Below are 72089 nucleotides of genomic sequence, written 5' to 3' on the forward strand. Positions count from 1 at the left end.
CCTTACGCGGTACTAGCGGCTAGAAGCGACATACCAACCATTATGGTGGTCTAATGCCTCGTTGTTGGAACAGCCTTCCGATTATCAGTGCGACCATAGTGCTTCTTTTATCATAAACCAACACCCTGTGTACCGCAAAGAAACAGCGCGTGACTCAAGATGAACTTTTGCGGATCGACAGCAAAGACAAATGCAAATTGCTGAATATTCTCTAAACATTTGATGTCAAATAAAAGTACTTTACGAAATGTACAATCTTGCTGTTTGCTTTTAAATCACAGTTTCATATTCCGAATTGTGGCGCGCTGTGTTGTGAGATGATCTGTGTTGTTTTACGGATTCTGTGTAAAGTCGCGTAGGACTGGAGACGACTGGGCGCGTTTGCCTACGCACCCTGTAACGTCACGGAGAGAGACGGGGAATATGAATGCTTTGATAATGTCAGGCTTAGGGGCGGGAGATATGATTTAGTGTCGCAAAAGCAGGTCAGCCAGGGCTGTACTTGGAACTTCCTCTACATTGGTATTGCTAGGATTCTGTCTGATAAGGACCATTGTGGGACAATGCCAGAAGACAGCCAAGAAAGTGATTGGGATGAAGATAATGATTGATATATATGCTAAAGCTGGTGAACACATGTAAAATGAGGACATTACCCCTGTGAATATAAGGAAAAGTCCCCTGGCACCCCCAGGAACAAAGTTCTACTACCCTAAGAATCACAAGAATTATATTCTGTCCACCATCTGGGGAGAGCTGTCATATGACATGGAATGTGGAACAACATATAAAGATTGCAGGTCACCTGAGGAGGGTGACAATGATATGGATCTCAAAGAAACAGCAGTATGAAGAGAAGATGAAGAAGATTGAAGAGAAGGTGGTCGAGGACTTGACCAGAGGGGGAATATAGAGGAGCAGGTGGATATGTCATCCCTAGCTCCCGCCCCTTCACTTCTGTCATGCTGGAACAGCAGGAGAAGAGCCCTATGTGGAACACCACTTATCATCCCAATACCACATTGAGTGTATGAGAGACAATACGCACTCAGACAACCATAACAAATGTACCCTTGCACTGAAAGGGTGGAAGGATGTTGACTATAAGTGAAATCCGACACGGGCAGAGTGATATCATGAAGGGAAAACATGAAGACGCACTGAAATGATATACAAATACTTAAGAATAAATGTAACTGAAGTAACAAGAGAAACATGTAATCATATAGGAAGAAATCATATATGCAAAGAAGGAAAAGTAACTTGCTGACTAATAAGTGTATATACGCAGAAACGCAAGGTAGACCAGACATGTAGAAGCTTGCTGCAGAGGAATACATGGCATGGCTAGAGCGGGCATGATGGAAAGATTGATATCCGGACTCGTATTAAAAACAATCAAGCTACCTTGACCAGGGCTGCAGAGTCAGGAGATGCTGGAAAAACAACTTTGTGTGAGGAATAAAGAAGAGTATATTGGTCTGGGATCAAGGATTCTACTTCAAGGAATAATTTCAAGGCACAAGGGGAGTCAAAAGGATAAGCCATGTACGTACAACATATTTCTCTTAGAGTAAGCAAAGAGGAAAACATCTGCAAGAGCCAAGTATTGGACAATTATAAGTGCAGAAAGCCTATGCAAGGTGGAGTGAGCAAGTTGTTGGGAAGGGGACACACTCTTCCTGCACCCCCAGTAGGTGCTTTAGGATATGTCAAAGGCCGCCACAGGCACTCTAAGAGACCAGGGAGGGGTGGAGGTGTGCCCTGAAGGCTTCTGTACGATGACATTATTGCATGCTTTTTAGGCACAAAACATATGCGAGAATAGCAGCCATCTTAGATAATAGTGGCCATGTTGAATTTGATAAAAGACATTGGGCCTGATTCCAAGTCCGGTGGTAACCATGTCGGAATAACCGTCAGGTTGCCGCCGGACCCGGAAGGAATTAGCGGCTCCGAGCTTGCTGGAATTATGGGGGCATTACAGCCCTGGTGATCTGGTAATTCCAGAGCCAGCATTCCGTTTGTTACTCCCCAATCCTATTGGGTCCTATAGGACTCCATGGGAATAGGGGCCATGGAAACACTGGCACCATTCGGTAATGGTGGCGGTGCTTCCATGTCCGTCTGCGGCCGGTTGCGTTATGCCCGCCACGTGAGACCTAGTGGGTGTAACACCACTGGCCACAGAACTCGTAGTTAGCCGGTCCGGAAACAGTGCCGTTGCAATTTTACCGGCACTGTTAAATCCAGACTGGCTAACTTGTAATGAGGCCCATTGTTTTCCTCCAGGTACGCCACGTGCATATTCCCATAACTTGGAGCCATCACGGCCCCCATGGAGGTTCCTGATGTTTGCATGAAATATCTGTCTTTGAACATAAAAACGTTGTTCTGTAGGACTATTTTGAGTAATTTAAGAATAAGTAGTTCATCTGCCTTGCATTTTTCAGTTGAAGATAACAATAACCATTCCATAGCTTTTAAACCACCTTGATGGGTGATATTAGTTTATAGACTTGTGAGATCCATGGAAAATAGAACATCATTTTCAGATAGGTGGTAGTAATGTACTTTTTGGTTTCAATTGTAAGTATTTATTTTCTCTCCTGGAGTTGTCCCATTCACATGTATCAAAAAATATTTTCAATCTCATTTTGCGTTTGAAAAAATTGATTTTATTCTTTTAACAATGTACTACTAAAGTTTGGAACAAGGAAAGCCAAACCAGGTGGTCAGAACATAAGTCCAATATCCGAATGGCATCGGACAAATAACCTGTAGCGCAACACTTTTTGAAACAGAGACACAACATTGCTCAAATCAAATGAATCATTTTGGAACAAGTGAGTTTACCTAGAAGAGGAGGCAATCTCAGCAGATTGCTACTCCAACGGGAAAGCTATTGTATTGACCGCCTCAACTCGATGTCCCCCAATAGGATGAATATGGAGTGGGATCTAAGTTGATTTTTATAAGGAATACAAGGCACCTACAGGGGATACCCCCACATCATAAACAGTGGAGAAATACATCTCCACCTCAATCTGGTCCACTGTGACAACACCACACCCACAAGCAGAACTATGGAACATATATACCTTGATTCGACCATTAGCTGAATATCGCCATATTTTAAATCTAAAACCATTCAGACCATGGATCGAGCATACCAAAACAACATGTTACTCTAACATTGAGAAACTACCAGATAGACAATGAATCCAACATCATTCCAATCATTGGAAGAAATGAGAGATACGTCACTCTATTTGGAAAACAAAGGGATATACAACATTGTACATCTCATTACACAACCTAATACATGGATCCTGGCTTCACAAGCTGGTATCATTGAAGAAAATACCACTCAAACATGGCACTCTGGTCGCGTTTGCCATCAAGTCCGTTTTCTAATTTTCTAATTTACTTCGCCGTCCTACCGGCGCGCAAGCTTGGTAGTCACCACAGCAACCAGAAACAACAAAAAGTACAGCAAACTCACAGCATGAGAAACAGCACGAGAAACAGCACGAGTCTGCGGTGAACTCATAATAGGTAAGACAGGGATCACTTACAGCTTCTAATTTATTAAAAGGATAATGCAAGATAAAGAGATACATTCATGTATCTTTCTGTTACATACACTATACAAGGCTATTTAGAGATCACGGAATGCATCAGAATATAAAGAACATATTGCTGCATCCATAGAAAAGGAACATGCACAAGTACTAACAAGGAGCGTAGAGGCTGCACCTAATGCGAAGGAGAAGGTACAAGCCCACATGTATTATAAACCAGACTGATTTCGACATTCCAGTTGGGTATAATCCCAACTAAACAGAGTCATTGCTCTCTAGGCATATCTGAACAGCTGAGTTTTATTGTGCAAATACAAGAGACTAGAATATTGCTGACCCATAGACTACAGCAGGCTCAGGAGTTTGACTCCGGTTACTAATCTGATATACCCTGTGTATTCACAACGAGGTGAGCATATTTCTTTTGACTTACCAAAACGATTGTGCAACATATAAATGCAGGTCTTAGAACTGGGACCCAGCGCTATCATGTAGCAACTGGTCCTATTTCTAGCCCACCTTTCATGACCACACTCATGAAGGACTCACTTAAAGATCTAACTCTCAGTGCGAGAGGAGACTGAAACATAAGCTGACATTAATTTTTGATTTCTCTTGTCAGGCTATATCGCCAGCACACCAAGATCAGTAGGTTATGACATGAAATCAGAGCAAAAACATAGCTAAAGTGACAAATTAGTTTGCAATAGACTGACAACATATATTTTACATTTAATTTCTAGGAACTTTCTGAATTCCTGAATTGTCCATACCTGATGAGGGGCAAACAAGCCTGAAACGTGTCATGTAGAGATAGGATATACAGTTGAGGTCATCTATATGTATATCTGAATGCATCTCACCAATGGACTCTGAATGTTTTTGTTCGGATTCAAAACAACTTATCCTTTGAACTGTGAACTCATGTATTTGAATTGTTTGAAAACACATGTCAATTTTTGTTAAGTTGGAAACACTGTATTATTTGAAGAAGATATCACACTAAGAGGGGTGAATTGATTTCCTGAATATTGGCATTTCTACAATTTGTGAAGTTACCAGATTTTTTTATTTTTATCTTATTTATTCTGACACCATTAAACACTGCATTATGAATTGCATTTGAATTGATTTAGCATTGATTTTGCTATAAAGTGTGCACAGAGCTAAAGTTCCACTGATTTTGTGGCACTCACTTCCTTTCTACCTTGTAAACCGATCTTGTAGACCAAGATCCGCATCTGTGACACTTAAACAATGTTGAAAATGTTTAACATTAAACATATTCACTTGAGAGAATATGAAAATCACTTACGCCTAGAGTGCCCCTCTACACTGTTAATTTTGCAGTAATTTTGTCCCTAAGGTGTGTCCTGCCATAGATTTCTGGCACGCAATGCAATTTACAATAAACTGTGCAACATGTTCTATCGAATTCGGCATGAACCAGTCTTCTGCAATCGGTGCGGAAAGACTTTCTCTTGTGGTGTGCGCTGGGTAGTGAAGCTGCTCCAATGTCACTTTCAATAATGCTAGAGGCTTAGCTGGCTTCTCAGTTCTGCCCTGCCTCCATAAGGACTTGGTGGGGGATAGATAACACCCCCACCTTTTCCAAAAATCTTGCTCTTCCTGGGTGCATGACCTTTTAACTCAATTAATTGTACGATGGATAACAAATTAAATCCTTGCTTCCTCATCATGTACCTGTCTGTTAATTGTTTCACACTCTGTATAAAAAATAAAAATAGGTGTGAAATAAGCTCCCTTTTTTGGCTTCTAATTCTGCGGCTTCGTTACCATGAGAAATCAAGTCTGCCCTCTTAGCCAATGGAAGCTTTAATACTTTAATGAGCTTTTCCAATAGCAGTACATGTTGCATTGGTGAGCCATCTGCGCGTAGGAAACCCCTTCTTTTCCAATGTGACAATCCTGCGTGTACGGTTGATGTTACATAGGCAGAGTTAGAGTACACTGTCACTTCCTCATCATCTTATCTCTGTAATCTGGTGTTAAGCGCTACTACTGAACAACGCGAAGGCAATCTCGCACTTGTCACTAACTCAAATTCACCCTCTTTGTTTAATTTCAGTACCACCATCCCAGTATGCCTTTTGCCAGTCATCTGGGGAATTCTTGAACAACCACCAATAAACAACCCTCCCTCAAACCCCCGCTGCAAGAGCATTTTCTCTAACATGGAATTCAGTATACAAAGTACAGTCATGCACATAGCCTTCCTTTCCTACCAATTCTACTATACATTTTGCTGGATTCACTGTCTTACATCTAACAATTTTGATCGCTGCGTTCTAAATAATCACCTTGTATCCTGATTCACTTTGTGTGGTCAAGGTAGTTTTAGGTTTCTCTAAAAGGCCAAAGAGAGCATGCTCGACAAATCACATCATGGAGAATTGTAATACTTGACACTTTTTTCAATTGCAAACGTGGCAGCAGCTAATGCTTGTTCACAAGGGCAAAGTCCCTGCATTACTGAGTCTAAAATCCCACTATAATAAACTAATGGTTTGTGCTCATGTCCCAAAGTTGTCATCTGCATCAAAACTGCTGTGATCACCACACCATTCCAATATGAGAATAAATAGAACTCTTCATTGTAGTCTGGAATTCCTAACACAGGGGCACTACAAATTGCCTCTTTTAATTCTTCAAATCCCTCAGTCATTTCCTCTGTCCATACAATCTTTTTCTTGTCCATCACCTGGGACCAGTTTTTGGCTGTGAAGTCCTCTGAATCTCTTGTGCTCTTTCGGGCATTACTTTTCTCCCGTCTTGAGAAATCAACTGTCCTATGTATAAGACCTCTTCCTGACAGTATTGAAAATTCTCCATATCCACTTTATATCCCTTCTCTGCTAATATGGTGATAAGTTGGACTGAGTCTTCTCTACATTTTTCTTCTGTCTCGCTACACACTAATATAACATCCACGTACTGAATCATGGCACTTTCGAGCTGCACATTTCCTAAATCCATTTGAAGGACCCTATTAAAAATGTAAGGAGATTCACAGTACCCCTGGGGTAAGCTAGTATGTTTTATGCGCTTGTTTCTATACAAAAATGACATCTGATCATGTGAGTCCTCATGAAGGGGAATTGAGAAAAACGCATTTTTTAAATCTATTATAGTAAAATATTTGCATGTTGGTGGGAATGTTACATAATATCTTACTGGGTTCAGAACCAAAGGAAACTCTTCTTCGACAATGTTTTTAAGAGGGCGAAGTTTCTGAATAAATCTTCATGACCCCCTTCTTCGATTTCTTCATGGGATACACAGCCGTGTTACATTAAGAATCTGATGGTACTAATATTTCCTACTTCATTAAAGCGGAAATGGTTTCAAATATACAAACAATGATAGCACTGGGGGGAGTAACAGTATGTGGTGCGCCCAGTCCCCGATAATGGTTCAATAGTCAGCCACAGCAGAAGCAACATGCGAGGTTCACAAGGCCTCCTAATCACAATATAGTAGATGTAGAAGTATGTTGCAAAACAGCGCAGGAGACTCTCAAATCAAAAGTTCAAAGTCAAAATTAGTAGATGTTTTTAATTGCAGTTACAGCAGACATGTGTTTCGACCAATCGGTCGTCCTCAAGGCAAGTATGTCAGATTTGAATTTTCCTGTCAAGGCTTAAGAGCCCCCTTATTTTGACAAGAAGAAAGGGTTGAAAAGTAGAGGGGCTAAATCCTGAGTTAGCTAACTCAGTATTTAGCCCCTCTACTTTTGTTGGCCACAGGTATTATGACGTGCAAATCTGCGAACATATATAGGTTTTTGTAATGCTCACCTTGCATCTACAGGGGTGCCTCTCGACTGGTCTGGGATGCTTCTGGGTACACTGCACCTTCCCCGGGGTTCGTTCCGCCAGGAATCAGTTCTAGAAGACAGGAGGTGGATTTTAGCGACTTCTCCTTCCCTCGAGAAACCCACCTCCCCGTGTTCCCCTTGCGTTCTCCCCTTGGGACTTCTCTCACCTTGATTTTTGGAATGTTGCCCTCTCCGTCCTGCCGTACTGGGCAGGGGTGCATCGTTGTTGGCTTGGTCTGAAAGTTACTTCACTGACGATTGCCCGGAGTCCAGACCGGCTACGACTCCACTCTTCAGGTAAGTCTTTTTAGTGAGTTTAGAATAATGTCTGTATGGGTAAATGCTCCAATAACCTTCTTCTCTTGTCTTGCAGGGGCTGATTGAGCGCTCTGAGGCTGACGGCTGAGTTTGAGAAGGTAAGGAGTGCTAGATGCGGTGCAGAAGGCGTCCTTGCAAGTGGTCTGACCTGTGCTGTTGTTCTTTACAGGTCGCAGAGAATTTCTGGAAGTGGCAATAGATGGGGACCAAACACTGAGGATGAAGTTCGGAATGGTGGAGGCCTTCCAGGAGAGTTGAGTAAGTAGCTTCTGATTCTTCTCTCTATTTTCCTAGGTGGGTAGCAGGAGGACGATGGAGAGCCCCGAAGACTCCGACTGGATGGAAGAGCTGAAGGTGAACAGGTAAGGATGGCGGTGTTCTTGAAGTCTCTCGTCCGTGTAGGCCAGGACGCAGAGCAGGACCCGGTGAACGTCACGCTGCAAGAGCAGAATAACGCGAAGCACGTGCCTCAGATCGGGTGTGGTTTAAATACCCAGCAGGTATCCCAGGTGCCTTTGGGGTGGGCCCCACCCTGATGCTAGAACGCGTGTTGCAGTTTCACGAAGATCCTTGTGGGGGCAGCCATGTTCACCCATTGTCCATTGGAATTCATGCTTGCCAATTGAGCCTGGTGCCAACGGCACCAGGATTGCGTCCAAAGCACCTGCAACGGGCCAAAGCGGGCCTTTCTGGCCCTGGTTAAGTACTGTGGCGGGGGCCATGGTGCCCGAGTCCCATGGTTTGGGTTTAAGGTCGTGACAGCTTTTCGACTTAAACAAGTCTCCTTTCTGAGAATTCTGTACACCATTCCTTATATCAAAGTTTACTGATTGATTGACACTCTATGAGAACTCTTTCAGGATTTACACTCGCTACTAGATGTCTTCAACCCTTCCTTCTTGTCAAAAGAAGGGGGCTCTTAAGCCTTGACAGGAAATTTGAAATCTGACATACTTGCCTTGAGGACGACCGATCGGTCGAAACACCTGTCGGATGTAATTGTAATTAAAAACATCTAATAATGTTGACATTGAACTCTTGATTTGAGAGTCTCCTGTGATGTTTTGCAACATACTTCTACATCTACTATATTGTGGTTTCAAATAAACCCTCATCAGTTTCCCTGGACATAGGATACTGCTTTTCTCGTGGCAAGATAGCTCCAGACTTAAGATTCATTTTTACTGCTCCTACCCCCTTTAGTAGGCCTGTGTCATAAGGGCTATTAGTCCACAAAGTGCTTGCCACTTTTTCTAAAACTTCCTGAAACTATTCTGGTTTCGTTCTTACTACTGCCACTCCCTGCGGTACATCTTGAATGTCTACCTTAACCCAACATAAAAATACTAACTCATTGTCTGAATAATAGCCTATGAATAACTCTTCGTCTGTCAAATCTGTCAATCTGTATCCTTCCCTGAGAGCTATCACTGCTCTCCACTCTCTTCTCTTGTCATCTGTCCCATGAACAACCACCCTTTCATCTCTGACCACTGCTACAAAGGCAGTCGAGAGCAGAGTAAAGGCCCTCAGCACGTGCAGCGTGCCTATGTGGCTCACAGCATTGACGGGGATGCATAAGGATGAGTAAACGCATCACTGGCTGTGCACGCGAAGGAATAAAGAGTATTGGCATTTCCACGTATTTTGTGAGGCCACGAAATCCATTCCCTTCAGGTAGCGTACTGTTTATTTTTTGGGGGGGTTGTGCCGCTGCGCATACGCACATTTTTTATATACCATTTTGATGCACGCGGCCTGTCGCATACGCACTTTTTTTGTTTGTGGTTGCCACTGTGTGTCGTGTACCTTTTTTTTCAATTTCAGGAGCTTTCCAGGTGTCGTGTATGCATTCTTGTGGAATTGGGTACCACTGAATATCGAATACCTCTTTTAGCATTTTTGGAAGCTTTCTGGGTGTCGTGTAGGCAATTTATGTGTTATTGGGTGCCACTGCATATCGCGTACATCAGGTAGACTGTTCCCTGACTCACATTGCCCAGCAAAATAGTTTGGTGTACATCCCATTCATCCCTTACACCTGTTAACTAAGTGGAAAGGCCCCACGAGGGAAGGGGGCAGGCGGGGTCGGGTGGAGGTGATGGTGGTCAAACACCTGCCCCAGCCCTAGGTTTTCAGGGGCATGGTGGTGAAACACCTGCTCCATCCCCAGGCAGTCAGGGATGCGGTGGTGAAACACTTGCCACATTCCCAGGTGATCAGGAATGTGGTGGTGAAACATCTGCCCCAGCCCCAGGAGGAAATGGCAGGCCCCAGTGCAGAGCTGGCACAGCACCTGGATGCCAACATGGTTCCAGCAAGACAGGGGTAGCTCCAACCCCCCCGTGCCACTTGTGGCAGGAAGAGGCTCAACCCTAAAACAGGGCACAGGACACTGTCCCGCACAGGGAGATGAACTTCTCTGATGAGGAGCTCCAGATCCTCATTGACTACGTGACCGATCACCATTGTGACATACAGTCGCACAACGTATGGTGCATTGGCAGCGAGTCATGGAACAGATAAACGCCTTAAGGTTGGTGATGCGCACAGCGGAACAGGTAATCAAGCACTGGAATGATCTCACCCATCCCAGCAAGCACAGAGTGTCAACCTGAGCTCTGCACTGGTAACTGGAGAGGGTCACCAGAGGGGGAGCAACTGACACTGCATGAAGAGGCCACAAGCCAATTCATCCACATTGGGCAGGTGGTAGGCATGGGAGGCCTGGAGAATTATGAGGACACATCAGGTGACTGTCCATCATTATGCCTCCTATGTTTTGTCAGTCATGCATCACCCACATAAATTGTGTATTGGCACATCTGGCTGCATGTGTATGACAGCCATGGGTAAAGCATGTCCTGTGACATACAGACTCATGTCAATTGGCCATCATACTGTGTGTGGCCCATGTGGCAGCCATTTGTGGCGCATGTCTGTGTGACAGGACACATCGCCAACAGGGCACTCCCCCGGCACTTGTGCAACATGTGACACCTACAAGTAGTGTTCATTGCTACATTTTTATTGCATTTCACTCTGCACTGCTAGACCGGTGCATGCACACAAAGTGTCACTTACACGCCATGTTATTCAGAGTTGCATGTTCCATTTGTCACCTTCTCCTACGGGCTTCCTTGTCACGATGCATATCTGAGCTGGCTGTCAAGGAACATTGTCATGCTCCCAGATTGTAATTGCATGAGTGTCCCCAGACCACATACACATTGACTCAATTCCAGTGCCACAGAGAGCCCGCTCATTGTGATGCAAGCGCTCTCTTACCCTCCCACACTCTGGCTCACTCCATGTGGCCACTTCCCTCACCGTCTTTTGGATTGGTGGACCTTGTTCACATCGCCCAATCCACTCGCCATCTCTCTGCACTTCAGGGATCTTGAACATAAGTCACACTTTCGGGTGTACCTACTCATGGGCTTCTTCCCTTTCCACGCCTTCCTGCAGGTCCTCATTGTCTCCTGTTCCCTGCCCCAGACCAGATTAGTGTGCCATGTGTTGATGGTGGTGTTGTCTGTGGATCTGGATGTGTGGCTGTTCCCATGTGATGTCATTGTACATTAAAATGTCACATGTGCATGACTTTTCCCCGGTATGTGTGGCGTTTTCACAGTTGAATGTCTCCTCACTGTGCATTTACAACACTGTTGAATGTCAATGTGCCCAGTGCTGGCATGGACATGATGGAGGGGAGGCACACTTGTCAGCAAATGCCATGCATCAGTTGCTTAGTGGACCAAGTGAGCGAATGCACAATATCTGATGGGTGCATATCTTACAATTTCTTGTCAGAGTCTGTACATTGTTGTCTGTTTTGACATGTATCAATATGTCTTTCTCTGTCCATCTGCAGGTGAGTATGCACCCGATGCAGAGGAGAGGGAGGAGGAGCAAGAGTCAGTTGTCCGACAGACCACCAGTGGGAGATGTGGTGTGGTAGGCCATGAGAACCCACTGGTGCTGCAGACCATCCTGAGTCATGCTGCAGACTCTTTGGACTCTTTTGTCTCAGATGTTTCTGATGCTGAGCTGGATGTGCATGCCTCAAAGAGGGCAAAGGTGAGTTCCCCAATGGGGTGAACAGTCGAGTCCCGTGAGTCTGTGGTGAGGTGGCTGGCTTCACAGGGCCAGTCAGTGGTGGCATCCCAGTCTGCGGTGGTTACAGCTGCAAGGCCACCCTCCCCTGAATTGGTATCAGGTCCTGGGCCTGATGTCCATTGGAGGGACGCAGACCTGCAGCCAACAAAAAAGACACCACAGCAAAGGTCATGGTCCCTTGCATCAGGCCGCCATGGGACCCGCACTGTGGGGATGTGTGCAGGCTGGAGAGACAGAGTGGGAGCAACAGATGTTGCGTACCGCCCTCTGACATGGATACGTGTTGGATAAGATATCTGGGGGCATGGATAACATGGCCAAATCCATGACCCCACCAGTGGCCCGTGTAGAGCAACAGCTGCAGGTCATACTGTCCTCTTTCTGCTCCCACAGACTGCGCATGGAGGCCGACATCAAGGTTTGCCTGCAGACGCTCTGGCACACAGAGAGGTCTTGAGGCTTCAGATGGAGACCCAGAAGACTGAACTCCATGCAAACCTAACAGCCACAAGGAGACTGATCCACAATGAGGTAGTTGCCTTCAGGCAGTCACTCTCGGAGGAACTCTGTGCTTCACAGGCAGGTGCACATACAGACTCTGTTGCCTTCCATGATGCAATGCATTCATACAGACATCACCAACCTAACTGTGCTGGTACATTCATCAGTGTCACACATGGCCACTGCCTCTGAAGACCAGGCCTTGGCACTGCGTGGTCTGCCTCCAGCACCACGCCCACCTGCAGATCAACCACAGTATGCGGTCCCAGCACAGACAAGCCTCCTGGTCAATCATTGCCGTAAGGTCCATGAGCCCATCGAGGGGTTTTTATTTTTTATTTTTCATAGTCAGAATTTTTGTCCATTGAAATGCACCCTACAAATCCAAGTTGGAACCCCCTCCCTGTCCATGATGGACCATTTTTCTCATATTTCTATATTTTATGGCCATGGCCTACTTTTTTTGTGTCCCTTGCTTTGCCATGTACAATTTTTTCTTTGATTTCAACACCCCAGTCCCAGATGTTGGCATGTGTTTTTGTTCATCCCATTACAAGGAGGAATTATTTTCTTTTAGATTTTTACCATTTCCCTTGAGTTGTGCAGTTGCCCTCTCAAGGCCATGACGTATGCAGTGGTGGACATGCAGCCATGCACAGTGACGTCATCTGCCATGGTTGCATCATGGTGGATGGGATGGTATGTGCAGGTAACATTGGTTTGAGTGAGTATTGACACATTTGTGCTGCATGAATGGTACTGTACTATGGCTGTTATAATGCCTTTTCCATGTTGTTACAGTGCTCTGGAATGAGGCAGTGACTGAACTCTGGGGGGAGACGCCCTGCACCCTTTGACATCCCTAGTCCCCAGGCCGTCTGCCAGGCACTGGACCTCCTGTCACCCATTTGGAGGCACAGTTCCCATTGGAGGTGATGCATGAATCACAACATGCTGGCTCAGTAAGCAGGTAGGCATGTGCACTGTCTTGCATGTTCTGCCTGCGTAATTGTTCCAGATGGTTTCAGCTTGCAGTACACACCCTGAGCAGCTGGTGGTGTTCACCTTGTGACACAGTGGCTGTGCTCATGTGTGTCTGTACACGTGTATGTGTGTGCATTTGCACTTCTATGCCAGTGGCCTGTTTCTGTTTATGCACTCATGAAGTTGACAGCATGTTTGGAAGTGATTGTGCAGCACTATTATCACATTCCTCATGGTCAGTCTTTTGTTCTGTGTCGGTGCACGTACTGCTTGGCCACATGCATTGTTGGTGCTTCTGCATGCTGAGGGTTGCTGTTCTTTGACACTTGACACACTGACCGTGGTGATGTCTCCTTACTGTCACCCTTCTGCTCCCAGAGTCCCTATGTTGCATACCATGCCCTGCCAGTGTTTTCCCTCTTCAAACTACTCTCTGAAGGTTGCCAATCCTAAATCCACTTCCTTCTCCGCTTACATGTCCCGCTCAGCCAGGCCACTGCTCACTGTGTCCCATTCACATTGATAGGCATGTATGCAAAACCTACACTGCAGCGCTTCATGGCATGGGCTCTGGCGACTCTGTTGCAGACATTTGTGTGCATTGTCTCCACAGGACATGTTTATCACACTTGATGCATGTTGGGTTTGACAGATATGCACATGTGTACACCTGACTGACAGCTTCTGTGTTACCCAGTATGGTGACTTTTTGTACATGCATTTGTACAGTTGGTTATCATCACTGGTGTGTATTACATATTTTCTGGTTTTCATTTCTACTTCATGTTTACTGCCACAGTCTGTGGGTGTACATTGCATCGACACAATTCAGTTACATGCATGTCTGGCATTCTCTTCTTTCCATCGCTTGGCTTTATCTGGAGTCCCTGTGTCAGGTTCAAGTGAGCCCTGGAATCCATGCACACTTACTGGGGCAGTCTCACTCAGGGGGTGTAGTGTGTTGGGGCGAATGTACAGCTGCATGTCCATTTGCTGTGTTGTCCTACAGCGGTATATGTTGGTTGATGTAGGGTAGGGGTATATGCTTTCAGCGCCTTAGTTGTGTGGAAGTGGGGTACATGTGACTTGTTGTGAAATGTATGCCATGGTGTGTTTTGGCCTTAATTAGTGTCAGATTGGGCTAGTGATTGACCCTACATATGTGCCTATTATTTGTCAGTCTGCCCTTCACCGCCCACCACTTTTGTCCTTCAAGGCCTCTACATGTGGATATTTTCCTTCTATGTGCATTCAGAGATCTCATGCCATGATGGTACTTCCAGAGGTATTGATATCACTATCATCCTCCCTACGTCGCTTTCTATGTGCCCTCAATCAGAGTGATGTTGGGCATGTCCATCCCTGACTCCACTCCAGACTTTGTACTCCTTGCTATGGTTTTCACTTGCCCCACCCCCCTCTCTCTCTCTCTCTCTCTCTCTCTCTCACTCTCTCTCTGTTGTGCTACTCTCCACTCCTAGGCAATTCACTATCTGTGTCCTGTCTCCCTCTTGCACTCTGTGGTCCTTCTGCACTGGGTGGTCTATGCATGTTTTCTGATTCCATAAATGGTTGTCATGGATGTCCACTGTCTTTAAGTTGTTGCAATGCATGTCTTTATAATTTGAGAATGTGATTCCTGTTGGGATGCAGTGTATGCAGGCCAGGTGGGTACTCTGTGCAGGTAAGTGAAGGTCACTCAGGGTGTCACTTGTGTGCTGTTTAGCAGGGAGTCTGGCACTGTGTGCATTCACTTTTGTTTAACTTGTTTTGTGGTCCATATTCGTGGGTGCATGTGTCACATGTTGTTCTTACACTCATGTGTCTGTGCACGCTGTTTTCGCATTCGTATCCTGGTGCCACAGGTTGCAGGATCATAGTTGTGGGTGGGCGATCTCTGTAGGACCTTTCTTGTTGAGTTGTTAGGAGGGTGGTAGGGCCTTCTGTTTGTGGGCTGTGACACGTGCTGACGGTTGTGGTGGTGTGTGTTTCCTTGCACTTTTCACGTGTGTATTACCTGACACATGGCATCCCATATAATGATTCTCAAATGTTGATCCATGTACAAGGAAGCCACTATTTAGCCTTTCTTAGTAAGGGGTCACCATTCTTGTGCGTTCCAAAGAATAATCCACACACAAGATACCACTGATGCACATGTTTGGGATGCTATGTTGTCAACAGACACCAGGCACACTACATTGAGCAGGGTTTGTTGTTTGCCATGCAGGTGCACCATGAGGATTACAGTGGCATGTTGACAGCTGCTGGGTGCATGTCAATGCTTCCTTCTATTTAATGCACATTTGACCTGATGCAATCGAGTCACAGTGAAGTCTGCATTACCCTGCAATTTCTGGTTGCCTGCTCCCTTTTGTGTGCATTTGTCTTTTGTCTCTATTTCTCATTGCTTTGTCATGTCTGCTTGTGTATTTCATGCCAGTTACCTCAGTGCCCAGCCTTCCGGTCTAACATCTGCCTCTGTGAAGTGCTGCCTTCTGCAAGATCCTGTCTCAGTGCAATTGGTGAGTAGTTGGGTTCAGACATTCTTGGGCTTTGCATCATCGGCTCCCCTGCCAGAGTTCAATGCACTGACCCCAGTGCTACACTCATGATGGCATGCCATGCCATGGCATAGGAAATACTGCCAGGGTGATCCAACCTTGTATTTGTCTCAGTGATCTACTTTTTGAGGGTCTGATCATTATAATGTTGACTGTTGCCAGATGCGTGTGTTGAGTATGTGTCATCAGCTTGATAATGGGGTAAATCTGACATGGCCATTCACTGCATGGCACTCGGGGGTTCAGGCAGTGTGTGTGTTGTGGATGGGTGTCACTGTGTGTGTTTTGTGTGTCGGATTTGCATACAGTGAGCAGATCTGGATACATGTGTGCCAGGATATATGTTGATGGTTGGCATGTGAGTTGGTGTTTGCATTTTTTGAATGTCACTCAGGTGGGCACATGTTGCTCTATGTTTGGGTGCAAGGATGTGTTCGCTGCACTCACATTGATTTGTCTTTCTCAGCAGATCCATTCGTCATGATATGATGGGTGATGGGATTGACGGGATACTTGCAGTCATATGCATGCACAGGAAACAGGTAAGATGTGAATTTCTCTTGCAGTGCACTTTTGTTGCTCTTTTGTTCATATTCAACATGACTACTTTGATGTCACTGAGTATTGTGTGCATTGTTGCAGTCAGGGAATGGATTGGCCAGTGAACATATTTTTTGTTGTGTAACAAACATTGTGGGTACGGGTCTTTCATTGCATGAGTTAATTGGCTTCAGGATAGTACTATGCCTTACTACTTGTGGTCTCATGTGTGTGGTTTGGTGTCTACATGCAGTACAGTTGTTGTCAACGGACAGTCGTCAGAGACTTTGTTTATTGTGATGTGTTATTTTTGGTGTACTACATGTACACGGTTCTTTGCAGTTTCTGTGACTGTATTGGTGAATGGTGCAGTGCCATGCAATTTATGGTCATGACTCACTGTTGATTTTGCTATGAATGGCTATGATACTGCTGCATCAGTGACTGTGGCCATTTGGGTGTGTCAACCACTTTGTCTCACTTGCCAATTGTGTCCTGTTCAGTGCCTTTTTTGGTATGGGGTTTGTGTTTTGTCTCCATATTGGCTGTATGTATGTTAGATGTGGATCCTGACATCACTGCTTTTGGGCTCACAGCAACAAGAAAACGTTTGTGCCTGTCATGCACATTCTCACACAGGTGTGCAACCCTATTTCATTGGGCTTATGGGGATTGGTGAAAATGATACTTTTGGAGTCCATGAATGTCTAGCTTCTCATAATTGATATTTGGCTAGTTAATTAAATTATCTGTGGCAACACATATTTGGGTGATATTTTTGGGGACATTGGTGATGTGTGTGTGCCTCAGGAGTGGTTTCACTCCATGCTTACTGTGGTGGTGGTGTGTTGGTTACATTTAAGGCACATTACAGAATTCCCCTTCAAACCAAAAACTGCATCATAAAAATGCTATAAAAAGGTATGTGCTTTCTTTCCCTGGCGCATGTGTGGCGCGCATTGGCCACTGCCACCCAAAGAATGGCTCTGTATTTGTTTTACCTTCATTTAAATCATCAGAAAATGACCTGCAGTCAGAACGGCACCACATTTGCTGCTCTGTCATTTGAAGACTAAAGCTGTGTCTGACATCCAAAATGGCTTTGCAAATTGTTCTTTATTTCATGAAAACACCACAAAGTTGTGCGCTTCATAGAAACACACCCTTGAGTGCTTTATTTCTGCTGATTTCCAAGACGTGAGGCAATATATCTCAAGAACAGCTGCTGCACTGATAAAGTACCTGAGGAGCAAAGAATTCTGTTTTCCAATTAACACAGCTTTTGTCTTTTTTTTTTACTGTGAACCATTGCGCTGAAAATTGCAGTAAATGAAAGAAATAACGTGGCATTTCTTTTTCTCATGTCAATATAAAAAAAAGCCTGGGTAGCATCCTTTTGAGTCGATAAATCAACCTTATATGCAAAACCCCCCAGCGGATTACGTGAAATGAAACTGTGGTCTGCAGAAACCACATTTGTAAACTCAAAATGAAAGGAAATGAACACACGTGTGAATTTGCTCTCTTGCAAATAAGGAAAATGCTGTGTAAAAGTGAAATGTCAAATGACAGCTTGTGCTCACACAGAATGATGATTGAATATGTGGGTGGGGGGTTGCTATATAATGTACAGTATATTTATCCCCACAAGACTTGGTTTCCTTTGGAAAAAAAAGAAAACTGGGGAAACCAGCAGAACTGTTTTTTGGCCCAAGCACTGACTTCTAGGATGCCCTGCCTCCCATGGGAAAAGTTGCACCCATAAGTAAACCAGCCCACAAGGACACCTGAAAGGCCCAAGAGTGTGAACAATCACTGCCTCGCTAGACTAGTCGGCATCCCTGCAGAAAGGAACAAAGAACCCAGTAGGGCTGGTGCATGACCAAGAGGTGCAATTTCCTCCAGTACCCACCCTAAAGGGGGAACTGTAAGTACATCAAAGGGCATCATAAAAATCCTTTGTTGCAAGCCAGGCCTGGCAGAGACTGTTGGCTGTGGGGGTTTGCAGGACCACCCACACAGTGACAACTCCACACTATTTACTTTAAAGAACATTTGCATTTAAGACATTTTTCCCAGCACCCTGAATAACCAGTAATTATATATTTATGCCAGTTTTCCATGGGATTTTTAGGTGAAGGAAAAGAGACCAAGTACATGTTTCTATCACTTAGTGAACTGAACTGGCCATGAAAGATGCTTTTCGGTGTGAATTATAAATGGGATAAATCTGAAACTAAGTGGAAAGATGTGAAATGTTATTGGGAATATGTGTAGCCATTGGCAGATCTTCTAATATTATGCTTTTCTACTGTCCAATTCCCTGTGACATATGGAACCCGCATATCTGCTTCTTATGATGGTGACTAGTATACATGTGAGGTTTGGCTCTATAAATCATTTTAGGTAAAAAGCAGCTTTGTGAAACAAAGAAAGATCATAAATGCACACACATAAATGATGTAATTTCCCCAGAACCAATTAGCCGAGTGGGAGGTGGGAGGAAAAATAGGTTGGCCTATCCTAGGATAGGAGTAATTTCAGAGTACTTTTCAGAGTACTTTCCCCGGTTGTAAAATTCGATGATATCACTTTGGGGAGACAGAGAAACACAAGAGACAATCCACTGACAATCCACAGACAAGCCACTGAAACATACCTTCAAGATCCAGGAAAACAGATCTATCCATCCAGATCCAGGCACACACAAGAACCCAGGGAGAAAGGAGCAGCTGATCCCATTCAGGAGAGCCTAGTGACCATATCCCTTGCCTAACTATTCCCATTCAAGAGAGCCCAGTAACTAGAACTTGACTAGCTGTCCAGCACCCCATCCAGCTGTCCACAGTGATCAGACCTTGCCTAGCTGTCCAGCATCCCATCCAGGAGAGTCCAGTTACCCAATCCCTTGGCCTAGCTGTCCAAAGACCCCGCTGGCTGTGCAGAATCCCAAATTCAAGCTTATATTGTAAGTATCACATAACCCCAGTCCCCAAATTGCATCTCCCACCCTTGCACACCATTGGAATCCCATTCAAAATCCAAAATTGGATATCCCGATCTTTTGACCCGTGCACCCCATTGAAATCCCATTCAAAATCCCAAATTGCCAGTGTCATCTGTTCACCTTTCCATAGAATAATCTGTGTTAGCCTATGTCTGTTATTCCTTTTCTAATTCTGTCAGTATCTGTGTAAGTCCTTAGTACCATTTTTCCTAGGCCTCCCCCTCCTCTGCCCTTCCCCTTCCGAATAATTGTTCTACATTCTGTTTTGGTGACAGATTCATGTTTGTAATTTGCTTCTGTTGTTACAATATTTGTTATGTTAATTGTACCCTGTTGTTGTAACTGTACAGCGCTTTGGTATAAAGCGCTTTAAAAGAATAAATGCAATACAATACAATACAATCATAGTGCAAAGCATATCTCTATATTATTTGAACACCTCTCATCCTAGTGTATAGCATATGCCTGTTTTTGGGACAGCTATTGTGTTAGTGCTTAGTGTATGCGAATGTTATTGCAACACCTCTCGCCATAGTGCATAGCATATTCCTATGTTATTGGGGCACCTCTTGTCATAGTGCATACTGTGTGCCAATGTTATTGGGGTACCTCTTCTCATAGTGCATAGCATAAGCCTATGTTATTGGGACACCTATTATCTTAGTGCATAAAGTATGCCGATGTTATTGGGACACCTCTCGCCATGGTGCATAGCATAGGGCTATGTTATTGGGGCACCTCTCTGCATAGTACATAAGATAGGCCTATGTTATTGGGACACCTCTTGTCTTAGTGCATAGCATAGGAATATGTTATTGGGACACCTCTCGTCTTAGTGTATAGCATAGGCCTGTGTGATTGGGACAGCTCTCGTCATAGTGCATAGCATATACCTATGTTATTGGGGCACCTCTTGTCATAGTGCATAGTGTGTGCCAATGCTATTGGGACACCTCTCGTCATAGTGCATAGCATAGAACTATGCTATTGGGACTCCTCTAGTCGTAGTGCATAGCATAGGCCTATGTTATTGGGACATCAATTGTCTTTGTGCATAGCATAGGCCTATGTTATTGGGACATCTATTGTCTTTGTGCATAACGTATGCCGATGTTATTGGGACACCTCTCGCCATGGCGCATAGCATAGGGCTATGTTATTGGGACATATCTCGCCATTGTGCATAAGATAAGCCTATGTTATTGGGATACCTATTATCTTAGTGCATAGCTGTGAAGGACCGGAGGGGGGTGTCTGTACTTCCACTCTATATATGGTAGAGGAGAGGCACAGAGGACCCCAGCCAAGATTCTCTATTATTGGTACATGTTCGAGCAATCAAGGCCTATCTTCTCAGGAAGGTGATGCAGGCTGGTTCTTAAGTACAGTGTAGTCCCCAAGCACCCACAAAGGAATGTCCGCACACTGTATCGGTTAAAACACAGTCTTTATATAATTAATATTCACAATATCACGATAACGCACTTTGTACTCAGTTATCTATAATGGCAAATATATACAATTCTATGTGGTACCAGAATTACTATTAGATCTCTTTAAAGTGCATCAACTGTACGGTTAAACTTCACACAAATCAGTTCGAAAAGGAAACCAACAATAAATATAAGAGAAAAGCAGTTGGTGAGCAATTGGCAGAATACTGTCCTCGTTACCTAGACACAGTTCTGTATGGAGATCCCCCCACCTGGGCAACCTGTAGAATAAAGATATATAACAAGCCCAGTCCATATATTGTTCACAAGAAAGAGACTTCCCAATAGTTCTGCAACCCCAAAGTACCTGGCGTTGTAGCGTTCCTCATCGGGGAATCGACAGCCCTTCTTGAGTGCCCTCCCTTTAAGGCAGGAGTCACGGGTCGTCCAACGTCCGACGGAAAACAGGATGAGCTACGACAGGTGAGGTGGCAGCTTCGTTCCTAGCGGTGCTCGTTGACGGGGAAGCGTAAACGTCCTGCAAGGAAGAGGCGTGCGGGGCACCTCGGTGTCGATAGGTCTGGACTGCAAAGAGTTTGAAGAACTGTGGCCCAGCAAGGGCGTCGAGTCGTCAGCGTCTCTGTGGTCTTTGGGTGGTGGGAAACCCACCGGCGGATGCTCCTCAGCGAATCGACGTTCAGGCCTTCTAAAGCAGGATACAGCGGCGACGATGTGGACGAGAGCGATACCTCTTGCCATAATGCATAGCATATGCCTATGTTATTGGGGCACTCTTTTGTCATACTGCATGGTGTGTACCAATGTTATTGGGCCCCCTCTGCTCATAGTGCATAGCATAGGCCTATGTTATTGGGACATCTATTGTCTTAGTGCATAGCGTATGCCAATGTTATTGGGACAACTCTCGTCATAGTGCATTGCATAGGCCTATGTTACAACTCTTGTCTTAGTGCATAGCATAGGCCTATGTTATTGGGACACCTCTCGTCTTAGTGCATAGCATAGGCCTGTGTGATTGGGACAGCTCCCGTCATAGTGCATAGCATATGCCTATGTTATTGGGGCACCTCTTGTCATAGTGCATAGTGTGTGCCAATGTTATTGGGACACCTCTTGTCATAGTGCATAGCATAGCATAGGCCTATGTTATTGGGGCACCTCTTGCCATAGTGCATAGTGTGTGCTAATGTTATTGGGACACCTCTTGTCATAGTGCATAGAATAGGCCTATGTTATTGGGACTCCTCTCGTCTTAGTGCATAGCATAGGCCTGTGTGATTGGGACAGTTCTCCTCTTAGTGCATAGCATAGGCCTGTGTGATTGGGACACCTCTCGTCTTAGTGCATAGCCTAGGATTGTGTGATTGGGACAACTCTTGTCATAGTGCATAGCATATGCCTATGTTATTGGGGCACCTCTTGTCATAGTGTACAGTGTGTGCCAATGTTATTGGGACACCTCTCGTCATAGTGCATAGCATAGGCCTATGTTATTGGGACTCCTCTCGTTTTAGTGCATAGCATAGGCCTGTGTGATGGGACAGCTCTCGTCATAGTGGGTAGCATATGCCTATGTTATTGTGTGAAATCATAAAAATACAATGTTAAGACTTTTACACCATGCAAAGGAAAATACACTGACACAGGCTTGTAAAGATTCCCAGAATCTTTATTACAAAACTGAACAGTATCGAACAAAGTACACAAATAGCTATTTGGCCGTCAATACATCACAGAGACCACCAGCAGGGTTCAATGTGAGCAGTGAGCAGAATTTGCTAGCTGGACATCAGCGTATTTATACTGTTTGTTTTAATGATGTCCAGCCTCTTACAAGTTAATTATATACTGGGCTAGGGTCACGCCAGATTTGTTTCCTAATTTACATATCTCGTGCATGCGGTTTACTTTTCAACATATTTACTACACACACTATTATTCTTTAGTTTTAACGTTACACTCTTTACACATTGCTTTAATACAGATTAAACAAATGTTTCGCATGTCGTATTTGGATAGCGTTATTGTTCTTGTATACCGGTAGGTTAACATCGCTGATTCAAGTAATCCCCTGATCCCGAGGTCAACGAAGGACAAGGTCTACATGACCCTAACATGTAACCTGAAGGCAGGTTGGACATTAACTCCCCTACAAAGGTTGGAGAAGTTAAAGCAAGAACAAGAGTACACGAGACGGCCATTTTAGACTACAGGGTGACTTTGTATGATAAACTAAAATGGCGGCTTTAACCTTAAATGGAGGCTTGATTCACTTGAGGTCGCGACCTTGTAATACGGATTTCCTCGCAAAGCGACTGGGCATAGGCCAACATATACAATGAGGACGAAACAATATTATATCAGTTCTAACAAACCCTCATTTTTGCCTATGCCAAGCGCTAAACTACCTTAAATCGTTTTGCGGTTAACTCCACATTTCTATGTCTATACATCCCGAATCATTGTCGGACATATCTATTGCCATTAGATCAGACACTAGAGTTTCTTTCAATACATACTCTTTGGAAACCTTATCTTGGGTGTATATTTTATGCCCTAATATACTTGTTGCTTGCGCGCAACACCCCCCTAATACTGAGCATATATCAGGGAGACACTGTATACAACAACAAAGAAACAGAAAACTTCCCAAGATAATCAGCAGGGCCGAAAACAACTTCCATCCCCATGACCGTAGGAGGTCCCAAAACCATGCACTAAGTTCCCAGGTTCCCTCAGGAACATATACTTCTGAACTAAGAACATGTAGATTTTGGATAGCCCTAAAGATCGTTGGAGAGGAGTCTGGTGCGTAAACGCAGCAAGCGGACCCCACTGATTTACATACTCCTCCACGCTCAGCCAGAATGACATCTAATGCCATCAGGTTCTGAAGAGCCACTAATCTTATCGCTTTCTATTCTAACGTCATATTATAGAGTATGTCAGTGGTCCGATTGATGGTTCTCTCCAATACTCTCGCTAGTCCCCTGATATCTTCTGAATTCGTAATTTGCCCAAAAATGGCACAAAGGATTTCATGATATCTCCTAGAGTTTGCGCTGGAGTATCCCCTTTCACACCTCGTCATGGACGAGTTTTCAAAATTTCTGCAGTACTGGAAATAAATACCCCAGGTAGTAGAATCCCTAAATAGCAGGTTCCTTGGCAATCCCTGGGCAACCATGGAAATGCCACATCACCGCAAACAAAATAGACAGGTTCGCCTACGTACAGAGGTCTGTTCTCACTAGTCAAATTCGCAACGTTGGCGCACTTTCTAAAATTACCCATTGATCGTGTTCCATTCTTCTGTATGCAGAAGGATACTGAATCGGGGCTATGGTTAACAGAATAAGATGGAGCAGTGGCATCCTTATTGCCTATAGGAGCCATTTTGAAAGAGATTAAAGACTAAAAAGGACGAGACAATCTATCAGAGGGCCTAACAGAAGCAACGTTTGGCTTACTTCTATTTGCAAAAAGCGAGCATCCCAGGGGCATCAAAACACGTTTTTCAAAACTATTCAAATTTGTACCATCAAAGTTCCCTGAGATGCTGTCATTCCATCGGCCAAAGAATAGTGCTCTAAGAGAAGCATAACAAGCAGTTGTTAAAGGTAAAGGATGAATATACCAACCTAGCCCCTTATCCCCATGTTGCGGTAGATGTGAACAAATCCAGCAATTGGTTCTATTTAAAATTGCATGAGTGGCATTCATAATTAACATAAGAGTATTATTCTGATAGTTCCGTCTATGCGAAGAATCTCTAGGCGATAAAGTATGAAATTGCAAGGAAGGAGTGGGGACAACAGATATGTTTTCAATAGGTAAAAAGTCCTCTAATGGATATGCTTTCTCCAGATACCATAACCCAAAACCAACAGTTACTAAAAATCCAGTTATTATTACAAAAAGGCAACAATACACTTTGGGGGTCCCTTTACATGCTTGATCATTGTCTCTGCTAGTCATATTTTTATCTAAAAGTTTGGTACGAATGGTAGCGGGTGAAGGCATTGTAGTCTTCAATTGAAAAACACCAATTGTTTGTTTGCTGGCGACTCCAGTCGCGTGTCTTCTTAATGTCTTTCCCACAACCCTTAGCCAACAGAATCTTTCTGTACAGTCGGGCCAAAAGACAAGCCCTCAAATGATTTTTTCAATCGCACAGTCAGACCATGCTGTACGTTTACTTCCTTGGACGCAAATTATATTTCCCAGTTTCTGGCGAGAACAAAGTGTCATCACTTCCTCCTGGAAGTGGCGAGTGAACGGAAATGGGATCAGAAAAGGATTGATCTGGAAGTTCCACTGTTGGGGAGTGCAGAGACAAGATGGCCATTTTGTCTGGCCTTGCAGATTCTGAAGCGGTCTCCGATTCTCCCTTGTTGGTTGTTGCTGTTTCAGGCACGCTAGTTACAGCAGTGGGAAGGGACTCTGTGTCTTCTGTATCGTATGGCACGGGATGTGGGATCTGTTTTGTGTGCGTCGCATGGATCCCATTCTTACGACCCGCTACCCGCACAGCAGTCTGAGTGATTAGCAGGACTCGGTAGGGACCCCTCCACCGAGGTGCGAGGCAAGACGACCTCTCAAAAACCTTCGTGAGGATCCAGTCCCCCGGTCGCAGACTGTGACCCGGACCCTCGTACCGTACAGGTAATGCCTCTCGCACCTGGTGATAAATTGAAAACAGATTTTTAGTCAACTGGTTACAGTAATCTGAAAGAAGCACATTTTCTATATCCCACAATGAGCTGCTTTTTGGCAAACCCCAAATATTAGCAGGTATCCCCATTACCACCTCAAAGGGAGAGAGCCCAGTCTTAGTTCGAGGGGCCGTTCTCATTGACAGCAAAACGATCGGTAACGCGTCTGGCCATTTTAGCTTGGTGCCAGCACACGTCTTAGCGAGCTTGTTCTTTATAATGCCGTTATGCCTTTCCACTAATCCGGCACTTTGGGCATGTCTGGCCGAATAGAATTGTTTATCAATCTGCAATCCTTTGCAAATTTGTAGGATTACAGTAGCAATAAACTGTGGCCCATTATCCAACCAGATGACTCTCGGCAGCCCGAACCTAGGAAAAAATTCTTTCAACAGAGTTTTGCCGTGGTTATGGCCATTGTATCTCTAACCGGGAAGGCCTCAACCCACTTACTAAAGGCACAAATGACAACCAATACATATTTAAGGTTGTTGCAACGTTCCATTTCAATAAAATCAAAGTGAATAACCTCAAACGGAACAGAAGGTGGACCGAAACTTCCTCTAGTAGTCGAGGTACTTTTTCCTACATTGTGGTGTAAGCAGACCATGCACCCTTGGACAAAGCGCTCCGCAGTTTTGAAAATCTTATCATTGGCCCATACACTGTGTAGCATTTTATTCAATTTACGCGCACAAACATGAGTCGGACCATGAGCCATAATAACCATCATTGCAATTAGGCGTCAGGGAGTAACCATTTTCCTTCAATATTGTCCACCCAACACTCATCATCATCCAGTCTCCCTGCACCCTCGATCCATCTCTTAGTTTCCTCTATGGTAGCATCTGCTTGAATGTCTTTTACAGAATCGATACTTTCACCCAAAGTGCAAATATTTAGAGTTTCTCTTACAGCATACATTTCTGAACTGAAATCAGTGGCAGTTTGTTTAGCTATCTGATCAGCGAAAGCATTCCCTTTTCCTACATCATCTGTAACCTTTTGATGTGCTGAACATTTTATAAAAGCTAACTGAACAGGGAGTGCGAGTGCTGAAAGTAATCGCACTATTAAAGTGCCATGCTGAATTTTTGTTCCGTGCGAGGTCAAGAAACCTTGTTCTTTCCAAAGTCTACCGAAGTTGTGGACCACCCCAAAAGCATACTGACTATCGGTATATATATTTACTGTAAGCCCTTCAGAAAGTTCACAATCTCGAGTTAACGCTATAATTTCTGCGGCCTGTGCAGAATTATGCATAATTCTTTTGGTTTCCACAATCGTGCTTAAAGTAGTGACGGCATAAGCAGCCATGGATGTACCATTCAGAAGTTTAAAACAAGAGCCATCACAAAATAGCTGTCCTTGTGGGCTATTCAAAGGCGTGTCTTTCAGATCGATTCTGCCTTTAGTCTCTTGTTCTGTCACATAAAGGCAATCTCGTCACCATCAACAATATCTTGCGGGACAGGTAAAAGTTCAGCCGGATTTAATACACAACACCTCTGAATTTGAATGTGGGGGGCAAACAAGATTAGTTCATATCTTGTCAATCGTGCGGAAGTGAGGAGTTGCGTTTGAGTTCTATTCAATAAAATATCTACAGAGTGAGGTACCATCAGGGTTAACGCATGACCCAGGACCATTCCCTCACTCTGTTTTACAGACGCAGCAGCAGCAGCAACAGCTCTCAAACATTTCGGCAAAGCACATGCAACAGGATCAAGGGCGGATGAGAAATAGCCGCATGGCCTATACCTCCCTCCATGTTCCTGCGTTAACACAGCCAAAGCACATCCATCACATTCATGCACATACAACACAAAGGCCTTGTCATTATTCGGAGTTCCTAAAACCGGCGCTGAACACAGTGCGGATTTGAGCAAATCAAATGCTGTCTGGTGTTCCAAAGTCCATGGCAATGGCAAAGAAATGCCCTTCTTTGTCAAAGCCAGCATTGGTTTAATCGTTAACGAAAAGTTAGGGATCCACAATCTACAGTAAGAGGCCATACCTATCAGGGCTCTAACCTCCTTCTGCGTATTTGGGACAGTCATGCCAGAAATAGTCTTTATTCGTTCAAGTGTCAACCGTCTTCCCTCCTTTGACAGGAGATAGCCTAAATAGGCGACCTCCTGACAACAATATTGGAATTTTTTAAGTGAAGCTTTGTTGCCATGTTTCGCTAGATGACAAAGCAACATCACGGTGCCTTCTTTACAGGCGCTCTCAGAATCAGCAGCCAAGAGGAGATCATCTACATACTGTAGTAATGTGCAAGTAGTAGGCAACTCGAGAGTATCAAGCTGCTCTTTCAATGCCCTACTATAAATACTTGGACTCTCAGTGTACCCTTGTAGTGCACGAGTGAATGTGAACGAGCGTCCACCTAGGGTAAACGCGAACAAATACCTGCTATCCATGTGTATGGGAATACTGAAAAACGCGTTTTTAAGATCAACAACGCTAAAATGAGTGGCAGAAGCCAGAATCATGGTTAGTATCGTTGTATCATCAGGTACAATAGGAAATTGAGGAGTCACAATTTTGTTAATAGCACGTAAATCAATTATAAAACGAAAGAGAATCACATTATCACCTTTTTTGTATACTGGCAAAATGGGGCTATTTTTGTTAATCTCCTCAATTACTCCACGATGTACAAAATCAGAAGCTATACATTTCAAAGCCTGTTCGCCTTCAACTGAGATCTTATATTGCGGGATGCGAGGCAATTTTACTTCATGTTTCAGAATAATTTTAACAGGTTCAATTTGAAGAATGCCCGCATCATTATCATCAATTGCCCATAAGCATTCTGGAACATTACTGAATTCTGGCGGTTAAGGTTGAGTCAAAAACTGAGAGGTGAGTGATTGCTGAGGTGAAATTGTTAAACGAACTCCATCCGGAGAACAATGTATTACTGCATGCAATGCCTTCAACAAATTTAGCCCCAGCAAGTTCTCCCCACAGTTTGTGGTAAGTAGAAATGGACACTGTTCTGTGAAGGGACCCAGTGTTATCGGTACCGGCAAAGAGACCGGACAAACTACAGGTGTGCCTGAAAACCCTACGGAAACATTGGACTGCCCTGACAGGGGAATATTTGGAACACGTGAATGATCAATGGAAAATTTCTGTGCTCCCGTATCTACTAAAAATAGATGCTTCCTATTTCCCACCGCAATCTCAACGTAGGGGCCTTTCTGATGAACGGGAATAGGCGAAGGTTCCAAATCCTGCTTCGGCAATCCTAGCGGAACAGAATATTATCAAAAGGACGCTCTTCAGAGAGGTGCGCGGCAGAAGGGTGATCAAAAATGTTTCTATTATCCACATTCGAAATTTGCTTATCTTGTGAAGGAGGTTGCTGTGATTCTGGTGCAAACTGACCTCTGCCCCCTGCACCTGGGCGACCTCTGGATTGTCTACCCATGTTCCCAAATGACCTCTGCTGCAAGGTCGGACATTGTGCGTGCCAGTGGCCTTCCTGTCGACAATAGGCACACTGGTTAATGGTTACCGGAGCCAAGGGCGCACTTCCCTGTGGAATGTACTGACCTCTAAATTGATTACCGCCTCTAGGGCTTCTAACAATCTGTTGTAATAAAACATTTGTTTTCAGGTCACCCTTTTTTTTCTCAAGTTTTTCCTTTTCAGTATTTACACGATTTTCATAGTACTGAGCCATATGCAGTACTTCCGATTGAGACTTCTCCTGCCAAGCGCTTTCAGAAGACATAATCTGTAACTGGATGTCAGGCAGCAATCCACGTACATATTTGTCGACAAACAGCCTTTTCCCTGACTCTGTGCCAAAGTCTTGTCCACTGAAATCTGAAAATACCCGCTCGAACCGATTGAAGAAATCGGTACCACCCTCAGACTTTCCTTGGACACAGGCCATAAACTGGTCCCAAATGATTCTTTTTTCAGGAACTATAGTTTTCAATTTTACAATAATTCTATCAGGCAAGGTTAATATCACTTGAGGGGGTCGTTCGCCAGCTGGTCTTTCTCTATCTAGCCTAACCATGTTATCCCATGTATCTCCCAACCCAAGTATGTCATCTATAGTCCTAATCTGTTTCCACAAATCGACTGGCAGGAGTACGGGAAATAATAAATCAATATCACTTAAGGTGAATACTGACGACTGTAAGACCGACTCTATTTCTTTATAGAACCCGGTCGGATTCTTTCTTACATCAGGAATAGATTGCTTTATGGTGTTCACTTCCTGTCTTGAAAACGGGACGTGAACAAACTGTGATATGTAATGTGCAGGGATTTCTCCCGCAAGTATTCCTCGTCCAGCATCGGCCGCAATCTCAACTTTCCGGACAAATGTCGGAGGGACCTCTCTCATAGGCAACTGAGAAGTAGGCAGCTCCGAACGCTTACTAAGCAACAGAGCCAAATCAAGCACTAGGTCAGTCGAAGAAGTATCAATCGAAAAAGATCTCTTATAAACACTCAACAATTATGCGGGACAACAAATCTTTCTATTTACACACTCATTCTGCAGGTACTCTACCATCACCTGTATCACATTCTTTTGCATTTCTAACGTATACTGACTATATGTGTCATATACTTCAATTGGAGTTATCGACATATCCGAAATCTATCTTATCACATCCTTTATACAAATTCGCACTTCCTCACCTTTTAATTCACGGCGAAGAGAAAAACGTTTCTGTAAGTACATAATACCTAAACTACCACCATCTGCTTCCTCATTCTGTAACCCTTCCAACTCCTTCCTATACTTAAAAACCCTCTCAATATGCTCATATACCTTCTCTGCAGTATCTCTGGACAACGCTAAGGCGTTCAAATCCCGTAACCCCTCTGGAAAATCTACATCGTTTAATCTATTCCACATTATACTCAAATGAGTCCCTAATCCTTCAATAAAAATATTTTTCTCAGGAGTACCTTTTAAGTTTTCGAGTGTGGAAAAAACATCAGCTTGTTCACCCTTCTCCATACAATGTTTAGCCCAAGCAATCAATTCATTCTTTTTGTCTGGGGACACAGTATTAGGAGTCACAACCCTTGGTCTCGCTCCCTGGTCTACTACAAGCGATGCAGAATCACTTGGAAGAGGAAGAGTAGGCACATTCTGAATATCAACAGGTGGAGGCAAGGGGGAAGGCGAAGGAGCGACAGCTGGAAGAACATTAAGAACAGCAGGGAGGACCGGAGGAACTATAGGAGGGGAAATAACAACGGGAAGGGGCAAAGCGCCGGGAGGAGGGACGTACGGGGGAGGCGCGGAGGCATCGGGCCTTCCTTCATGCAAAAGTTTATTAATCAATTCATCTGACGTATGAAAATCTTTTGAAGGGTAGATTATCTGAATGCCTAATTGAAACGCCCTGTCCGTGTTCCTAACTGACTCCAATTGTTTATTTTGATCATATAACCGTGCCTTTTCGACACTTGTCATATGTCTACACATATGTTTCTCTCGACTCTTTTGTTGCTGCAAAGCTTCTGTTTTCCAACTGTGCAATGTGTCAAATGCTGCAGGTCTAGCCTTTTTCTTTACTAATACAGACTCTAGATATTCTATACGAGGGATTTCAAAACTACCATTGGTTGGCCACCGAAGATTAGAATTGTGTGTGGTCTGTCTGTGTCAAATGCCATTAAATGCTATACTACCAAAGCCTTTCTTACAGAACATTGTACATGCCAGCGACCCCTCCTGTGGTGCGGGACGGCTATCTTCCCAAGATTGTCTGTTGCTGCGGAATAATGCCCTAAAGCAGGCAGACAATTTCCCAGGCATATCAAAGTTCTGGTGTTACCTGGTCAAGTAATTGTGCTCGCGAGTACAATGCGCCAAATTCAAATTGTCAGGGTTAAATTAAGAATGGGGACACGATTCACCTGACCAAAGGACTGGGAGGGCCGATCGGGTTACTAAGGACAATGCTAAGGACCCACGTGTCTTGTGATTTTCGGCAAATTTACCCACCTCGATATATGGACCCTCGTCAAGACGTCGTCTCGGGCTACAGCTCACCGTTCAAGGATCGGATCGTGCAGTTTTGTCAAGGAATTCAGTTCTCGTCTAGAGTGGCCATTTCTGTTGGCACCGTCCGATCCCGGTCCGATAGCCGAGCTAACCTTCAACGAGACGACGTCGATCTTGAGGGTCCCTATTCGGGTGCCATCTGTGAAATCATAAAAATACAATATTAAGGCTTTTACACCATGCAAAGGAAAATACACCGACACTGGCTTGTAAAGATCCCAGAATCTTTATTACAAAACTGAACAGTATGGAACAAAGTACACAAATAGCTATTTGGCCGTCAATACATCACAGAGACCACCAGCAGGGTTCAATGGGAGCAGTGAGCAGAATTTGCTAGCTGGACATCAGCGTATTTTACAGTTTGTTATAATGATGTCCAGCCTCTTACAAGTTAATTATATACTGGTTCTTTATAGAACCCGGTCGGATTCTTTCTTACATCAGGAATAGATTGCTTTATGGTGTTCACTTCCTGTCTTGAAAACGGGACGTGAACAAACTGTGATATGTAATGTGCAGGGATTTCTCCCGCAAGTATTCCTCGTCCAGCATCGGCCGCAATCTCAACTTTCGGGACAAATGTCGGAGGGACCTCTCTCATAGGCAACTGAGAAGTAAGCAGCTCCGAACGCTTACTAAGCAACAGAGCCAAATCAAGCACTAGGTCAGTCGAAGAAGTATCAATCGAAAAAGCTCTCTTATAAACACTCAACAATTATGCGGGACAACAAATCTTTCTATTTACACACTCATTCTGCAGGTACTCTACCATCACCTGTATCACCTTCTTTTGCATTTCTAACGTATACTGACTATATGTGTCATATACTTCATCTGGAGTTATCGACATATCCGAAATCTATCTTATCACATCCTTTATACAAATTCTCACTTCCTCACCTTTTAATTCACGGCGAAGAGAAAAACGTTTCTGTAAGTACATAATACCTAAACTACCACCATCTGCTTCCTCATTCTGTAACCCTTCCAACTCCTTCCTATACTCAAACACCCTCTCAATATGCTCATATACCTTCTCTGCAGTATCTCTGGACAACGCTAAGGCGTTCGAATCCCGTAACCCCTCCGGAAAATCTACATCGTTTAATCTATTCCACATTATACTCAAATGAGTCCCTAATCCTTCAATAAAAATATTTTTCTCAGGAATACCTTTTAAGTTTTCGAGTGTGGAAAAAACATCAGCTTGTTCACCCTTCTCCATACAATGTTTAGCCCAAGCAATCAATTCATTCTTTTTGTCTGGGGACACAGTATTAGGAGTCACAACCTTTGGTCTCGCTCCCTGGTCTACTACAAGCGATGCAGAATCACTTGGAAGAGGAAGAGTAGGCACATTCTGAATATCAACAGGTGGAGGCAAGGGGGAAGGCGAAGGAGCGACAGCTGGAAGAACAGGAAGAACAGCAGGGAGGACCGGAGGAACTATAGGAGGGGAAATAACAACGGGAAGGGGCAAAGCGCCGGGAGGAGGGACGTACGGGGGAGGCGCGGAGGCATCGGGCCTTCGTTCATGCAAAAGTTTATTAATCAATTCATCTGACGTATGAAAATCTTTTGAAGGGTAGATTATCTGAATGCCTAATTGAAACGCCCTGTCCGTGTTCCTAACTGACTCCAATTGTTTATTTTGATCATATAACCGTGCCTTTTCGACACTTGTCATATGTCTACACATAAGTTTCTCTCGACTCTTTTGTTGCTGAAAAGCTTCTGTTTTCCAACTGTGCAATGCGTCAAATGCTGCAGGTCTAGCCTTTTTCTTTACTAATACAGACTCTAGATATTCTATACGAGGGATTTCAAAACTACCATTGGTTGGCCACCGAAGATTAGAATTGTGTGTGGTCTGTCTGTGTCAAATGTCATTAAATGCTATACTACCAAAGCCTTTCTTACATTACATTGTACATGCCGGCGACCCCTCCTATGGTGCGGGACGGCTTTCTTTCCAAGATTGTCTGTTGCTGCGGAATAATGCCCTAAAGCAGGCAGACAATTTCCCAGGCATATCAAAGTTCTGGTGTTACCTGGTCAAGTAATTGTGCTCGCGAGTACAATGCGCCAAATTCAAATTGTCAGGGTTAAATTAAGAATGGGGACACGATTCACCTGACCAAAGGACTGGGAGGGCCGATCGGGTTACTAAGGACAATGCTAAGGACCCACGTGTCTGGTGATTTTCGGCAAATTTACCCACCTCGATATATGGACCCTCGTCAAGACGTCGTCTCGGGCTACAGCTCACCGTTCAAGGATCGGATCGTGCAGTTTTGTCAAGGAATTCAGTTCTCGTCTAGAGTGGCCATTTCTGTTGGCACCGTTCGATCCCGGTCCGATAGCCGAGCTAACCTTCAACGAGACGAAGTCGATCTTGAGGGTCCCTATTCGGGTGCCATCTGTGAAATCATAAAAATACAATATTAAGGCTTTTACACCATGCAAAGGAAAATACACCGACACTGGCTTGTAAAGATCCCAGAATCTTTATTACAAAACTGAACAGTATGGAACAAAGTACACAAATAGCTATTTGGCCGTCAATACATTACAGAGACCACCAGCAGGGTTCAATGGGAGCAGTGAGCAGAATTTGCTAGCTGGACATCAGCGTATTTATACAGTTTGTTATAATGATGTCCAGCCTCTTACAAGTTAATTATATACTGGGCGAGGGTCGCGCCAGGTTCGTTTCCTAATTTACATATCTCGTGCATGCGGTTTACTTTTCAACATATTTGCTACACACACTATTATTCTTTAGCTTTAACGTTACACTCTTTACACATTGCTTTAATACAGATCAAACAAATGTTTCGCATGTCGTATTTGGATAGCGTTATTGTTCTTGTATACTTGTAGGTTAACATCGCCGATTCAAGTAATCCCCTGATCCCGAGGTCAACGAAGGACAAGGTCTACATGACCCTAACATGTAGCCTGAAGGCAGGTTGGACATTAACTCCCCTAAAAGGTTGGAGAGGTTAAAGCAAGAACAAGAGCACACGAGACAGCCATTTTAGACTACAGGGTGACTTTGTACGATAAACTAAAATGGCGGCTTTAACCTAAAATGGAGGCTTTATTCACTTGAGGTCGCGACCTTGTAATACGGATTTCCTCGCAAAGCGACTGGGCATAGGCCAACATATACAAATGAGGACGAAACAATATTATATCAGTTCTAACAATTGGGGCACCTCCCGTCACAATGCATAGCGTGTGCCTATGATATTGGGACTCCTCTCGTCTCAGTGCATAGCATAGTCCTGTGTGATGGGACAGCTCTCGTCATAGTGGGTAGCATATGCCTATGTTATTGGGGCACCTCTCGTCACAGTGCATAGCGTGTGCCAATGTTATTGGGACACCTCTCGTCTTAGTGCATACCATAGGCCTTTGTCAGTGGGACACCGCTCGTCATAGTGTATAGCATAAGAATATGTTATTGGGACACCGATTGTCTTAGTGCATAGCATAGGCCTATGCTATTGGAACAGCTATTGTCTTAGTGCATAGCGTATGCCGATGTCATTTGGACACTTTTTCGCCATGGTGATTAGCATAGGCCTATGTTATTGGAACACATCTCATCATAGTACATAGCAGAGGCCTATGTTATTGAGACACCTCTCGCCATAGTGCATGGCGTATGCCGATGTCAATGGGACACCTCTCCCCATGGTGCATAGCATAGGCTTATGTTATTGGGACACCTGTCGCCACAGTGCAAAGTATATGCCTATGTTATTGGGGCAACTGTTGTCATAGTGCATAGTGTGTGCCAATCTTATAGGGGGACCTCTCGTCATAGTGCATGGCTTAGGCCTATTTTATTGGGACACCTCTCGCCACAGTGCATAGCGTAGGCCTATGTTATTGGGACACCTCTCGTCATAGTGCATAGCATATCTCTATATTATTTGGACACCTCTCATCATAGTGCATATGCCTTTTATTGGGACACCTATTGTGTTAGTGCATAGTGTATGCCGATATTATTGTGCCACGTCTCGCCATAGTGCAAAGTATATGCCTATGTTATTGGGGCAACTCTTGTCATAGTGCATAGTGTGTGCCAATCTTATAGTGGGACCTCTCGTCATAGTGCATAGCATAAGCCTATGTTTTTGGGACACTTATTATCTTAGTGCATAGCATAGGCCTATGTTATTGGGACACCTCTTGCCATAATGCATAGCATAGGCCTATGTTATTGGGACACCTCTCATCATAGTGCATAGCATAGGCCTATGTTATTGGGACACCTCTCATCATAGTGCATAGTGTATGCCGATGTTATTGGTACAGCTCTCATCATAGTGGATTGAACAGGCCGATATTATTGGGACACATCTCCTCATAGTGCATAGCATAGGCCTATGTTATTGGGACACCTCTTGCCATAATGCATAGCACAGGCTTGTGTTATTGGGACACCTCTCATCACACTGCATAGCATAGGCCAATGTTATTGGGACACCAATTGTCTTAGTGCACAGAGTAGGCGAGGTTATTTGGAGACCGCTCGCTATGGTGCATAGCATAGGCCTATGTTATTGGGACACCTCTTGCCATAACGTATAGCATCGGCCTATGTTATTGGGATTCATCTTGCCATAATGCATAGCATAGGCCTATGTTATTGGGATACCTCTTGTCATAATGCATAGCATAGGCCTATGTTATTGGGACACCAATTGTCTTAGTGCACAGAGTAGGCGAGGTTATTTGGAGACCGCTCGCTATGGTGCATAGCATAGGCCTAAGTTATTGGGACACCTCTCATCATAGTGCATAGTGTATGCCGATGTTACTGGTACAGCTCTCATCATAGTGGATTGAACAGGCCAATGTTATTGAGACACCTCTCCTCATAGTGCGTAGCATATGCCTATGTTATTGGGATACCTCTTGCCATAATGCATAGCAAAGGCCTTTGTTATTGCAACACCTCTCATCATACTGCATAGCATAGGCCTATGTTATTGGGACACCAATTGTCTTAGTGCACACAGTATGCCGAGGTTATTTGGAGACCTCTCGCCATGGTGCATAGCATATCTCTATATTATTATTATTATTATTTTTTTATTGTTGTTTTTTCGATATAAAATATCTTTACAACATTCGTTAAAAACATATTAAACAAACATCTTAGGTTCTTTAAAAAAAATTAAAAAGGAGAGAGAAGAGAACAAGAACAATAATAAGCAATATGCAATAAAAGAACTGAAATAAGTAAATTAGATAGCATACTGTATACCAAATACGTGAATGTAGCTATTTAGCTTTTAAACAAGGTATTATAAATGAGACAACCTATACACTCATAAACCTATATTATTTGAACACCTCTCATCCTAGTGTATAGCATATGCTTGTTATTGGGACAGCTATTGTGTTAGTGCTTAGCGTATGCCAATTTTATTGCAACACCTCTCGCCATAGTTCATAGCATATTCCTATGTTATTGGGGCACCTCTTCTCATAGTGCATAGTATGTGCCAATGTTATTGGGGTACCTCTGCTCATAGTGCATAGCATAAGCCTATGTTATTGGGAAACCTATTCTCTTAGTGCATAGCGTATGCCAATGTTATTGGGACACCTCTTGTCTTAGTGCATAGCATAGGCCGATGTTATTGGGAGACCTCTCGGGTTAGTTCATAGCATAGGCCTGTGTGATTGGGACAGCTCTTGTCATAGTGCATAGCATATGCCTATGTTATTGGGGCACCTCTTGTCATAGTGCATAGTGTGTACCAATGTTATTGGGACACCTCTCGTCTTAATGCATAGCATATGCCTATGTTATTGGGACTCCTCTCGTCTTAGTCCATAGCATAGTCCTGTGTGATGGGACAGCTCTCGTCATAGTGGGTACCATATGCCTATGTTATTGGGGCACCTCTCGTCACAGTGCATAGTGTGTGCCAATGTTATTGGGACACCTCTCGTCTTAGTGCATACCATAGGCCTATGTCAGTGGGACACCGCTCGTCAGTGTATAGCATAAGTATATGTTATTGGGACACCTATTGTCTTAGTGCATAGCATAGGCCTATACTATTGGAACAGCTATTGTCTTAGTGCATAGCGTATACCGATGTCATTTGGACACTTTTTCGCCATGGTGATTAGCATAGGCCTATGTTGAATGTTTTTTTTATTTTTTATGTTTTTAATGGGGGTTTCCCCTGCCCTTTCTTTTACTAACTAAACCCAAAAAAACATATAAAATAAAAAAAGATATATTCGACATTTTTTTTCCGACAAAAAGGCATTCAAAATTGTTCATTAAAATTTTTACTGGATACCGATAGAACAGGCCGATGTTATTGGGACACCTCTCACCATAGTGCATAATGTATGCTGATGTTACTGGTACTGCTCTTATCATAGTGGATTGAACAGGCCAATGTTATTGGGACACCTCTCCTCATAGTGCATAGCATAGGCCTATGTTATTGGGACACCTCTTGTCATAGAGTATAGTGTGTGCCAATGTTATAGGGGTACCGCTTGTCATAGTGCACAGCATAAGCCTATGTTATTAGGACATCTATTGTCTTAGTGCATAGCATAGGCCTATGTTATTGGGACAGCTCTCGTCATAGTGCATAGCATATGCCTATGTTATTGGGGAACCTCTTGTCATTATGCATAGTGTGTGCCGATGTAATTGGGACACTGTTCATCATAGTGTATAGCATAGATATATGTTCTTGGGACACCTATTGTCTTAGTGCATAGCATAGGCCTATGTGATTGGGACACCTCTCGCCAAAGTGCATACTGAAGGCCTATGTTATTTGGACACCTATTGTCTTAGTGCATAGCATAGGCCTATGTGATTGGGACACCTCTCGCCAAAGTGCGTAGTGAAGGCCTATGTTATTTGGACACCTATTGTCTTAGTGCATAGCATAGGCCTATGTTATTGGGGCACCTCTTGTCATTATGCATAGTGTGTGCCGATGTAATTGGGACACTGTTCATCATTGTGTATAGCATAGATATATGTTCTTGGGACACCTATTGTCTTAGTGCATAGCATAGGCCTATGTGATTGGGACACCTCTCGCCAAAGTGCATAGTGAAGGCCTATGTTATTTGGACACCTATTGTCTTAGTGCATAGCATAGACCTATGTGATTGGGACACCTCTCGCCAAAGTGCATAGTGAAGGCCTATGTTATTTGGACACCTATTGTCTTAGTGCATAGCATAGACCTATGTGATTGGGACACCTCTCGCCAAAGTGCATAGTGAAGGCCTATGTTATTGGGACACCTATTGTCTTAGTGCATAGTGTTTGCCTATCTTATTGAGACACCTCTCGTCATATTGCATAGCATATGCCCATGTTATTGGGCCACCTCTGCTCATTGAGCATAGCATAGGCATATGTTATTGGGACTCCTCTCGTCTTAGTGCATAGCATAGTCCTGTGTGATGGGACAGCTCTCGTCATAGTGGGTAACATATTGCCTATCTTATTGAGACACCTCTCGTCATATTGCATAGCATATTCCCATGTTATTGGGCCACCTCTGCTCATCGTGCATAGCATAGGCATATGTTATTGGGACACCTCTCGTCACAGTGCATAGTGTGTGCCAATGTTATTGGGACACCGCTCGTCTTAATGCATGGCATAGGCCTATGTTATTGGGACTCCTCTCGTCTTAGTGCATAGCATAGGCCTGAGTGATGGGACAGCTCTCGTCATAGTGGGTACCATATGCCTATGTTATTGGGGCACCTCTCGTCACAGTGCATAGTGTGTGCCAATGTTATTGGGACACCTCTCGTCTTAGAGCATATCATAGGCCTATGTCAGTGGGACACCGCTCGTCATAGTGTATAGCATAATAATATGTTATTGGGACACCTAGTGTCTTAGTGCATAGCATAGGCCTATACTATTGGAACAGCTATTGTCTTAGTGCATAGCGTATGCCGATGTCATTTGGACACTTTTTCGCCATGGTGATTAGCATAGGCCTATTTTATCGGAACACCTCTCATCATAGTGCATGGCGTATGCCAATGTCATTGGGACACCTCTCCCCATGGTGCACAGCATAGGCTTATGTTACTAGGACACCTCTCACCATATTGCATGGCTTAGGCCTTTGTTATTCGGACACCTCTCGCCACAGTGCATAGCATAGGCCTATGTTATTGGGACACCTCTCGTCATAGCGCATAGCATATCTCTATATTATTTGGACACCTCTTATCATAGTGCATATGCCTTTTTATTGGGACACCTATTGTGTTAGTGCATAGTGTATGCAGCTATTATTGTGACACCTCTCGCCATAGTGCAAAGTATATGCCTATGTTATTGGGGCAACTCTTGTCATAGTGCATAGTGTGTGCCAAACTTATAGTGGGACCTCTCGTCATAGTGCATAGCATATGCCTATGATTTGGGGATACCTATTATCTTAGTGCATAGCATAGGCCTATGGTATTGGCACAGTTCTCATCATAGTGGATAGAACAGGTTTATAGTGACATTTTCGAATGTCACAATTTCGAATGCCTTTTTCTCGAATGAAAAATGGCAGGAAAGAAAATGTCAAATGTTTTTTTTAATTTTTTATTTTTTTAATTTGTATTTATTTGTATTTATTTTATTTATAAAGCGCAGCCAGGCCCGGGGGCATATGGGCGCGTAATTTAGATCTGGTTACAGTTACAATTAAAAGTCAACAGTAGTTACGTTACAGTTACTGATAGGTACAAACATAGTATTGCTTGTGCGTACAAATATACATTGAATTACAAAGTGTGCCGGCAGCGGTCTAGCATGCTGGGATCCGGAGGTTAGGCTGTCATGGAGTCTAAATTGTGAAGCCAGCACTTCGTGTTGTGTTTGAACAGGTTGAATGAGGATTCTGCTCACAGGGGCGCGGGGATAGTGTTCCATAATTTGGAAGCTTGTACAGGGATGCTAGCTCCACCCGAGTTATGAAGTTTGAATCTCGATATGGTCATGGTATTAGTTTGTGCTGCTCTGAGTGGTCTTGAAGAGGTGTGGGATGTAAATTGGTTAGTAAGGTATGCTGGAGAAAGGTTGGCCCTGGCTTTGTGTATAAGGGCCAATGTTTTAAGGGTTATTCTATGCTCGACAGGGAGCCAGCGTAGTTTACGTCTGGTCTCAGATATGTGTGCTTTTTTGGGAATGTTGAGGGCAGCCCTGATGGCATTGTTTTGGACTACTTGCAGTTTGTTGATATTTTTGTGACTAGTGCCCAAGTAAAGGGCATTACAGTATTCTATTTTGGATAGGGCTAATGCTCTGGCCAGAGTAATGCAATTGGGTGTGGAAATGAACGGTCTACATGCAGTGATCAGCTTACAGGTGTATGCGGCTGATTATGCTACTGCATTGGTTTGTTTGGAGAAGGATAAGGTGGCATCGATGTAGAAACCAAGAGTTTTGGTGTTATTTGACACAGGGATGAGATTGCCATCTATGGTAAAGGCTTTGAATGAGGGATTAAGATTTTTGAGTTTGGCGTGAGTGCCCATGATGATCAACTCGGTTTTTTCGTCATTGAGACACAGTCCATGGTGTGCCATCCATGCTTGTATTACCGAGTAGATTTTATTAAGGGTGGTGCTGTCAGTTTCGTAGTCACCCGTGATAGGAATGAGTATCTGAGTGTCATCCGCGTAATTGGTATACGTGACACTCAGATAGTCAAGGATATCAAAGAGTGGTTTTGTGAATATATTATAAAGTGTCGGGGACACGCAGGAGCCTTGCGGGACTCCACAGGGTACTAGTAAGGGTTCAGCAGAATCTGTTGGAGAGAAGACCCTCATGGTTCTGTTCGCCAGGAAGGAACTGATCCAAGCCGTAGCTGCGTCTGAAAAGTGTGCTGCAGATTTCAAATGGTGACAGAGTGTTTGGTGGTTGACCAGGTCGAAAGCTGCTGACAGGTCGAGCAGTAAGAGGAGTGCGAGTTTGCCGTTGTCTTTCAGGATTTGGATCTGGGTAGTAAGGTCTATTAGTGGAGTTTCCGTACCGTGTCTTGGTCAGAAGCCTGATTGCCTGAGTCCTAGGAGGTTGTTTTATTCTAAGTAGGCCTGTATTTGTAAGTAGGCTGCTCTGTCCAATATTTTTAATAAGAACGGTACAGTCGTTATCGGCCTATAGTTAGCCGGGTTGGCTGGGTCAAGAGTAGGTTTTTTGAGAAGTGGGATGACCCAAGCGTCTTTAAGGTTGTCAGGTACTATTCCAGATTTAAAAGAGGCATTGATGAGGTTGGTAATGAATGGTGCTAGGTCGTGCGCGGCCGCTTTGATGATCGGGCAGGGCAGGCATCACCTTGGCAGTTTGAGGGTTTAAGTTTCCTGATGATGTTTTCTACTTCCCAAGTTGAGAGGGATGAAAAGCTGAAAGGTTTACAAGTTGATTTAAAGGTGGATGGTTTGCTAGGTAGTTGTTTGTAGTTAGGGTCAGCTAGTAGTAAGGATTTTTTTGCGTTGATTTTGGATTGTAGGCGAGCTATTTTATCTAATAAGGCCTTCTGAATATTGCTACACCATAGTGTGTCAGTAACACATTTGTCTATGGGGGCAATGGGAGATTCTAGTTCTTTCAGAATCTTAAAGAGTTCTTTTGTGTTGGATTCCGCTTGTGTAATCCTTTTGTTATAGGTATCTTTTTAGCAAGAAGTATGGCTTCTTTGTAGCTGGAGGAGGCTAGGGATAGCTCTATCTTATTGGATGCTGTGGGGTGTTTTTTCCAATGTGCCTCAGCGGTTCTTTTAGTTTTGCGTAATTCTCTTAACTGCGGCGTGAACCAAGTGTTAAGGTGACGCTGTGGTTTAGGTTTCTGCAATTTTAGAGGGGCAATGGTGTTCAGTGCTTTGAGTATAGCCTGGTTGTAGATATCCACTAAGACTGTGGGGTCAGCATCTGAATCGATATTATTCAAAATAGGGAGTAGTATAGGTAGGAGTTTGTCAGGAGTAATATCTTTCTTATTTCTCGTGCAGGTGGCAGGGGCGATGATAGGCACCGGGAGGGGTGTGTTTGCTTTGATAGCAAAGGTTAATTTATGATGATCCGACCAGATGCATGGGTCATTGTATAGGAGGTCAATAGGGCAGTTGAGGTGGGAGAGCCAGTCTAGTGTTCTCCCTTTGATATGAGTGGGTTCGTGGATAATGTGCGTGTGACCCAGTTCAGATAAGGTGTTGGCTAGGTCATGGGCGTTAGTGTCCTTAGGACCGTTGAACCCAAGATTAAAGTCCCCAAGTAAAATAGTTTGAGAATTAGGTTTGGTGTTTATGGTTATAAGTGATGCAATGTCCTCTATAAAAGAGGAAATGGGTCCTGGTGGGCGGTAAATAAGGTGCAATGTTGCCGTGTGGTTGGGTGAGAGAGGGAGCTTAATTGATAGGGATTCAGCCGAAGGGATTTGAGCGTCTTGGATGACTTTAATGCCGAAGGTATTTCTGAATATGAGGGCGAGTCCGCCTCCCTTCGTTTGAGTGGTGTTTCTGTCAGATCTAATGATAGCATAATTATTAGGTATGGCGAGGGCCAAAGATGGGCCGGATGCAGCATTAAGCCAAGTTTCTGTGACTGCGAGGAGATCAAGATTTTCATAGGTTATAAAGTCAGCGATGTCGAGAGCATGGGCAGGAAGAGACCTAGAATTCACCAAGGCTGCTTTGATTAGTTTGTCTTTTTTGGGAGATTTTTCAGGTGGTATCGGTCGACTATGCCGAAGGCTGTGGGCTAGATTGTCTGAGTCGATAGGGGAATTGGCAAGGTTATGGTCAATATGCGAGTGTTTCATACTGCGGGCTCTTAGTCTAGAGTTTCTGGTTAAGATGCTAGGGTGGTGAGTGTAAGGAGAGGTAGGTGGGCTAATTCTGGAATTCAATCTAGCATTTCTATTCGATAGGCTAGGGGGGTGAGAGCATATATAGGTAGGTAGTCTAGTTCTAGAATTCAATCTAGTGTTTCTAATAGCGATAGTACAGGGTTGGTTAGGTGTTGGTCTAGTAGCAAAGTGGCGTATCCAGAGTGCTGGATCATCCAAGTACGGATTTGCTGATGTCATGGTGCTGGGCCACGAGGAGAGGGTGGTGGTTACCATACATGGGTTGGTGAATGTGTCTTGATTAGGATGAGGATTGGGTTGACTAGTCCAGTATCTACGGTATGTATACAGTAGGTGGATGAGAGTCGATAGGCACCAATACATGATGTGGGTAGCGTCGCTAGTACACAGGGTAGCTAGTGTGGTCTGTTAGCGACCAGAAGCACAACACAGATCGATTCAATGTGGTCAGAGGGTAGCCATAAGGAGCAACACAACAATCAATGTGGTCTGTAGGCGACCATAAGGTGCAACACAACAATCTATGTGGTCTGTAGGCGACCATAAGGTGCAACACAACAGTCAATGTGGTCTGTAGGCAACCATAAGGTGCAACACAACAATAAATGTGGTCTGTAGGCGACCATAAGGTGCAACACAACAATAAATGTGGTCTGTGGGCGACCATAAGGTGCAACACAACAATCAATGTGGTCTGTCAAGGATCATAGGACACATGCCAACATGGTGCACGGGAGACAGCAATAGGTGTCGGCTGTGTTATGAGACAAAGACAACTATTGACGGTAGAAGTGAGCGCTCTACACATGCTAGGTGAACATAGTGTATGCCGTGGATGTGCCATGCAGTGAACAAAGACACGTAGCCAACTTCATTGGAAAGGCAGCGCTTGGGCACAAGTCTTACCTGATAGTTTCAGGTGGGGATTGTTCCAGACAGTTGGAGTCTGCTCGAAAATAGGCGGCGCGTGTGCAATGAAGAGTGGGTAGCGTAGAGGTGCCAGTGAATGTCACAATGTAAATAAGCGGAGCAGAATCCCGCGCCGTGCCGCCTGGTGCGGACAGGGGCAGACAGGAAGGGCCTTTGATCTGCGGGCCTTCGGATGTGCAGGGCCGGCTTCCGCCTCCGGTCCTCACGTTCCGAGTAAATGCAAATGTGGTTGCTAGGCAACCAGTAGGAACTCAAGCAACGCGTTCAGGTCGGCGGCCATCTTGCGGGTAGGTTCGCTCGGTCGCCTAGGGTGGACTCCTGGGATCCACCACTGCCCCAGAGAAATGTGCATGCACAGGGTGCAACCACAGTGAGGGTGGGGGGTGAAGGCCACGAGACGCGTGTCTCGAGAGGATCAGGTCAGCCGAAATGCCGCACTCGACACGGTAATGGTGAGGACGCTGCTCCAGCAGCTCCAATCCAGCGCCGGTGCGCAGAGCAGCCGAGAAGAGGTTCTGCAGGGCTCCTGCCCGAAATAGTATTGGCAGAGAGGCTGTAGGGGCAGACAGGAAGGGCCTTGATCTGCGGGCCTTCGGACGTGCAGGGCCGGCTTCCGCCTCCGGTCCTCACGTTCCGAGTAAATGCAAATGTGGTTGCTAGGCAACCAGTAGGAACGCAAGCAACGCATTCGGGTCGGCGGCCATCTTGCGGGTAGGTTCGCTCGGTCGCCTCGGGTGGACTCCTGGGATCCACCACTGCCCCAGCGAAATGTGCATGCACAGGGTGCAACCACAGTCAGGGTGGGGGGTGGAGGCCACAAGACGCGTGTCTCGAGAGGATCAGGTCAGCCGAAATGCTGCACTTGACACGGCAATGGTGAGGACGCTTCTCCAGCAGCTCCAATCCAGCGCTGGTGCGCAGAGCAGCCGAGAAGAGGGTTTTTTATTGACCCTTATTTTTTACTAACTAAACCAAAAAAAAACACAAAATAAAAAAAATGATATTCGTTTTTTTTTCCGACAAAAAGGCATTCGAAATTGTACATTCTAAATTTTTACTGGATACCGAAAGAACAGGCCAATGTTATTGGGACATCTTTCATCATAGTGAACAGAACAGGCCGATGTTATTGAGACACCACTCGTCATAGTGCATAATAGGCCTATGTGATTGGGACACCTCTCATCATAGTGCATAGTGTATGACGATGTTACTGGTACAGCTCTCATCATAGTGGATTGAACAGGCCAATGTTATTGAGACACCTCTCATCATAGTGCGTAGCATATGCCTATGTTATTGGGATACCTCTTTCCATAGTGCATAGCACAGGCCTATGTTATTGCGACACCTCTTGCCATAATGCATAGCATAGGCCGATGTTATTGCGACACTGCTTGTCATAGTGGATAGCGTATGCCGAAGTTATTGGGGCATCTCTCGACAGAGTGCATAGCATAGGGCTATGTTATTGGGACACCGCTTGTCATAGTGCATAGCATTGGCCTATGTGTATTTGAACAGCTCTCTTCATAGTGCATAGCATAGGCCTATGTTAGTAGGACTGCTCTCTTCATAGTGCATAAGGTATGCCCATGTGATTGACACGCCCATTGTTAGATTGCATAGCATTGCAGATAACGTTGGGACATCTCATCACAGTGCATCTGCCGATGTCATAGCCACACCCCTTGTTAGTGTCCAATCATTGTAGGTGTTCTTGTCCTCGCAAGGCACTTCTTTCCACAGCGACCAGACTCCCTTTGTCAGTGATGCCATCTCTTGGCAATAGGTATATGTTCTTTTGAGTGACAGGCGCCTGTCACCACACACAGTGATTTCGCTGTCTTTCTGATCACCCCAATGCCAGAGGATACGATCCTAAATCCCTTTCTAGAATAACAAGCCTGCACACCTTGGTGGTCGCCACCTGTGACACCCTGTGGCGTTGCCCCGTGAGGGCCTGCGCACGCGGCGGCGTGACGTAGCACGTCGCCACGTGCGGCTTAAATAAACGGGGCGTTCCCGGCCGCAACAGAGCGACCGGGGAGCCCGAACTACACAGACGTGTGCTGCGTGAGGTCTGTGGGTTGAGGGGCTCACGGGCACGCACAGGGGTGGGGACAGCCCCCCAACAGTGGCGACGAGGGTATTGGATGCCCGGGCCCGGCGGTGAGAGCCATCCCGGAATTTTTCTTCCTGTGTCGGAACATCCGCGGATGTTTCGTCTCACGCCGTGGTCGCGGACCATACACGCGGCTGGCGGCCATTTTGCACACGTGGTTGCGGAACTTCCAGGAGCTCCGGTTTGGAGTCGGAAGGTGATCCGAGCCAAATTTTTGGACATGCTGAGTGCGGGCAGCCTAACCTGCAGGCCCATGCCTGAGTTTTGACGTTTTGTCCTGTTTTGGGTCCCCTACGTCATGTGATAGCTGGGTGAAGGACTGAGGTGGCTGGGCCTTCTCAGCCCACTCCAAGATTTCGAGCTCAATTTTTGGGACATCCACATCAAGGTGGTCTGCGGCGGCCTTCGTCTGTCGCATCTTCTTCAACCCCTTCATCATCACGAGGGTGGTGGCAGTAAGGGGTCTGGTGGGCCCACGTGGCACGGTCGGCTGACAAGTTTTGGTGTGGGGAGGGGACTGAGTTGCGGCCCTCAGAACTGGAAGGAGGGTGCCTGTGCGCTCGGTCCTATGAGTGACATCGGTGCCCTGGAGGGTGCGTCTGCCACGACCTCAGAGGATTCACCGGACGAAGGCTTGGCAGATCTATTTCGGCAAACTCCCCAGCAGCCACCACTACCTGCAACATCTGGACAGCCGAGTCCCGCGGTAGGTGCCACCGCTCCCCGGAATCAGCCAGGACCTGGGGTTTTGCAGGGCGCTCAGCCAACTCCTCCGGTCATGGCCCAAGCCAGGGCGCAAGCAGCCCTGCAGCCCATTCCAGAATTTGACACCACGGGTCCCCCGTCCAGCCTGGGCCCCCGGTGGAGAAGATGGATTGGACGCCTGGACATGTACTTCAGGGCCGCCCAAGTGACGGACAATGACAGTAAGATAGCCACTATGTTATACTCAGCGGGAGCCTCTGTCCAGGAGATATTTGAATCATTGACTCCAGTGGATAACTCCTACGACCAGGCCAAAGCCGCTCTCCTCGCACACTTCCTCCCCCTTGCCAACGTGGACTACGAGAGATTTGTTATGCTGTCGGCCAGGCAGAAGGACGATGAGACTCTTGACACCTTCTATGGTCGCCTGCGCCGCCTCTCCCGAGGGTGTGCGTGGGGAGATGCTGAGGACATGATGCGGACCATGCTAATCCAGGCTTGTTCATCTGGCAAGTTGAGGCGACAGGTCCTGAGAGAGCCCGGCCTCACTCTACCCCGCATTCTTGAGCTGGGGCGATGTCATGAGGTAGCCGAGGCCCGAGCCATCAAAATGGAAGCCGGATCCCGCACCGCGCGGCCTGAAGAGGTGTGCGCCGTCTGGCGGGGCGGTAGAGGGGTGCGAAGGCCCGGTGGAACAGCCAGAGACAGAGCGGGAAAGCCTGTGGAGTCCTGCCAGAAGTGCGGCTATGACCTCCCCCACTCATCTGAATGCATGGCAATAGGGAAGATCTGTGGCCGATGTGGGGTACCCGACCACTTCTCGAGGGTATGTAGGGCGGCCCTACCCGTACTGACTCCGAGAGGACAACCCCGGCTTTGGACTCCTCGCCAGAATCGGCCGCCCAATGTGGCTCAAGTAGACCACGCGGAAGAAGAGGCTCCGGCGGAGGACGCAGAGGAGGAGGACGAGGAGAACATCTTCTTTGTCTCCAGCATGGAAGTCCTCAAGGGGAAGAGCAGGAGACAGCCGAGATGCGTGGTGGAAGTGAACTGCTCGCCTGTCCCGGTGCTGGTCGCCACTGTTGGGGGGCTGTCCCCACCCCAAAACAGTCCAATTGATTTTCTTACGCGCTGGTTCAGGATTCCTGTCCCCTATCGGCTGCCTTTCTTTGTTCTGCAGTGCAGAGGACAAGCACAATGGCGTGTATGACGTATCTGTGCCATCCCTTGTCTTCCTGATAGAGATTTCACCCCAGAATGAAGGCACAGGCCATGGCAGAGGGGTGCACATGTATTGGAAAAAGCACCCCACGCTGCTAAGCTTCACTCACTCTGAGCGAAGGCTCAGAAAACGGCGCCAAGCTAAAGGCAGACCGTTTAAATGCTCAACCGGCACCACACACCTGAAAGGCGGAACGCTAAGCCCTCTTCAGAGCCTCTGAAATTCATGAATCCATGTAATAGTCAGCCAAGGGCAGATATCTCCAAAGGATGCTCAACAAACGCGGGCATTTCCTGTCCTGCTGTGATGGCTTCAGTCACTGGGCCGCTGCTCTGGGAGTTCCTAGGCTTGCGCTGTTCTTGAAACCACAGAATATCAATGCCTGTGAAGCTCAAAGTGGCATTGCCACTACAAGGTACCACTGCAGGTATGTTAATGCTAGGCGCTTCGTTATATTAGTATGTTTCATTTATAATCCATTCCCTTAACCAGCCCTGTTTCTTGGCTGGGAGGAGCGGGCGATGTCCCGGGGCGCAGACCTGAATAGTTCAGGAGGTGGGCGCAGTAAGGGGCCCATCCAGAAAGCTGCTTCTGAGCTTGCCGGACTTCAGATCACACAGCCTGCTGTGCCGGCGAGCGCTCCTCTGCCGACTCTAAAATGACTGTGATGCGTTCAGAATATGCAAACAAAGGAATGCATATTCCAAACGCTGCCCAAGATGCCCTGGAGTCATACACCCCATGGCCCTCATTCTTTGTGCTGACAGTCTTTCAAGTGGGGCTATTTATAAGACATGGCTCACTTAACAAGCCATTCTGTATACACAGTATGTGCTTAACATTTCAGTGTTAAGAATTGAACATGGGGCATTTTGTATTACCCAGGCCGCACAAATATCAGTGAGCTGAACAAACCGATGCATTCTTCAAAGATAATTAACGTGCCACACAAAAAAGTTTCAAACTATTTTCTTTATTTTCATGTGTCTTTATTTGACACACCAAAATGTTTTTTTTTTGTATATTACTTTTTTGTTAAATATGGCGCATCTCCTGTAAGGTTAGGTCTAGTTTTCTTAAGTATTCTAGTGGCTGCTTTGGGGCATGGACTAAATGCATCTACTCAGCATCAACGCTCTTTTCATTTTCTTAACAAGCCAACCACTGCCTAGTGCACACCAGATGGCACCTCAATGTGACTTGGCACCTTGATTACGAAAGCAGGGTTCATTGTGTGTCTGTCACCATGCAGACAGTAGTCCATGGCAAATCAATGCAGTGATATGTGTGTGGCAATGATTTGTGCACTGCCCAAGTCACCATCTTGTTGGTTAATGGTGTCTATGTGGTGCTCCCTTGTGTAACAGCACATCTGCCTGTTTTTGTCTGATGTGTCCAATGTCCATACAATAGAACACTGGGATGTTTTGCGCATGTGGCTCTGATGAGTATGCCATACTGTGCCCACACTTGAACGCATAAGCAATCCAAGAAGTTGCCTCAAATTGTACATCCACTAGACACCAAACGCCCTTTACACACTGCCACACCAGGATTTTAACTAGCTTCAGGCAAGCACTATAATGCTAATGCCAGCTCTGTTAGATAAAGCATGGGCCTGCTCTTTTTTTGCCGAAATAACCCCTGAGTCCTGCACAATGGTGAGCAGGTAACGGCTGAGGAACTGTGGACCCTTTACCATGCATTAGAAGCAGTTTTTGTTTAAAACGCTTCATCAGCTTATTACTGGTGAGGCTCAAGTTTGAAATCCTTTCTGTGCATTGTATATTGGGACTCTCTTGTGCGGTATGCTGCCCTATCTGTAGGTATAATTCCCTAAAGATGTTTTTGTATTGAGGCTGGGCCTGCTCACACTGAGACCCAGCCTTTCCTCTAAAATTCTTCAGAAACAAGAAGCAAAAGAGCCCTTGGACCCCATTTGAGTGTCTGATGTTGCAGCCATTTTGTACTTGTATCCATAAACGTAAGCTGTCCAGATGGGCATGTATGGTTCATGGTTACAAACATTTTAATGTTAGGGTGAGTGTTGTGAACCGTGATATGAGCACCAAGCCATGCATCAGTCATGAATTTAGAGATTCACTCATATAATCCTTTTATCCCATACTTGTTTATCAAACGTAGAGATCCCTGATCACTGTTATAGCACTGAAATGCTCTGTGATTTATTGCAAAGCATACACGAATCATCATTGATGCTATTTGCCCCCTTTCCCGCTCTCAGAGAGGTATTTTGAAAGAGTATAATAAGAGTGTACCATACTGTCCATCTTGGAATGATAACCTTCTATCAGAAAATAATTCATATAGTTAGTCTAGTATTGCTCCTTGCGAAATACAAGTGAGGTGGTATGAACAAAACACCTACAACACAGGGCCAGTGGTCAGAGGGGGCTTAGACCCGGGTAGGCTGTTCACAATGCAGTGTGCCAGTACGGACAGTTTGAAACTGCATTCAGGCAAGATCTTCCCCAAGAGCAGGTGATAGAAAAACCATTTACTTGGGCAGCAACAGCTGTGTTTGCACATTATAATTCTTCTGTAAAGTACTTGCATTACAATGTAATGAAACCAGCTTCATGCATATAGCAATCATTTATTCATATTGAGGAGGGGTTTTGTCGCACTACAGAGGTGTACTTTGTGAGTGGCGTGTGCCAGTAGGGAGGGTGGGGGGGTGGCGGGCATTCAGATGTTTTGCCCTGGGCACCAATTTGGCTAGGAACTGCCCTGCCTTAACTGCCACCTCGCAGTGGATGTTACCACTGTGGCTGGCGCTGGATAGAAGCAGCGCGGCAGCGCCAATTCTTCAGCTGCTGGTCACAGGTTTTAACGGAAAGCGGTTCTGCAACCAGAAGTGAGTAAAGACTCCGGTACGCCAATTCACCAAAACGCCAGGGGTAGCAGAAGTGATATCCGAAACCTTATGACGTCACAGGAGGTGATATCCCATGAACTGTTGACTCCAATACCGTCACAGGGAGTGACGTTACAAGGGCTTTGAGTTTAGAGCGTGTAGTAATGCTATATCCACCAATATAGTGCTCCTGTGATATGGACGCTCTGAGCAGAATCACCATAGGACAGAGGCCCTCTCTTCCTGTGCCAGTGCAGCCTCAAATGGCCATCCGCTGCCACGTGCAAGCACGCGCAGCCTCACAAGGCAGGAAGCACCGCCGCAGGCAAGGTGCAGCTGCACGTGCTCAGGTGCGCCCATCGTTACACCAGCATTGGCAAAGCCAATAGTGCGGTCTGTTTTTCCGAGTTCATTCACACGTGCAAACTCAGGCAGGTGGGGTGATATGGTGAGGGGACGGCAGGAGGACTGGGGAGACGGTACAAGAGGGGTTGTGGGAGAAATCAAAGGTGAGGACTGAGGATGTGTGAATGAATGATGAGGTTGAGTGAGTAAAGCAATCATGTTGGAGAGAGAATTAACGGTTTTTTAGATATGCTATGATAAGTCATTTATAACGCTCCTGTACACAAGTGTTTCTAGGCGCTATGGGTGAATGAAAGAGTAAGGGCAGATGATAGAGCGAGGATGAATGGACAGATAATGGGCAGTGTCAGATGCAAATGTGCATGAAACGCAAGTACCCTATTTATGTGCATGTATCCCCTCCTTTAGTGTGTGTCTGGCAGTGTGATGTGAAAGGTGAACCTTCTGTGCGTGCCACCTTTGGAAGTGGTCATCACTGTTGTGGGTTTAATCAGTGGCTTCCCAGACGCCCGAAGTTGGACAGAATGCTTGTGCTCTGCACGTGTTGCTTGATGGGCGTGCCTTTAATTGCTTAAAGTATTGACTCACAGCTAGCATGGCTGCTTTCCAGATGTTCCCTCGCGCGCAGTGAGGCACCTCAGCCTGCTCATACCAATGACCATGGCTTAGGGGAAATAGTGACTCGGCGACAGCCTCACCTTGGCCAGTAAGAGGAGTGGGCTGATTCACTTCAGCACTTGCCAATGAATTACTTGCAGCTGCGTCATATCCGAAAGATATTTTAAAACCAGATTTACAGTATGTTCAAGGAGACTATGTCAGAACATTCCAGCTGTTCAAAAAACCTGCTCGGATTTCTGATAATGCTCAGAGATCTCACGTACATGCACGACGAAGAGGTCAGAACACAAAAGCTGACCTTAGAAGGGAGGTGCGACATATTAATCAACTGAATTCTATGAATAAAGCATATTTGATATCTAAATGCAAGAATAGATATAGAAATTGGATGAAGCAGCGGAAAGCAAAGATGATAATGCAGGAGGCACTTTCCATGCTTCATTCAATAGCTTCAAAGAATGCCGCTTTAGTATGGGGTTTGATTAAATCTACTTATGGCGGTAAGCAATCCATAAAACAAATTAATTTAGTTCCAGAGGAAGTATAGGTGCAATACTACACCTCCCTGTTTGCTGAAAACCATATCCCGGCAAGAAAACCTGAGTTGGGTTATTATGGGAAAGAAGATCTAAATTTCGACAATGTGGACATTGACATATATATTAAAAAATTGAGTAAGTCAAGAGCCCCTGGACCAGACGGTCTCTCTAATGCTATGCTAAAGGAAAACCCGGAGGCGTGGGCTGCCATCTTGGGCGCGGTTTTCAATCAAATAATTATCCGCAAAAGAATTCCATCTTCTTGGTAGAAGTCAATTATTGTCCCCATTTATAAAAAAGGGGATAGGCTGAATCCCAAAAACTACAGACCTATTGCACTTCTTGATGCACCTGGGAAAATCTTTGCCCGCCTGATACTGAGAGATTTTAACAAATGGTCTAAGCAGGCAGGAATAAATGACCCTTTTCAAACAGGCGCGGGTCTTGACCCTTCTGTTAATCTAAAAGTGCTGATTGCCATCAAACAGCATGAGTTGCAGTTTAATCAAGCAGTCTATATGGCTTTTATTGTTTTCGAAACTGCTTTCGATTCTGTCTCAAGAAAACTACTTTTCAATAAATTGGCTAAAAATGCATGTCCAGAGTATTTATTACATTGGATAATTCAATTCCATACGGAAACCTCAATACAAATTCACTTGACTATGGATGGTTCCTTATCGAGATCGATCAATACGCATAAGGGACTAAAACAGGGGTTTCTCTTGGCATCAACCCTCTTTAACTACTTCATAGCAGATGAAGTGTAGGACTTCAGGGGGGTTATGTCTGATGATCCTCGGCTTGGGAAATATGCCATCCCGTGGATGTTTTACGCAGATGATCTGGTTCTCCTTGCTAAAACGGCGAGAGGTTTGCAAAAATTACTCAACCAATTGGGGGAATATGTCAAACAAAATGATTGGTCATAAATGTCTTAAAAACTAAAAAATTGAAGAATGTACCCAATAGGAAAACCAGAACAGCTCGTTTCTCGTGGTCATTAATGCCTGAACCCTTAGAAAACTTGACCCAGTACAAATATTTGGGAATGAATGTTAATACATCTAAGGCTGATATTCCCTATTGGGATGAATTGAAAAAGAAAATCAGCACCTCTATCTCACAGGCCTCCTTTATTAACTCCAAATATTGTTCCTTTTCTATGAAACTAATCATCATGTTTTATTGTCAGAAAGTAGTGCCAGTGGTTCTCTACGTTGCTGATACTAGATCGTGGAGAAACAAGCTGGCTTGGTTAAGATTGGAAGGACAATTTTGGAAAAAGGTCTTGCATGTTCCAAAGGCTACGCAGATGTGCTTGTTGAGATATGAATTAGGATTATCCTCTTTGAACTGTATGTATATGTGGAAATTATGCAATTTATATTGCAAATGTATAATGGTCCAACAAGAGAACTCACTATTGTATGTTCTGTCTAGCTATATGAGAACAAGCGACCACAAAGTAATGAGTACATGGCGTTATCAAGTCAAACAATTTTTGATGAAAACTGAGGTGTCAGAGGAAGTATTGATGACAAATCCCAATAGAGCTAAGCAAAAAATCATGATTTGGGACTGGATAAATACTTATGAACAATGTCAAAAGACTAACCATGCAATATCACAAAAGTTAACTATAAAAAAATGAGGACAACTGAGAGCTATCTGTTAAAATTCCCTGGTGCTGAAGCGAGAAACTCTTTTTGAAGATTTAGAATGAACTGGTGGCTTACAAGAAATATTCTGGCCAAATGGAACATCATATCTAAAGAGGATTTCTGTTGTTTCTGCAAAGTTCCAAGTATTTCTGAAACTTTATATCATTTAGTTGCAGAATGCCCTATGTTATTACATATGAGAATTGAGCACTTCAAGGGACATTTTGACACATATATGCCTCTAACTACGGAACTTTTTTGGCATCGTATTTTCAGTACTCAATTAACAACTATAAGAATAGCAATTTTGAATTATATGAAGGCTCTAAAGTTAAAGGAAAACTTCAGAGAAACAAACGAACATATGAGATAGTAAATGTAATGTTTTTAATGTTTGATTAAAAGCATAATTTTTAGGTTTTTTATCAGATTTGTAATAATGTGTTATAAGTTTGTATTTCTCTTTTGGATTCTATGTGCGTAAAATCGTGATTTCTTTTGTGGATGTATACATGTTGTTTATTTTCTTGTTTTATATTCTTCCTTTTATTTTATAAAAGTATTGAAAAGTTGATTTTTCAACTATATCAATAAAAAAAAATAATAATAAAAAAAAATACTCCAGCTCTTAAGGATAGTGGGTGCAGTCGAACTGTAGTGGATTCTACCTTGGTAGACTCAGAGGAAGTTGCCATAGCTACTCTGATGCCCACTAAGTTGGCTGACGGCCCACCTCTCATGTTCCCAGTAATACCTGTAAATCTTACTATCAATGGTACAGCAGTCAGGATTCCAGTGAGCACTCAGAGGAGAGTCCCAGGAAAGGTCTTGTTGGGCAATGATCTCAGAGCTTTAGGGCTTGTGGGAGATATTGCTGACAGACCCTGCACAAGGTCTCAAACGAGGGCAGCATTGGCCAAGACCAATGCCCTTCCCCAGCCAAAGGGGAAACCCAAGGCTAAAGGAGTCAGAAAACCAAAAAGAGGGAAAGAAAATATTCCCCCTAACTTGCCTACCACTGCGGTGGAGGTAGTTGGTCAATTGCCGGGACCTGACGAGGAGGTGGTGATGCCTGAAGTATTTGACCCCAATGACCATCCTGAACTAAACAATTTGTTAGTAGAAGGTGGTCCTGACAGGGAAGAATTCAGTAAAGGCCAACATGAGTGCCCATCTCTGGAAGGCCTAAGGAGACGGGCCTGGTCCCAGCTTGAGGGTGAACCTCCTGGGAAGCATCAGATTTATTGGGAAGGTGGACTCCTGTATAGTGAGGCCACAGTGTCTACAGAAGGAGACCATAGGAGGTTGATGGTTCCCCTTGCTGTAAGACCCTTCCTCCTGCAGCTGGCGCATTAAGTGCCCCTTGCTGATCACCTTGGTATTAAGAGGACCAAGCAAAGGTTATCCATGCACTTCTACTGGCCCAAGATGGGGGTGCAAGTAGAAAGTCACTGCAGGAGTTGTGCCTCCTGCCAGTTATCTGGTAAGAGTGGTTCGACAATCCAAGCTACATTGGTACCACTCCCAGTTGTGGGAGTACCACTTGAGAGGGTAGGGATCGACATTGTTGGTCCCCTTGACCCCCAACCATCCTCAGGCAATAGGTTTATCCTGGTATTGGTCGACCATGCCACCAGATATCCTGAGGCCATCCCATTGAAGACTGTGACTGCCAAGTCAGTTGCAAAAGCTTTACTCTGCATCTTTACTAGGGTTGGCTTCCCTAAAGAAGTTGTGTCTGACAGAGGCAGAAACTTTATGTCGAAGTATATGGAGGCTATGTGGAAAGAATGTGGGGTCACCTACAAGTTCTCTTCCACATACGACCCCCAGACCAATGGTCTGGTGGAACGGTTTAACAGGACCTTAAAAGATATGATTGGGGCTCTGGAAGAACCTCAGAGAAGAAATGGGATCTTCTTTTACCATGCTTACTGTTTGCCTACAGAGAGGTACCACAGGAGGGTGTTGGCTTCAGCCCCTTCGAACATCTGTTTGGTCACCCTGTGCGGGGATCCTTAGCCATAATCAAGGAGGGATGGGAGATGCCCACTCCCCCTATTACTACCAATGTAGTAGACTATGTGCTAGGGCTCAGAAGAGGGATGATACTCCTGATGGGTCTGGCTAGTGACAAGTTGAAGGCAGGGCAAGCCCTGGTGAAACATTGGTATGACCATAAAGCTTCCCTCATCAACTTCACACCTGGTCAGCAAATCCTGATCATGAATCCAATAAGGCCGAGAGCTTTACAGGATAAGTGGTCAGGCCCTTACATAGTGGTGGAGCCCCTGGGTGAGGTCAACTATTTAGTGGACCTTGGAAGGCCTGGACAGGCTCCAAAAGTGTTCCATGTAAATAGGCTGAAGGCTTTCATTCCAAGAGTTGAAATCGCAGCACTGCTATTGACTTCAGATGTTGAGGAAGAGGAGTCTGAACCTCTCCCTGACGTGTTTCAAAGCAGTCCTTCAGATAGCTCCTTTGAGAGTGTCCGTGTGGACCCTCACCTGACTTCTGATCAGCAGGCTGAGGTGAAAAGTTTGCTTAGGCAATTTTCCCCCCTGTTTTCACAGTCTCCTGGTTTGACACCTTGGTGCAAACATATCATAGACACAGGAGACAGTGTACCTACCAAAAGTAGGGGATATAGGATGTCAGACAAAGTACGGTCTTACATTAAGACGGAGGTCAACAAAATGTTAGATCTTGCGGGGATTGAACCCTCTAGTAGTCCTTGGTCCAGCCCTGTGGTTTTGGTTCCAAAAGCAGGTACTTCCGAATTGAGGTTCTGCGTGGTTTACAGGGCTCTGAATGCTGTCAGCAAGACAGATGCCCACCCCTTGCCTCGAACAGATGAGCTGGTGGATACCTTGGGTGCCTCCAAGTACCTCAGCACGTTTGACCTCATTGCAGGTTATCGGCAAATAACCCTCGCAGAACATGCCAAGGAGAAGACCGCGTTCCCAACTCCAGAAGGTCTTTACCAGTTCAGGGTAATGCCTTTTGGGTTGAACAATACACCTGCCACTTTCCAGAGGATTGTGAATCATGTGTTGAATGGGTTGGATGAATTCTGTCTTGCATATCTGGATGATATAGCAGTTTTCAGTCCCACCTGGGAAGACCATGTGAAATACCTTGGGCTTGTGTTACAGGCTCTTCAGAAAGCCCACTTGACCATAAAGGCCAGTAAATGCCAGATTGCACAAGGCTGAGTGGTTTACCTTGGTTATGAAGTAGGTGGAGGCAGGATACAGCCTCTACCCAGTAAAGTACGAGCAGTACAAGACTGGACTACCCCCACTACTCAGACCCAAGTGAGAGCCTTCTTAGGACTCACTGGGTATTACAGAAATTTCATGGAAGACTATGGCACCATAGCTGCCCCTCTGACTGCTCTCACCACTCCGAAGAAACCCAAGAAGGTAACTTGGACTGAAGAGTGTGAGAAGGCCTTCAATGGCTTAAAAGACTCCTTGTGCCAGGCCCCTGTCCTCAGGGCCCCTGATTACCAAATACCTTTTATTGTGCAGACAGATGCCTCTGACACTGGGATAGGAGCTGTACTATCACAAGTAGATGAGAAGGGTAAGGAACACCCTATTGGTTTCATTAGTCGCCACCTTAAGGACAGAGAGCTCAGATGGTCCACAGTAGAGAAAGAATGTTTCTCTGTTGTGTGGGCCTTAAGGAAGCTGAGGCCCTACCTCTATGGGACCCACTTCACTGTGCAAACTGACCCTAAGCCCTTAAAGGGGCTGATGATGAACATGAAGGGAGAGAATCCAAAGTTGCTTAGGTGGTCCATAAGTCTACAAGGCTTTGACTTCACTATTGAGCATAGGCCAGGTGTCCAACATAGCAATGCTGATGGGTTGTCCAGAATGTTTAACCGACCTGAACAAGAAACTCATCCAGGGGTGGATTAGTTCCCCCTGTCCTTAGTCTGGGAGGGGCGAGTGTTAGGAAAGATTTCATAATTGTATGTCATTTTCCCTCCATGTGTCAACTCCCAAACCTTTTGCTGCTGTTTTACACCCTGATCTAGACTTTGCCAGAGAAGCACAGCCTTCCGCCGCACTCCTCTGGGCTTTCACTCAATTCGTATGGGGAAACTGACATGCCCTTAAGACAGTCAGTACTGGGAGACTTCGTTTCCCTTAGTCCTTTCCTCATGTTGCAGCTTTTGTGCAACATGAAACAAGAGTGCACCGTAACCTACATTACCGCGCTCTTGGGTCTCTAGTCATTCCAAAGGCCCTAGAAACTCTCGCTGGACTTATTATGAATTGTGCAAGTGTGTCATGGACGGGACTGGTGACAGCTATCGTTTCTTTTGTGTTTTGAACCGTTTTTTGCCATGTTATCCGCACTTACCGCATTTGGCACAAGTAAGTGGCCTGGCTCCAAAATGGCCATGCCAAAAGGTTCTTTGTCCTGTCCGCTGACCGTCTTGCCCCTTCACCTTCCCCCAGGTCGAGCCGACCCAGTGCAGTCCTTATTTGGTCATGCACTTTCCCACGAAACACAACGCTTTCGCGGGCTTCTGCATGCCTTGTGTGTGCCTCCAGGATGTGGGCTGGGATGTCTGTTCCCAATACACATCCTGGGTGCCAGAGAGTCTGGAGTGTCCTGAATGCCTGGGATCACTGTGGTCCATGATAGGTCCACGTATGGTGTGAGTGTTTGTGAGCAGATCTCCCATTGGGCCCTCTCCGTTTTGTCGCGAAGGGAACTTTAGATAAGAGGAGGCTGAAAATACCACTACCATGTCGATCTCCTGAGTTCACACCGAACAAGGGATAAGGAGCCAAGTATCCTGCAACAAGAGGCTGAGTCGAGGAACCGCTGGTGACCCACTGAAGGTTTGGCACCCTGAGCCGCTGTCATCCTGTGAGACCCCTCTGCATCTGATCATCCTAGAAGGTCTGTGAAGGCGCTTCGACCCATTGGAATAGTGGGATCAACTATTCCCGGCACCTTCATCAAATGCTGCAAGTAAGCCTCTTCGGAAGTGTCCCTGGGCCAACCAGTGGGCTGACCAGCTTACGCAGGACACTTTGCTCTGTCACCGCCGCCGTTTTGGGGAAGCCCTCGAAACTTGGTTTACTGCTTGCTCTGCATCCACAGCACCCTCGCACCGAAATTCGTACACTTGGCATTCCCAGGTCTGAAGTGAGACGAGTGCGCCCGGACCAGAGTTGGCCGTGTTGCCTTGCTGTGGTAACAACCTGTGCACATCCGCTGTATTTGGGACACCCTCTACCCTGCATCCTGCTACGCATAATCTACACGGTGTCGAGATGTCCTGATCATCGCAGGTGAACCTGCCAGCAACGTGAACTGAACTGGAGAAGTCTGGGTCTGCCTGCGTCGGGGACCGATGAGTAGTCCATACCAAAACCGGTGGCCCCTCACGCAGGAGCCTGTTTCTTTTCTACCACTGTTACGAAATAGCGACTCTATCCCGCACTCTCACCCTGCCTCTGCCCACAAGTGGAGGCCCTGCTTGAGTAGTGGGGACTTGTTCTGCATCGCTTCATTTACCTTCCTGAACTACCTGATATCCTTGAAGAGGCCCTCTTTTGTCCATTACACCTGCGCGTGCAGGTACTTTTGAGCATAAGGCTCCTCTTTTCTTAGGGCTCGGACTTCCTCCTAGTTAGGTGTATTTCGGATGTGGAACTGGGCCTAATGATTACTTGCACTGCCTGTTTTCCTCCCCATCTAGGTGGTCTACATATTACGTGCTCCTAACTCCTTAGACCCCGCGGTCTTGTATATATATTGTATTGATTGTGATGTGTTGGTTTACTTTAGTATTATTTTGATTCTTTGCTATGGTCGATGTTACAAAGGCCTTCTAATAAATGTGTCTATATTTTTAATATAACACCTGTCTGGAGTAATTTGTAAGTGTCCTTGCTTCGTGTGCTCATTGAGGTCTTTCCGTCACCCTCACCCCTCTTGAGACTTAGTCTTGACCACCGCCATCGCTACCCTGATTGGTCTGGCTTGTCCAGAGGTTATCCTGTTCCAGGTCCGAGTTCAGAAATCCATCTTAACTCCGGAGTTACGACTGCACTATCAGGGGCGTCATTTCACCAAAATGCCAGGGGTAGCGGAAGTGACATCACGTGACCCTTGACCCCTCAATGACATCACAGGAAGTGATGTCATTTGACCCCACCCCAAAGTGATATCGCGTAAAGAGATGGAACCCGACCTTTCACCCGTTGACAAAACAGAAAGTGGCATCAAATAGCATTGTACACTATGAAAAATATGGTTACGATATCTCTATAGTGTGATGTACATTTCATACAAGAATGTTTTGCCATATGTATCGTTAATATCAGTGTGTATAGGCCCATATTACCAAATTACTGTGACTGCAAGCAGACATCCATGACCAAATGATAATGATTAGTTATTATATAGCACTTGTGCTTAAGTGCTTTATATAGAAAAATATACACCCAATATCACCCAACCTGTGTTGGTACTCATTTATCGACCGCAGAAGGATGAAAGGCTGAGTTGAGGTGTTTAAGAACAGACTAAATTAGTGACTCTCCCCCTGAAGTGTGCCTGAAATAAACCTTCAATGAGTTTAACAATTATTGCATAGAATTCCAGAAAGGCACATTATTTGGTATTCCTATTTAGGGTCAGTGCTGAAAGTGTTAGACTTGTGTCACGTTTCTTCTTTATTTTAAGGGGCCTGAACAAGAAGGCCACCCACTCCAGAAGTAACGAGCCACATGGTGCTGGACACAGCCCAGGAGCTTGCATTAAAAAAAAAAGTTTTTTTTTTTACTTTTTTTTTTTAGAGGTCACAAGGGAGTCCACAGAGGTCGCAAGGGAGACCTCAGAGGTCGCAGTTGCGACCTCTGGCGACCCCCTAATGATGTCCCTGTGCACTATAGACCTGGTACCCAGAGCAGTGGTTCCCATGGTCGCATATACTCTCGTCTTGTTAAGTCGCACTCATACTCTTGAACTCCTGGTATTTCTATTATTGGTATTGCTAAAGGATTGAATTACGTCTGTTCCCTGTTTAATTTCTGACGCCTGGTTCCCCTATCCCTCTGGCTGACATCCCTGGTTACCGAACCTCCGGACTGTAGCCCGACGCCGCTTTGCTGCTTGCCCCCGCCTGGAATTTTGCTCATTGCATCAAGATACTCTAGTACCTGCTTCATTGCTGTTTATGCTTTAACTTTTACTCACCTATTTCAACACGATTCCTACCTGAATACTTCTCGCCTTGTCCGCAGTCCTTCCCTCCTTCTCTTCCTCCTCCTACAAGACTTGTCTCTGGCACCTGTTTGGGAATCACCACTGCTTTCAGACAAAAGAGTCCCTGTTCTCACTTACCTTTGGTGTACTCTTCTTTCCTACCGCTGGACGATCTGCTACCCTCCACGCCGGCCGATTCAACTGTGGCATATAACATCAAGTGGTAACCTTAGGACGCTCTGCTGTACTCTCCACTGGTTACCCGCCTGCTGCCACAAGTAATTGAGGTGACCTCTGGACGCTCTGCTGCTTTTTCTTCTGGGTCACTATTTGGCAGCTCATTTGGACTTCCTGGCTTCTACTTCACGTGGATTTATATTTGGACTTTTTAGACGCACCCTTGTGCCGTTCGGGTTAGGCTTTTTGGGACATCTGCACTGGGAACATGCCTTCTTGGGACTTGGTTCTTCTTTGCTGCGACTTCTGCTCACAAGACAGGTAGGTTCACCGCAATATCTTCTAACACAGCAGGTAAGAGTGAGGTCACTTGGCGGTGTTGCAGAGTGTTTGACGGGTGTATTTTGGTATTTATGCTGTGCTATTGTTTTTCTTCCCCCTAGCACTATTGCTGCTCCTTGACTTTTCGCTCAAGCCCCTGGTCTGGCAGGTACTTTAACTACCCTGCAGGCCACGCTCTTGGGAGAAAGATTTATCTGTCTTTGGTCCACGGTTGTTGGCGGTTCTGAGCCGGCTCACCCTCATTGGCCATTGGAATCACGACACTTGAAGGGTATTCTCGTCCTGGGAATGCACGGGGTGAGGGCACTCGCTATCGTGCCTGGAACTCCAAGTTCAAACTCTATTTCCATCGTTGGCTCACGTGACAAGAGACCACGATTTGGTCCATTCTGCAGTTTTTAAATGCTTTAAATGAATTGAAACTTGGCATCCTTTGTGTTCTTCCTTCCACCTTCAAGATTATGATAACTGTAAATATTGATGCACATCATACTGTATACTATGTATAATGTATAATGTTACTGTATATATTGCGCACACCTTACATTGTTATTTTACCATTTTGTATATCCTGTGCATTGTTGTCTCGGTTTATCTGTAACTATTATTGTGAAGTAACTACTTGCCAAAATATGCACCCGGTTGCCCTGGGGCCTGGTGCTCTATATAAATAAATAAAATACAAATACAAATACACCTTAACGTGAGAGCATTCATTGTCTGCACATTCGTTCTTTTCAGAGAAGATATCTGACCTCGATTTCTAGGATCTTGACTTCAGGCCAGATAGCCTCGCCATGCAGCTTCCGCAACCTGTAATTCTACTGCAACACCGCTTTTAATTCCCCTTTCATGGACTTTGGCTTATTTATTTCATGATACCAATGTCCAGTTTCTATACAATGGCAGCTTCCCCTGCATTATATTCACTACTTATAGCTAGCCTATACGATGACGATCTACCTTGCGGTTCAGTGTCTGTACATTAATTGAACTTCTGTTTTCTGCAGTACTTTGTTAACATGCAATCGTCTTCTTTTCCACTTTGATAGTTCACTCGATTCTTTACTTCGTCATTTGTCCTCTAGGATCCATACATTGTCTTCCTTCAGTGTCTCAGGACGCCATGCACAATTTCTTATGACGTCATCAGTTCATTTTCATTTTCTTAACTCTTTCTCATATTCCTTCAGGGAGTTCCTCCTGTAGGTTGTCATCAACTCGAGGGTACATTCGATAAGGTTGTCTCAATGCATATCCCCTTCCAAATACTGTCTGTGGTATTGGTACGATAGCTGATGTCAGGCAAGGCACAGTCTCTTCTCTCCAATACAAAGGAGGTAGGGGGGCGGGATCTCTTGCAGATGTATATATCTATTGCTCTACACATGCTTCCCAGGAGCAGTGCAGCGCCAAAGCTAGGCACTCCTGCTCGCCTAAAGCATGCAGGAGAGGGAAGAGGAAGAATCACCATCTGCGCACATCAACACCATCCACAAGTGAGTCCGACACATAGTCGAGCACAAAAACACATAAGGGGTATCTATACTGCCTGGGCAACCTGACAGCAACACCGCACTAAATGATACTGCCGTTGGTCAAGCAAGTCGAGACGTACAATTTGTGCCCCTGTCAATGTGATGCCAGAGAACGAGTTCGGAATTAAGACATCTAGAAAGACCAAAGAAAGCCCACTTAAACATATACACATATTGTGCCAAGTAGGCACTGCCATGTAAAGGGACATTCACCACAACCTGCTACTATAAGGACAAATCGGATCGCATCACGATTCATTTAATTGATGCAGAGGCCAGGAATGGGTGCATACTGAGTTTCCGGTCGGCCATCCAAACGGGGCTGATCCACATCTTATATCGCTTCATGGCTGGCAAGTACATCACTTTGACAGCAAAGATAGAAGCAACTTTCCTGTCCCTGCTCAAAGGCATAGGGAAACCCAAAGGACGACAAATAAAGTTGCACATCGACCCCTCCAACATGCCGGTGGCAAAACACTTTAGGGTTACACCCCTGAACATCCAGCCCCAGGTGGAATGGAAAGGGAGTTATAGGCATTCATGGAGGAGGATATAATTGAACATGACGCTGGGCCCACTCGATGGATATCTCCTTTGGGGCCAGTACCCAAAAAAGGGCCAGAAGGACATATCCGATTGTGCATTGATATGCGGGTGCCCAACCAAGCAATCTCATGAGAGCGGCACCAGATGCCATGCATCATATATGAGGCACCTACTGAAAGTGGCAACTGTCATTTTTCGGCTGCACCTAAATAAGGGATATCACCAAATTGAAATCCCATTACATAACGACCTTCACCACTCTTCTTGGGCTGTTCTGTTACAAAAGACTGAATTTCAGCATATCCTCAGCCCGTGAGCTCTTCAAAGAGCAAATTGGAAGACTGATATGCCACATCCCAAACTATAGTGATATTTGGAAGCCACAGAACTGAGGGTATGCAGAGCACTTGAAGATGCCAATCTGACCCTCAACAAGGACAAGTGTGCATTCAACAAGTCAAAAGGGTCATTTATTTGGGCACCTACCTTTGCCCACGGGAATAGAACCAGACCCTGTCAAGATAAAGGCACTCATAGACGCCCCACGCCCAATGGATATTGCTCAGGTACCCTCATTTCTGGGTCTTGCGATCTACTGCACATACCTCCCTGAGTCCGTGCCCGTCAGCACCCCTCTCTGTTTGCTCCCGAAAAAAATGTGCTCCTTGTCAAATGGTATTCAACAGCATCAGAAGGGAAATTGCAAACCTGATTACCGAGCTCCAGGTGGATGCTAGCACTGTGGGGCTAGGGGCCATCCTCGCACAGCATTCGGGAAGTGACCATGCACTGAGGCGTATTGTGTCCTACACCAGCAAGAGCTTATTTATTCATTTTTTATTTATTTCATTTGTTACACGCCCAGACCCTTAGGTATCACGGCGAGGTTACAGACAGCTTGTTTAATATCTTATACAGTTGTTACAATACAAACAATTGGAATAACAGTAGGGCAGATGACTCTAGGAACAATGTAATTGCACAAATGACAAACATTATAATTCCAGGTAGGGTTCTGCATAGGTAAGGGCTAGTCATTTAATTAGTAAGGTGGATCAGTCTGGGTGGTGAGGGTGGGAGGGCCTGGTCAGTCATTATTGGTTAAACAACCAAGTTTTCAGAGATTATTTGAAACTAGTAATGATTTTCTCACTTTGGATCCTAAGTGGTAGTGAGTTCCAATAGGTAGGGGCCAGGACTCTGAAACTGTTACTTCCTGCTTTGGTGCTTTTGTGACGCGGGATTTCTAGTAGTGCCTTATTATTTGATGTGAGTACTCTATTAGTCTTTTTGTTCTTGATAACATTGTTGAGGTAACTGGGGGCTTTGTTACTGAAACATTTATATACAATACATAGGCCCTCATTACGACCCTGGCGGAAAGTGACTGACCTGACCGCCACAGCGTAAATAGCGTTTCCGCCATTGCACGACGGAGCAAAGTGCGGCTAATTCCGACCCATCGGGCACGAGCACTACTCCATGGCGGAAGTGCAATGTCCGCGATGGCGGAAATTTCCCCAAAACGCCCCCCACCGCCGTCGTACGGCGCCCTAGGTGCAATTCCGCCAACCATCTTAGCGGACACCGTAATGAGCGGCAATCGGAAAGTACGGTGACCGTAAATATACGGAAACGGAAGTAAAAACATGGTCCCGGAACGGGAAACAGCACGCCGTACACCTATAAAATCAGAATTCCCACACAACCATTAAAAATACTACCCTGAGACACATCACAACCCGTCATCCACCCTAGTGAAAACAATAACAATGGGAAAAGTAGCGAAAAAAGCGTGCGACCGCAAGCGGCAGGTCCACTTCTCCCGTGAGGAACTCACCGTGCTCACAGAGACCCTCCAGGAGAATGCTGCCGTCGTCTTCTCGACGCAAATGACCAGGACGGCACTTGCGAACAAGAAGGCCATATGGGCCCTGGTGGCACAGCGGGTAAGTGCGGTGGGGACCGCACCCCGCAACCCACAGCAATGCAGAAAGCGATGGGACGACCTGCGGATACGCGTCCGGAGCATACTTTCTGCCAACCGAAACATTGCCACAGCTACCGGGGGAGGATCGGAATCACCCATCAAGTTGACCCCCTGGGAAGAAATCTGTGCCTCCACCATTGGAATGGAGAGTATAGAGGGAGTCGGAGGGATGGAGAAAGGAGTGCAGACATCCGAAGAATCAGGTAGGTGGGCCAAATAAAACAATGCTAAATCCACAATGTCCAATCATGTGAAGTACCATGTGTCCACATAGTGCAACAGTAACACATGTCCAGGAGAACGTCCACATACATTGGCCTGATAGCGCACTTTAAAACTCACAATAAATACATAAATAATTAAAAACCCTAAAAACACCCTCTACACGTGCAGCATGCACACCCTAACTGCAGGCTGCAAAACAACTGCATCCTCAATCCACACAAAAATGAAACCACCTCCAAGGCCCCGACCCAAATCACCCTCAGGTACCACCCCAATGCATGTGATACATTGCCATTCCAATTTCAACAGAGCCATTAATAACGCTCGCCCTCCTTTACTCCACCACAGGGTCCGATTCAAACGACGAGCTCCAGGACACCCCTACCAGCACACCTGCAAAGAGGGCCAAGACCAACGGCCAAAGACCCTCCACCTCAGCTGCACGCATCAAGACACGGCAGCAGCACAAATCAAGTGACAGCACACAGGAGGGAACTTCAACAGGCACCCCAGCAGCCAGCATGCCCACAACAGCACCACCACAGGTCCCCCCAATGGATGCCACAGAAGTCACTGCTTCTGGTGGCAGCAGCACCACAGGTGACACTGCATTAATGGCAGCATGCTCCGACTCAGAAAACGGGGATGTCGAAGTAAGATCCATCCATGACCTGTCTCAATCCCCCTGTTTGTTCCATCCCGTACACCATGAGGATACCACGCAGGGGCACCCACAAGACGACGACTGGCCATCCCCCACAAGCCCTGTGGCAAGGCAACATGAGGTGACCAGCCCCTCTGTGACACCACCGCAAATGGCCATGGCCAAGCAGAGGCAACAGTCCCTCGACCAGGTGAGAAATGGAGAGAAGCACCGAGAGCCTGAGAGTACAAATGGAGAGAAGCACCGAGAGCCTGAGGGGGGAACTGCATGCGACGTCCAAAGACGTATGTGCTGAACTTGCCGCTGTGCGCCGTGTGCTCACTGAGCTCTCACAAACCCTTAGGGACATGCATGGACGTGAGCAGGCAGAGACATCATCCGTTGCAAGTTCCGTCCAGGGCAGCCCCCAACGTAGATCTGGGAGGAACCTGCGCTCCACAGGCAGGGGTGCCCCTGATACCCGCAGAGGGGGCTTGCAATAGCGTCTGCCCACTGACAATGAGCATCTTTGGACACTGGTGTTCGGGGGGGAGGTAGGAGGGTGGAGGGGGTGTGTTGGGCTCACTTGGGTGGCGGGTCGATGGGGTGTGTAACATAATTTCACATATGCGATAAACATTTCACTATCATCCAATGAGATGTGTGGACATTGATCTTTGTGTACGAGGCCATTATAGGCGTACAGTCCATATTGTGCATGTTCCAGACACACACATTGCCACAAGTCCCGTGTCCATGTATCAGCCACCATGCGTGAGTGCTAGAAGCATGAATCTATGAGAATCTGACGAATGTCTCGGCCCTCCTGTGCCTCGCGGACTCCTTGAGGTGCTGCCACATCCCCACCCTCATCATGACCATCTTCAGGTGCTTGCAGTTCTGCGTCAGGGGGCATGGGCACATTTCTACGTACGCACATGTTGTGTAGCATGACACATGCCATGACCATCTTTGCCACCTTCACATGGCGGTACAGGAGTGCCCCGCCAGACCTGCTGAGGCAGCAGAAACGAGTCTTCAGTAGGCCGAATGCCTGTTCTATGACTACACGGGTACGTGAGTGGGCATGGTTGTAGTCCTCCTCATGCTGGTTCTGTGGGTTCCGGAGTGGTGTAAGGAGCCATCTCTTCAGTGGATACCCGGCATCACCTGTATGTGGACAATAAAGGATGTTTGTGGAATGACATTGCTATGTACGCCCCCCCCCCTTCCTGCCAGGTCATTGCCGCATCACATACCCCACATTATCATGCATGAAATGAGACTCACCGAGTAGCCAGGATCTGTTCCCTGCGTGTCGCTCCATGTAGCGTGGTATTGTAGAGTTCCTCAAAACCATAGAATCATGGGTTGATCCAGGAAATCGGGCACAACAATGTGTAATGATCCTGTTGGAGTCACACACCATTTGTACATTCTGAGAATGAAATTGTTTTCGGTTGCGGTACTGGGCCTCCATGGCATGCGGGACGACCAATTCCACATGGGTGCAGTCGATGGCACCAATGCAACCCGGTATGCCGCCAAGTGCATGGAATCCCACTTTTGTGTTCGTAATTTCCTGCTCCGAGCGTGGTAGAGAGATGTAGTCGTCTGCGTGCTTCAGGAGGGCATCGAGCACTTGCAATAGTGTCCGTGAGAACACTGGCTGTGAAATGCCATGCAACTGTCCGACTGTGTGCTGGTAGGTGCCTGTGGCCAGGAAGTGGAGTACAGACACCACCTTCAGTAGGGGTGGAATGGCGGTTGGGCTATCTATCATGCTGACAAGGTCAGCCTGTGTCATCTCCACAATGGCGGTTATGGTGTCCAGGTCCAAACGGTAGAGGGTGTGGATCTGCTCATCCGTGAGGTCGAACGGATGTGCTCGGAGGCGTGGGATTGCGGGCTGCCTGCGTGGTGGTAGTGGCTGTGCTGGCGGGCCTTGCTGGCCCTGCCTTGCCCTCCTCCTCCTCCTGCGTCTCCTCTGTGCGGCCGGTTGTTGTAGTAGTTGCTGTTCCTCTTCTTCTTGAAGTTGGAGTACTTGCAGTGCAATCAGGTCCCCCAGGGCCAACATCGCTAGTCCTGCCGGTAGCATTTTGGTGTGGGTGTGGGAGGGGGTTGGGTGTGCAATTTATGTGTTTTCAAGCTGTATTGCCTCCACCTGTGGTGATTCATTCCACCTGTGCAAGCTGCAATCCCCTTTGGGCGAGCACGTCCCGCACACAACGCTGCAATTCGACGCATGGCATCTTGCTATTACAATCATGTATATGATCCCGATGGCAGTGAAATATTGGTTCATATGTTCATTCTGCTATGGTCCCATTGTTTCACATACTATCTTTGCAATCGAGAACAAACTTGTGAAGGGTCAGTGGAATGTAGTACTCGATTAACGGTGGACCCTCATGCAGCACTGTACCGCGGTTCACCGACGGGCGGGGCGTCCCATTTGTGAGTGAAGCCAGTTTGCATTTACACACAATGCCGCACTACATGGATGAATTTGTGATTTCAAGCGGTCACAGATGCCTTTTCGACGTGATGTTGCAAATGAGGTATTCGAAGGACGGCGCTTTCGGTCTTCAGCTAGCGGCGAGGAGACGCCCACAGGTCTGACTGCAAATATAACGTTCTATTGTTTAGTGTCCTTGGGACAGGGGCCATGGCGAGAATGCAATGATTGATATGAATAGTATGGGATGCGCAATAGCGTAGTGGACGATGAGGCAGGACGTTCCCAAATACATCTTACTTCACAACGCTGGAATCCCGGCCTGGAGCACAGTGCATTTTGCAGACTGCATTACGCACAGACTCAATGGAAATTTCACATGTGATGTGAGTAAATAATCAGGCGTTTTCATACCGGGATGAGGAAATGATGTATGGATGCATGGACAGATGATTTAATGGAGAGTTTGCCATGTACAGGGCTTTTTGGAATCTATCCACCTCCCCTGCGCTATGTGATGCAGAGCTGCCATAGTGGGACCATCGTCTATCTGCCCTTGTTGTACCCTCCGTGTCTCGACGCGCCTTCATACACTTGTGTCTATGCACGTTACTAATCCCATCGAATGGATTCTGTTTTGACGGACGCATGCACACAAGCACTCGTGTGTAATAGTGTTCCCAGCTCGATTTTTATAGTTATGATTCGCAAGTGATTTTTGGGTGGGAATAATCCTTTGGAGTGGGCTAGCATGCATATGGCTGTAGATTTAGTGTGATCATTGAAGTGAGTAATACGAATCAAGTTCTGATGGCCTACTATTCTTTTTCATTTCATTTGGGTGACAGGTATCTCCTCCCCTTTTGCCGCTGCCATCTGTATGCCACTCCTGCAGATGGCTTTTACTCCCGGCACCTGCTGCTTCGAGTTAATCAGTGGAGCACCATTACGATCTTATGGGACGATCGCCAATGGGCCACATGCCCTTACGCAGTACTAGTGGCTAGGAGCAACATTTCGAGCTTTCAGCTGGACTAGTGCCTACCTAATGGGACGGCCCTGCGGTTGTAGGCGCTTCCATGTTGCCTTTTTGAACGTGAATGTAGCCTCTGTGTACCATGAAGGAACAGGGCGTCACACAAGAAGAAGCTGGTCATTTATTGCGGATGCAGCCCACAATGATGAAATGTATTTTGGGGTTCATGACCTAATGGCTGTATGGGCTTGGTGATTTTGTGGTGCATTAAATGTCTATTCTGATTTTAACCGTGTAGCGTTCTTCTTTGCAAGTAATGTAGCATATTCCTATTTGTGGTGCGATGTTTTGTGAGAAGATCTGCATTGGGTTCCGGCTTCTGAGTATAGTTACGTGGTACTGTACTGGCCGCGTTTGCCTACGAAGCCCAGTGTGGTCAGGGATAGGGGCTACCATTGTGACTGTTTTAATGATGTCCTGCTCATGGGCGGGGGATTTGCTTTTGTGTAACAGATGCCGGTCAGCCAGGTGGATTGGTGGAATGATGTGATTATCAGAATATGGCTGGTCACAGGTGCCTGTGTTTGCGTGCGTTTCTTGGAGGGAGACTGAGGTTATGTCCATTGGAATAGCTTCTGTATTCGTGCCATCTGTGCCCTGCAGCTCCCATTGGCCCCTCTTGAGATGAGCCTGGCTGCTCAGTCACTCTGCCAACTTGTGTGGTACATGCTTATGCTGATGGTTGGTTGGTTTACTGGCAGGAGTACAGGGCTGGTGCAGTCTCCCTCAGGATACTGCTTTGTATGTTGCCTTACACTGGTGTCAGTCGATGGGGGGGCCTGTTTTTGTTTGTCTCATTTTTCTGCTCATGTTGCTGTACTTGAACCTTCACATGCCTGTGCTGCATCAGTGCGGCAATGGTGCCATGGCATAAATGGATGGCCACTCACAAGGCACTTGGAGCACCTAGATTCATTTGTTCGTTGGCATGCATGGGTGGCTTGTACATTTCACTGGTTGCATTTGTGTCTTCATTGCACCTACGAGGAGTTGTGCAATGTGGCCAGGGAGTGGTGTACAGGCACTCAGTAGGGCCGTTTACGGTTGATTCGCGAAGCCGTACTTCTCACCATGGCGGAATGGTACTTTCTGCCATGCTTGATGGCGTTAGGTACATGTCCGCTTGGATCGGAATTCGCGTACCATTACGCCATGGTGGTAATTACGGTTTGGCATGGCACGCGTGCGCGTACTTGGTGCAGTTAGCGTTGGCGTTCACTACGGTGTCGCTAATGGCATCGTACTTTACGGTGAC

This window comes from Ambystoma mexicanum, chromosome 8 (genome assembly GCF_040938575.1).
Source record: "Ambystoma mexicanum isolate Mex_15411 chromosome 8, UKY_AmexF1_1, whole genome shotgun sequence".
Classification (NCBI taxonomy): Eukaryota; Metazoa; Chordata; class Amphibia; order Caudata; family Ambystomatidae; genus Ambystoma; species Ambystoma mexicanum.